This window comes from Heptranchias perlo, chromosome 20 (assembly GCF_035084215.1).
Source record: "Heptranchias perlo isolate sHepPer1 chromosome 20, sHepPer1.hap1, whole genome shotgun sequence".
NCBI classification, from domain to species: Eukaryota; Metazoa; Chordata; class Chondrichthyes; order Hexanchiformes; family Hexanchidae; genus Heptranchias; species Heptranchias perlo.
This window is the reverse complement of record NC_090344.1, coordinates 5714811-5766036: the sequence shown is the minus strand read 5'-3', so window position 1 is coordinate 5766036 and position 51226 is coordinate 5714811. Positions and strand designations below refer to the sequence as shown.

The 51226-nt window shown below is 44.0% G+C and overlaps 8 non-coding genes across 8 annotated transcripts; 6 read left to right on the top strand and 2 right to left on the bottom strand.

Moving 5' to 3' along the window:
* Positions 1-5038: 5038 nt before the first annotated feature.
* trnan-guu (transfer RNA asparagine (anticodon GUU)) lies at positions 5039-5110 on the bottom strand. The gene has a single exon. It is a non-coding gene; the product is annotated as a tRNA-Asn (tRNA).
* Positions 5111-15661: 10551 nt separating this feature from the next.
* On the top strand, positions 15662-15733 carry trnac-gca (transfer RNA cysteine (anticodon GCA)). Its single transcript has one exon. It is a non-coding gene; the product is annotated as a tRNA-Cys (tRNA).
* A 3780-nt stretch (positions 15734-19513) lies between these two features.
* Positions 19514-19585, top strand: trnac-gca (transfer RNA cysteine (anticodon GCA)). The gene has a single exon. It is a non-coding gene; the product is annotated as a tRNA-Cys (tRNA).
* A 4613-nt stretch (positions 19586-24198) lies between these two features.
* Positions 24199-24270, top strand: trnac-gca (transfer RNA cysteine (anticodon GCA)). The gene has a single exon. It is a non-coding gene; the product is annotated as a tRNA-Cys (tRNA).
* Positions 24271-26555: 2285 nt separating this feature from the next.
* On the top strand, positions 26556-26627 carry trnac-gca (transfer RNA cysteine (anticodon GCA)). Its single transcript has one exon. It is a non-coding gene; the product is annotated as a tRNA-Cys (tRNA).
* A 2287-nt stretch (positions 26628-28914) lies between these two features.
* trnac-gca (transfer RNA cysteine (anticodon GCA)) lies at positions 28915-28986 on the top strand. The gene has a single exon. It is a non-coding gene; the product is annotated as a tRNA-Cys (tRNA).
* A 5412-nt stretch (positions 28987-34398) lies between these two features.
* Positions 34399-34471, top strand: trnac-gca (transfer RNA cysteine (anticodon GCA)). Its single transcript has one exon. It is a non-coding gene; the product is annotated as a tRNA-Cys (tRNA).
* An 11565-nt stretch (positions 34472-46036) lies between these two features.
* Positions 46037-46118, bottom strand: trnas-gcu (transfer RNA serine (anticodon GCU)). The gene has a single exon. It is a non-coding gene; the product is annotated as a tRNA-Ser (tRNA).
* Between the last annotated feature and the right edge of the window lie 5108 nt (positions 46119-51226).

Genomic DNA, 51226 nt, shown 5'->3' with positions numbered 1-51226 from the left:
AGAGTACAAAAGCAAGGAAGTTGTGCTGAAACTTTATAAAACACTGGTTCAGCCACAACTGAAATATTTTGTCCAACACTGGGCACCGCACTTTAAGAAGGATGTGAAGGCCTTAGAGAGGATGCAGAAGAGATTTACTGCATTGGTACCAGGGACGAGGGACATCAGTTACGTGGATAGACTGGAGAAGCTGGGGTTGTTCTCCTTGGAACAGAGAAGGTTGAGAGGATATTTGATAGAAGAATTCAAAATCATGAAGGGTCTATATAAAGGAAATAACGTGAAACTGTTCCCATTGGCGGAAGGGTCAAGAACCAGAGGACACAGATTTAGGTGATTGGCACAAGAACTAATTTTGACATGGGCAACAATTTTTTTTACGCAACGAGTGTTTAGGATCTGGAATGAAAAGAATCTTCATCAGTTATTCTGGGAGTGGAAACATTTTCTCTGTGTCTAAAAAATTCATTATCTTCAAGATCTTTATCAGGTCACCCCTCAGCCTTCTCTTTTCTCGGGAAAAGAGCCCCAGCCTGTTTAATGTTTCCTGATAAATATATCCTCTCTGTTCTGGTATCATCCTTGTGAACCTTATTGCAACACCTCCATTGCCTCGATATCCTTTTTATAATATTGTGTATATTTTATAATTTTATGTATTATGTACAGACAAGGATACACAAACAAATGTTCTTTCATTATTGGCCCGATTGTTCTTCTGTTTAGAGGAATATATTTCTCCTGAACTCTATTGGTCACCGTTTCAAATATTTACCTCTCCTGTTCTATCTCTTTCCCTGTCAAAATTTATTACAGTTTATCTTCCCCAGGTCCATTCTCATCCCCTCAAAATGAGCTTTGTTCCAATCTATTACTTAGGTCCATGTCTTAATACTGGCTTTCTCAATCTTTTACGGTGGAGGGATTGAGGGAGCGAGTGAGTGTGTGAGTGAGTGAGTCTGTGAGTAAGAGAGTGTGCAAGTATGTGAGTCTGTGAATGAGAGAGTGAATGCATCAATGATTGTGTGAGTGAATGACTGTGTGAGTTTGTGAATGAGTGAATATGAATGGGTGAGTGAGTGAATGAGTAAGTGAGTGATTGAGTGAGTGTATGATCGAGGCAAGGAGGGCCGGCAGGATCGATTAAAGGACAAAAGGGAGACAGGCAGACAAGAGAGGCATCGTTGCTGCATCTTGCAATGGGAAATAAACTGGATCTGATAAGAAAAGTAATCGTAGGGAAATATGTCGGCACCAGCAATCATAACATAATAGGGATTAAAAGAATGATGGGGGAAGAGGGCCACAATTCTGTCATCAGCAATTTCTGCTTGCATTTGACGACCAAAGATGGCCTTTCAGCATTTTCCACTTTCATTTCATGGAGAATTCACACTTTGGACACTCACAGCCTCTTATTTCGTGGCCAGAATGTGAATTCTGCATTTTACACACTTTTCCATTCGGTAAGACCCACTTCTGTTCCGTATCCTATAACTGAATGTATTGACTTAACACATGTTACAGTCACTTCACACACTGTCTCCTCCTGTCCACACTTGCCCAATGCCTGCTGGATGATTATTTATTATATTGATGTGATATTCTGTAAACTTACATATATGGCACTGAAAGCATGATCTTGTGAAAATGCACATTGAACCTAGTGTTTCTTGTGTTGACTGCAAGGGTCTAAAGAGCTTGGGCCAGAGCACAGTGAGAGAGCATTTGATTGGAGCTGGAGAAACCTCTGGTTGAAATTCAGGTGTCGGTTTGGCTGGTGCTTCTAGTTCGTGTTCTGTGGTAAGGAAGTGCTCACTGAAGCTTAGTGACAAGACTTTACGTGTTGGATTGTGCACCGCATCTGTACACAGTCGTGTGACTCACTCCATTCATGAAACATTTCAGATTGACATAGTTATTTTTCTCCAAGAATAACTGATGAAGCTTCTTTTCAGCATGGCGATATCACACACAAGGTACTGAGCTCCATTACCTTGTGTGTGCCAAACATCGTTATAGCTGTGGTCGTGTAGCTCGGTGGTAAAGCATTTAACTGTACATTAAGAAGATTTTGGTTCATATCGAGGCGCCCCCTCCACCTTTTAAGTGTTTCCTGTTGGGAGTCGCACTGTCAGTCCCCCTTCCATGCAGCTTCAGGATTGTCATTTATATTGAGTCGACAGTCGGCCATTTGGCCCAATTGTTCTATGCCAGCGTTCATGCTCCACACGAGCCTCCTCAATCCCTCGTTCATCTAACCCTATTCACAGACACGTCCATTCCTTTCTCCCTCGTGTGCTTATCTAGTTTCCACGTAAATGCATCCATGTTATCTGTCTCTACTGTTCCGTGTGGTAGCGAGTTCCACATTCTTACAACTGTTTGAGTAAGGAAGTATCTCCTGAATTCCTTATTGGATTTATTAGTGACTATCTGACATTGTTAACCTCCAGTTTTGGATTCCCCACAAATGGAAACATTTTCTCTACGTTTACCCTGTCAAACCCTTTCATTATCTGAAAAACCTCTGTCAGGTCACCCCTCGGTCGTCTCTTTTCCAGAGAAAAGAGCCGCAGCCTGTTTAAACTTTCCTGATAGATATATATTCTTAGTTTTGGTATCATCCTAGTGAATATTTTTTGCACCTTCTCCAATGCCTCTATATCCTTTGTATAATATGTAGAATAGATCGATACACAGTGTGGTCTTAACAAAGTTCTATACAAGTTTAACGTAACTTCCCTAATTTTCAATCCTATCACTCTAGAAATGAACCCCAGTGCTTGGTTTGCCTTTTTAAGGCCATTTTAACCTTTGTTGCTGCTTTTATTAATTTGAGAATCGATAGCCCTAGATCCCTTTACTCCTCCACCCCATTTACACTCTTATTAACCAAGCAATATGTGGCCTCCTCATTCTTCCTAGCAAAATGCACCACCTCACCTTTATTTACATTGGAATTCAATTGCCAATTTCACGCCCATTCTACAAGATTATTAATGTTTTCTTGCAATTTAACTCATTCTTCCTTTGCATTAACTGCACTCCCCAATATTGCAATGTCTGCAAATTTTGAAATTGTACTATTGATTTCCGAGTCGAAGAACAGTGGTCCCAGCACCGATCCCTGTGGAACATCACTTCCCACGTTTTGCTAGTCTGATTAACTATCTTTAACCCCTACTGTCTGTTTTCTGTTTTGTAGCCAGCTTGCTATGCATTCTGCTACCTGTCCCCTGACTCCACACGCCCTGATCTGAATCATGCGTCTACAATGTGGGAACTTATTGAAGGCCTATTGTAAATCCAAATATATTACATCTACTGCTTTACCCTTGTCCACTCTTTCTGTTACTTCGTCAAAGGATTCAATAAGTTTGGTCAAGCATGACGTTCCCTTTTGATATCCGTGCTTTCTAGATATTTTTCTCTTTCATCTTTGAGTAAGGATTCAATTATTTTTTCCCCACCAACGTTGAACTAACTGGTTGAACTAACTTGTTAGATCGCCCCTTTTTGTTTTCGGAATAACATTACCTGTCCGCCAGTCCTCTGACACTATTCCCTTTTCTAGTCAATGTATTTATATTTGCAATATTGCCTCTGCTATCTCTTCCCTAACTACTTTTGATATGTACTGATCCACTTTCTCCAGACCGGAGGTTTTATCCTCTCTAAGTTTGATAAGTTTATCAATTAACTCCCCCTTTCTTTCTTAAATATCTTTACACCTTTTCTGATCTCTTCTTCTAATGTCCTGCCCACCTTGTTAGTCTCCTCTGGTAAATACTGAGGCAAAGTAAGTATTCAATGTTTCTGCCATTTCACTGTCATTATCTGTGAATTTATCTTGTGTATCCCTTAGTGGCTCAATTAATTTGGTAAGTACCCTTTTGTTATTGATGTGTCTGCAGAATAATTTATTATTTCTTTTTATATTCCTTGAGAATTAATTTCCTCGTTTCTCATTGCTTTCTGAATTGTTTTTTGACACCCTTCCTAACCTCTTCCTATTGCCTTTTGCCCCAGAGCCTGACACCTCCCTGAAAGTCTGAAGGCTCCCACAGAGTCTGACTCCTTCCCCAGAGCCTGACTCCTCCTCCAGAGCCTGACCGCTCCCCCAGAGCCTGACTCCACCCTTAGAGTCTGACTTCGCACCCAGAGTACGGACTCCGCCCCCAGAGACCTGACTCCCCCGCACAGTTTCTGATACCTCCCCAATGTCTCACTCCTCCTCCATAGTCTGACTCCTCCCCCAGAGTCTGACTCTGCCCCCAGAGTATGACCCCTCCCCCAGACCCTGTCTCCTCCCCCAGAGGCTGACTCCTCCTCCAGAGCCTGATTCCTACACCAAAGCCGGACTCCTCCTCCAGAATGTGACTCCTTCCCCTGAGCCTGATTCCTCTGCTTGCCTCAGTTTCTTTGACTTTTATCAGGCACTGTACAGACACAGAATCTTACAATCATAGACAGGTTACAGCACAGAAGGAGGCCATTTGGTCCATCGAGCCGGTGCCAGCTCCTTGTAAGAGCAATCCAGTTAGTTCCATTCCCCCGCTCTTTCCTTGTAGCCCTGCAAATTTAAACCCTTCAAGTGTTTATCCAATTCCCTTTTTAAAAGCTGCAATTGAATCTACCTCCACCGTCCTATCAGGCAGCACATTCCAGATAAGGAACATTTACTTTAAGATAATTAAAAGGTTCCATAGGGCGGACAGAGAGAGGAAATGTTTCTATCTTGCGGCGGAGGCCAGAACGAGAGGTCATCGATATCAGATGGTCTCTGATGTGGTAAGAATGAGGAACTCGCCACCACGAGGAGCAGTCGGAGCAAACAGGACAGATGGATCAAAGGGGAAGATGGAGGAGATGAATTGGGGAGGGAGGAGGCTCGTGTGGAGCTTGAACCGTGGCATGGACCAAACGGGATGAGTGGCCTGTTTCCCTGCTGTCGAGTCGACGTAAACATCAATCCTGCTGCTGCACGGAAGACAGACTGAGTTTGTGATTCCCAAGATAAGAACTTAAAAGGTAGAGAGGGCATCTGGATTTGAACCAAAGACCTCTTAATCAACAGTCAAACGCTCTACCACTGAGTTACACCCCCCACCTCTATGATGATTTCTTGCACACACAAGTTAACGGAGCTCAGTACCTGGCCGTCACCAATGTTGATACAACCAACCTGAATAGAAGTTTCATCAGTTATTCAGGGAGACAAATAACTGCGGCAATTAGAAATGTTTCATGAATGGAGTGAGTCACACTATTGTGTGCAGATGCGATGTACAACCCAACATGGACAGTGTTGTCACTGAGCTTCACTGAAAACATCCTTACCACAGAACGCAGAACTCGAAGCACCAGACAAACGAAACCTGAATTTCAACGAGACGTTTCTCCAGCTGCAGTCAAATGCTCTCTCACTGTGCTCTGCTCCCAGCTCTTTAGATCGTTGCAGTCAACACAAGAAACACCAGGTTCAATGTGCAGTTTCACAACACCATGCGATCAGTGCCATATATGGAAGTGTACAGAATATCGCACCAATATAATAAATATTCACCTCGCAGGCATTAGGCAAGTGTGGACAGGAGGAGACAGTGTGTGAAGCGACTGTAACTTGTATGAAGTCAATAAACTCGTTTGCAGGTTGCGGAACAGAAGCGGTTCTTAATGAATGGAAACGTGTGTAAATTGCAGAATTCACATCCTGGCCATGAAATAAGAGGCTGTGAAAGTTCAAAGTGTGAATCCTCTAGGAATTAAAAGTGGAAAATGCTAAAGAAGTCTCTTTTCATCCATCAGATGCAAGCAGAAAGTTCTGGTGACAGGGCTGTGGCCGTCTTTCTCAATCATTATTTTAAACCTTATTATGTTATGATCGCTATTACCTAGATGTTTCCCTACCCTGACATTTCTTAACTCCTCCGTTTCACTTCCCATTACGAGATCCAGCAGTGATTCATCTCTTGTCTGCCTGTCTTTGTTTTATCATTTCATCACTCCAGCCTGCTCTCCCTGCCTCACTCTCCCACTCAATCACTCACTCATTCACTTCTTCAATCACACACTCACTCATTCACTCACACACTCACTCACAAACTCACTCATTCACTCACTTACTCAGTCGTTCATTCGCTCATTCACTAACTCACTCACTCATTCACTCATGCACTCACTCGTTTACTCGCACACTCAATCAATCACACTTTCACTGAATCCCTCACTCGCTCATTCACTCATGCACTCATTCACGCACTCACCCGTTCACTCATACACTCACTCACTCAGTCACTCTCACTCACTCAGTCTCACTCACTCACTCAGTCTCACTCACTCACTCACTCAGGCACTCACTCACTCACTTACTTACTCTCACTCACTCACTCACTCACTCACACAATCGTTCCACCCGAAGAGATTGAGAAAGACATAATTAAGACAAGGACCAAAGTGATAAATTGGATCAAAGCTCCTTTTGAGGGGATCAGAATGGAACTACGTCAGATAAACTGGAAAATATTTTGACAGACAAAGAGATCGAACAGCAGAGGTAAATGTTTGAAACGGAGATCAGGAGAAATATATTCCTCAAAAAAACATGAACAAACTCGTCAATAATGAAACACCATTTGGTTGCCCATCCCAATATGTACACAATACATAAAATAATAAAATTACATAATATTATAAAAAGGTTATAGGGGCGTTCGAGAAGATGCAAAAAAAAAAAAGATTTACCAGTATGATATCAGAACTGAGAGGATGTAACTATCAGGAAAGATTGAACAGGCTGGGGCTCTTTTCTCTAGAAAAGAGAAGGCTGTGGGGTGACCTGATAGCGGTCTTTAAGATTATAAAATTGTTAGACATGGAGAAAATGTTTCCACTTGTGGGGGAGTACAAAACCATAGATCATAAATATAAGATGGTCATTAACAAATCCAACAGGGAATCCAGGAGAAACTTCTTTACCCAGAGAGGTGATGAAAAGGTGGAATTCGCAACCACAAGGAATAGCTCAGGCCAGAAGCTTAAATGCATTTAAGGGGAAGCTCGATAAAATAACGAAGGATAAAGGAATGGAAGGGTTTGCTGATAGGCTTTGATGTAGCATGCAGGAGGTTCACGTGGAGCATCAATGCCGGCATAGACCAATTGGGCCAAATGGCCTATTTCGCTGCTGCAGACTCAATGTAATTCAACATAAAGAAGATTCCTGCAGCTGCCGGGAAGGCAGACTGAGGGTCTGACTCACAACAGGATGAACTTTAAAAAAAATGGGGGCGGTTGTATTTGAACCATAGCCCTCTTAATCTGCATTCAAATGCTCTACTACTGAACTACACCCCCAGATCTCCGAAAGTCTTTTGCACACACAAGGTAACGGAGCTCAGTACCTTTCCGTCACCAATGTTGATGCAACCAACCGGAACAGACGCGTCATCAGTTATTCTGGGAGACAAACAACCACGGCAATCAGAAATGTTTCATGAATGGAGTGATTCACACTATTGCGCACAGATGCGATGCACAACCGCACATGGAAAGTCTTGTCACTGAGCTTCAGTGAACACAACCTTACCACAGAACGCGGAACTAGAAGCACCAGATAAACGACACCTGAATTGCATCCAAATGTTTCTCCAACTGCAGTCAAATCTCTTTCACTGTGCTCTGACCCCAGCTCTTTCGATCGTTGACGTCGACACAAGCAACACCAGGTTCAATGTGCAGTTTCACAAGATCATGCTATCAGTGCCATATATGGACGTGTACAGCATATCGCATTAATGTAATAAGAACATAAGATAAGAACATAAGAAATAGGAGCAGGAGTAGGCCATACGGCCCCTTGAGCCCGCTCTGCCATTCAATCAGATCATGGCTGATCTTCGACCTCAACTCCACTTTCGCTTTCTATCCCCAAATCCCTTGATTCCCCGAGAGTCCAAAAATCTCTCCATCTCAGCCTTGAATATAATCAGCGACTGAGCATCCACAGCCTCTGTGGTAGAGAATTCCAAAGATTCACAATCCTTTGAGCGAAGAAATTCCTCCTCATCTCAGTCTTAAATGGGCGACCCCTTATCCTCAGACTATGCCCTCTACTTCTTGACTCTCCAGAAACATCCTCTCAGTAACTACACTGTTAAGTCCCCCAATAATCTTGTTTGTTTCAATGAGATCACCCCTCAGTCTTCTAAACTCCAGAGAGTATCGGCCAATTCTACTCAATCTCTCCTCATAGGACAACCCTCTCATCCCAGGAATTAATCTAGTGAACCTTCGTTGCACCGCCTCTAAGGCAAGTATATCCTTCCTTAGATAAGGAGACCAATACTGTACACAGTACTCCAGGTGAGGTCTCACTAAACCCTATACTATTGCAGCAAGACTTCCTTACTTTTTTACTCCAACCCACTTGCAATAAAGGCCAACATGCCACTTGCTTTCCTAGTTGCCTAATAAATAAGCATCCAGCAGAGATTCGGCAAGTGCCGAGAGGAGGAGCTCGTGTGCAAAGCAATGGTAACACATGTTAAGTCAATACATTCAGTTGCAGGTTTCGGAACAGAAATGGGTCTGAACTAAAGTCACCAAACAATGTGCGCAGTGGGGAAAGTAATAAATCAACTTCACCACAAGAGGCGAAAATGACCCAATAGTAAGGTGTTTTGATGGATTTGAACCAAGCACTCTTACTGATTTATGGTCAAGTGTTCTATTGCTGAACTAAACCCACACAGGATAATATGCAATGTTACACCCTGGTTCAAAAAAGGGTGTGTGGATAAACCCGGCACCTACAGGCCAGTGAGCTCAACTGCAGTGGTGAGGAGATTTTATAATGAATCATCCAGGACAGAATTAATAGTCACTTGGACAAATGTGGATTAGTAAAGGAAAGCCAGCACGGATTTGTTGAAGGAAAATCGTGTTCAACTAACTCGGAATATAATCATAGAAATGTTACATCACGGAAGGGGGACATTCAACCCATCAAGTCCGTGCCAGCTCCATGCAAGAGGAATCCAGCTGGTCCCACTCCCCCGCCCAATCCCTGTAGCTCTGCACATTTTTTCGTTTCAAGTGCTGATCCAATTCCCTTTTGAAGGCCATGATTGAATCTGCCTCCATCAGCCCCTAGTGCAGTGCATTCCAGATCCTAACCACTCGCGGTGTAAAAAAGTGTCCTCATGTATTATGTACCGACGAGGATCCACAAACAAGTGTTCTTTCATTATTGGCCCGATTGTTCTTCTGTTTAGAGGAATATATTTCTACTGAACTCTATTGGTCTCCGTTTTAAATATTTACCTCTCCTGTTCTATCTCTTTGTCCGTCAACATTTATTGCAGTTTATCTTCCCTAGTTCCATTCTCATACGCTCAAAATGAGCTTTGTTCTAATCTATCACTTTGGTCCTTGCCTTACTTCTGTCTTTCTCAATCTTTTACGGTGGAGGAATTGAGGGAGGGAGTGACTGTGTGAGGATGTGAATGAGTGAGTTACTTAGTGAATGAGTCTGTAAGTGAGAGAGTGTGAATGTGAGTGAGTCTGTAAATGAGTGAGCGAGTGATTGAGTGAGTGTGAGATTGGGGCTGGGACGGCTGGCAGGATCAACGAAATCACAAAATGGAGACAGGCAGACAAGAGAGGTGTCGTTTCTGGATCTAGTCATGGCAAATAAAACGGATGAGAAAAGAAAAGTAATCGTAGGGGAACATGTCGGCACTAGCGATCATAACATAATAGGGATTAAAAGAATGATGGTGGAAGAGGGCCAGAAGTCTGTCATCAGCACTTGCTGCCTTCATTTTACGGTCAAAGATAGCCTTTCAGCATTTTCCACTTTTATTTCATGGACAATTCACACTTTGAACACTCACAGCTTCTTATTTCATGGCCAGGATATGAATTCTGCAATTTACACGCTTTTCCATTCATTAAGACACACATCTGTTCCGTAACCTGTAACTGAATATATTGACTTGACACGTGTTACAGTCACTTCACACACTATCTCCTCCTGTTGACACTTGCCTAATGCCTGCTGGATGCGTATTTATTACATTGATGCGATATTCTGTACAGTTACATATATGGCACTGAGAAACGGCCCATTGAACCTAGTGTTTCTTGTGTTGACTGCAACGATCTAAAGAGCTTGGGACAGAGAACAGTGAGAGAGCATTTAACCGCAGCTGGAGAAAACTCTGGTTCAAATTCAGGTGTCGTTTGTCTGGTGCTTCTATTTCCACGTTCTGTGGTCAGGATGTGTTCATTGAAGCTTAGTGACAAGGCTTTCCATGTCTGGTTGTGCATCGCATCTGTACACAATAGTGTGACTCTTTTCATTCATGAAACATTTTTGATTGTTGTAGTTATTTGTCTCCCAGAATAAATGATGGCGTTTCATTTCAGCATGGCGATATCAATATTGATGATGACCAGGTACTGAGCTCCATTACCTTGTGTGTGCAAAAAAACCGCCTAGGTGTGTGGGTTTAGCTCGGTAGTATAGCATTTGATTGGCGATCAAGCGGTCTTTTATTCAACTTCAGGCGCCCCCTCTATCTTTAAAATGTTTTCTCCAGAGAGTCATACAGTAAGTCTGTTCCTGCAGTTGCAGGTTTGTTATTTACGTTGAGTTGCATTGAGTCTACAGCAGGCCATTTGGCTCAAGTGTTCTATGTCAGCATCCAGACTCGTTCATCTAAAACTCCCCATCCAGCTTCCATTCCTTTCTCCTTCGTGTGCTAAGTTAGTTTCCCCTTAAATGCATCGAAGTTATTTAACTCAACTATTCGATTTGATAGCCTTTTCAACATTCTTACAACCCTTTGGGTAAGGAAGTTTCTTCTGAATTCCTTTGTGGATTTATTAGATTATCTGATATTGATAACCTCCAGCAATGGACTCCCCACAAGTGGAAACATTTTCTCTACGTTTACCCTATCTTATGTATCCCCTAGTGGTCCTAATAATCTGGCAAGTATACTTTTGTTATTGATGTGTCTGTCGAATAATTTTCTATTTCATTTTATATTCCTTAAGAATTAATTTCCTTGTTTCTCATCGCTTTCTGAATTGTTTTTTGACATCCATCCAAACCTCTTCCTGTTCCCTTTTGCCCCAAACCTCTTTCTATTCCCTTTTGCCTGACCAATCCCCCAGAGTCTGACCCCGCCCTCGGCGTCTGACTCCAAACCCAGAGACTGGACTTCTACCCCAGAGTCGGACCCCGCTCCTCGCGTCTGACGCCTGCCCCAGAGTCTAACCCCTCCATAGAGTGTGACTCCACCTACAGAGTCTAACTCCTCCACCAGAGCCTGATAACGCATTCAGAGCCTGAGTCCTCCTCCAGACACTGACTCCTCCCCCAGAGCCTGAATCCTCCCCCACAGTCTGACTCCTCCCAATGACTCAGTTTGCTTGACTTTGATCAGTCACTGTGCAGACGTAGAATTATAGAATCAATGATTGGTTACAGCACAGAAGGAAGCCATTTGGCCCATCGAGCCCGTGCCGGCTCTTTGTAAGGGCAATGCAGTTCGTCCCATTCCCCCGCTCTTTCCCCGTAGCCCTGCAATTTTAATCCCTTCAAGTGTTTATCCAATTACCTTTCTGAAAGCTGCAATTGAATGTACCTCCACTGTCCGAATTAGGCAGCGCATTCCAGATCATAAACACTTTCCTTAAAATAAATAATGGCTTTAATAAGGTGGACTGGGGTGGAGGAAATGTTTCCATCATGTGGGGAAGACCAGAACGAGAGGTCATCGCTATAAGATGGTCACCAGTGTGGTGAGAATGTGGAACTCGCCACCAGGAGGAGAAGTCGGAGCAAACAGGACAGATGGGTGAAAGGGAAGATGGATGAGCACAGGATGGGGGACAGTGACGGAAGGGGAGTGTGATTGGGTGAGATGAAGTGTGGAGGGAGGATGCTCGTGTGGAGCATCAACAGCGGCATTGACCAAAGGAGATGAGTGGCCTGCTTCCCTGCTGTAGACTCGATAAAAACATCAATTCTGTTGTTGTAGGGAAGGACGGACTGAGTGTCTGATTCCCGAGATAAGAATTTAAAAGGAGGAAACTGGATTTGAACCAGAGACCTCTTTATCTGCCGTTAAATGCTCGGTGATGATTTCGTGCACACACAAGGTAACGGAGCTCAGTATCTGGCAGTCACCATTGTTGATATAACCAACCTGAACAGAAGCTTCATAAGTTATTCTGGGAGACAAATAACTATGACAATCAGAATGTTTCCTGAATGCAGTGAGTCACACTATTGTGTATAGGTGCGATGCACAACCCAACATGGAAAGCCTTGTGACTAAGCTTCAGTGAACACATCCTCACCACAGAACGCGGAACAAGAAGCACCAGCCAAACGAAACCTGAATTTCAACCAGAGGTTTCTCCAGCTGCAGTCAAATGCAATCTCACTGTGCTCTGCCCCAGCGGCCAACACAAGAAACAGCAGGTTCAATGTGCAGTTTCACAATATCATGCTCTGTCTGCCATATATGGAAGTGTACTGAATATCGCATCAATGTAATAAATAATCGTCCAGCAGGTATTAGGCAAGTGTGGACAGGATGAGACAGTGTGTGAAGTGACTGTAAGTTGTTTTAAGTCAATACATTCGATTGCAGGTTGCGGAACAGAAGTGGGCCTTAATGAATGGAAAAGTGTGTAACATGCAGACTTCACAACCTGGCCATGAAATAGGAGGCTGTGAGTGTCCAAAGTGTGAATCCTCCAGGAAAAGAAAGTGGAAAATTCTGAAAAGTCTCATTTTTTCCGTCAGATGGAGGCAAAAATTGGTGGCGACAGGCTTGTGGCCGTCTTTCTCAATCATTATTCGAAACTTCGTTATGTTATGATCACTATTGCCTAGATGTTCCCCGAAACTGACATTTCTTATCTCCTCCGTTTCAGTTCCCATTACTAGATGCAGCAGTGATTCCTCTCTTGTCTGCCTGTCTCTGTTTTATCATTTCATCGCTTCAGCCTGCTCTCCCTGCCTCCCTCTCGCATTCAATCACTCAAACACTCACTCATTCACACACTAACTCATTCACTGCCTCACTCCCACAATCCCTCCACCCGAAGAGATTGAGAAAGTCATTAGTAAGACAAAGTAATAGATTGGAACAAAGCTAATTTTCAGCGGATGAGATTGGAACTACGTTAAATAAACTGTAAAACATTTTGACAGACAAAGAGATGGAACAGCAGAGGCAAATATTGAAAACGGAGATCAATAGAGTTTAGCAGAAATATATTCCTCAAAAAACAAACTAGTCAATATTGAAACACCATTGGGTTGCCCATCCCCATCTGTAGACAATACATAAAATAATAAAATTACACAATATTATAAAAAGGATATCGAGGCATTGGAGAAGGTGCGTAAAAGATTTACTGGGATGATACCAGAACTGAGATGAGACATCTATCAGGAAAGATTGAACAGGCTGGGGCTCCTTTCTCTAGAAAAGAGAAGGCTGAGGGGTGACCTGATCGAGGTCTTTAAGATTATAAACATTTTAGACACAGAGAAAATGTTTCCACTTGTTGGGGAGTCCGAAAGCATAGGTCATCAATATAAGATCGTCACTGATAAATCCAATAGGGAATTCAGGTGAAACTTATTTTCCCAGCGAGCGGTGAGAATGTGGAACTCGCTACCACAAGGAATAGTTGAGGGGAATATTGTAGATGCATTTTAGTGGAAGCTGGATGATCATATGGGAGAGAAATGAATCGAAGGATATGATGATAGGGTCAGATGAAGTAGGGAGGGAGGAGGCTATTGTGGAGCATCAATGTCAGCATAGACCAGTTGGGCCGAGTGGCCTGTTTCTCTGCTGTCGACTCAATTTTGCTCAACATAAACAACAAACCTGCAGCTGCAGGGAAGGTAGACCGACGGAATGACTCCCAACAGGATGCAGTTAAAAAAGGGAGAGCGGATATCTGGATTTGCACCAACGACATCATGATTTGCAGTTAAATGCTCGACCACTGAGCTACACCCTCACATCTGTGATGATTTCTTGCTCACAAAACGTAACGGAGCTCAGTACCTGGCAGTCAGCAATGTTAATATAACCAACCTGAAAAGAAGCTTCATCAGTTTGTAAGTGCACCAAATCATCACAGATGTCAAGGTGTGGCTCAGTGTTAGAGCATATAACTGCAGATTACAAGATTTTCGGTTCAAATCCAAACGCCTCCTTGCACGTTTAACTTCTTACCTTGGGAATCGTGCACTCAGTCAGCCTTCACTACAGCAGTAAAATTGTTGTTTACATCGAGTCGACAGCAGGGAAACAGGCCCACTCGTTTGGTTTCTGCCATCGTTGATGCTCCACACAAGCATCCTCCCACCCGACTTCATCTCACGCGATCTCCCTCCCCTCCCGTTCTTTTCTCCCTCGTCTGGTGCTCCGGCGAAGAAACATAGAAAATAGGAGCATATTCGGCCCTTCGAGCCTGCTCTGCCATTCAATATGACCATGGCTGATCCTCTATCTCAATACCATATTCCCGCTCTCTCCACATACCCCTTGATGCCTTCAGTGTCTTGAAATCGATCTCTCTCATTCTTCAATATATTCAGTGATTTGGCCTCCACAGCCTTCTGTGGTCGAGAATTCCACAGGTTCACCACCGTCTGAGTGAAGAAATTTCTCCTCATCTCAGTCCTAAATGTCCTACCCCGTACCTGTGACCCCTTGTTCTGGACCCCTCGGTCAGCGGAAACATCCTCCCAGTATCCAATCTGTCTAGTCCTGTCAGAATTTTTTTGTTTCAATGAGATCAGCTCTCATTCTTCTAAATTCGAGTGAATACAGGCCGAGTCAACCCAATCTCTCCTCTTCAGGGTCAGGCCCTGAGGGCGGAGTCAGATACAGGGGCGGGTTCACTTTCTGGGGGAAGCGTCAGATTATCGGGTCGGGGCGGGTGTCTGGCTCTGAGGCAGGATTAAAGCTCTGGGGAAGAGTCAGGCTCTGGGGGAGGAGTCAGTCTCTGTAGGCGGAATCAGGCTCTGGGGGAACAGTCAGACTCGAGGGAGGGGACCGACTCTGAGGGGGGAGTAAGGCTCTGGGGAGGAGTTAGACTCTGAGGGAGGAGTGAGGCTCTGAGGGAGGACTCAGACGCTGTGGAGGTGTCCGGCTCTTCGGGCGGAGTCAGTCATTGAGGTAGGAGTCAGTCATTGGGGGAGGAGTCAGTCATTGGGGGAGGAGTCAGGCTCTGGGACAGTGGTCAGACTCGGTGTCGGGTCAGACTCTGGGGGAGGTGACAGATTCTGGGGCAAGGTTCAGACTCTGGGGGAGGAGTCCGACTCTGGAGGTAGGGTCAGACTCTGGGGGAAGGGTCAGACTCTGGGGCAGAGGTCAAAGGCTGGGGGAGGGGATCCGACACTGAGTGCCGTGTCAGATTCTGAGGGCGGAGGCAGACTCGAACGGAAGAGTTAAATTCTGAGGGACGGGTCAGGCTCTGGAGGTGGAGTCATATTCTTGCCTATCAGAATAACTCATGAAGGTTCTTTTCAGAATGGTGCGATCAATGTTGATGATGGCCAGGTGCTTGACTCCATTGACTTGTGTGTGCTAACGCTTCATGCAGATGTGGGGGTGTAGCTCAGCGGTAGAGCATTTGACTGCAGATCAAGAGGTCTTTGGTTCAAATCCAAGCGCCCCCTCTATCTTTTAATTGTTCCCTGTCGGAAGTTATGCAGTCAGTCTGTTCCTGCAGCTGCAGGATTGTTATTTACATTGAGTCCACAGTCGGCCATTTTGCCCACTTGTTCGATGCCAGCGTCCATTCTCCACACAGGCCCTCTTCCTCCCTCGTTCATCTCACCCTTCCATTCCCGTCCCCTCTCCACTTTGCGGGAGTGCCAGAGAGAGATTAATCACCTTCTTAAATATTTCCCACTCCTGTTCTATCTCGTTGTCAATTTTTTTCAACTTCCCCAGTTCTATTCTAATCCGTTCAAAATTAGTTTGTTTCAAATCAATTACTTTGTTATTTGTCTTACTTAAGTATTTCTAAATATTTTACTGAGGAGGGATTGAGGGAGGGAGGGAGTGAGTGAGTGAGTGAGGGAGGGAGGAAGTGAGCGAGGGAGGGAGGGAGTGAGTGAGTTCGTGAGCGTTTGAGTGAATGAATGAGTGAAAGCGAGAGGGTGACGGATAGAGCAGGCAGGAACGATGTAATGATAAAAGGGAGACAGGTGGGCAAGAGAGGAATCACTGCTTGATCCAATAATGGAAAATGAAACGGTGCAGGTAAGAGAAGTAAGTGTAGGAGAATAGCCAGGCACTAGCGGCAAGATTTAAAATAATGATTGAGAAACACAGCCACAAGCCTGTGGCCAGCAATTTCTATTCGAATCCGGAGGGTCAAACAGAGGCTTTTGAGCATTGTCCACTTTGGACATTCACGGTCTCTTATTTCATGGTTAGGATGTGAATTCTGCAATTTAGACACTTTTCCATTTGATAAACCAACTTCTCTTCCGTAACCTGTAACTGAATATTTTGACTTAACACATGTTACAGTCGCTTCACACACTATCTCCTCCTGTCCACACTTGCCTAATACCTGCTGGAAGCTTATTTACTAAACTGATGCGATATTCTGTACACTTTCATATATGGCACTGAGAGCATGATCTTGTGAAACTGCACATTGAACCTGTTGTTTCTTGTGTTGACTGTAACAATCTACAGAGCTAGGGGCAGAGCAGAGTGTGAGAGCACTTGACAGCTGCTGGAGAAAAATCTGGTTGAAATTCAGGTGTCCTTTGTCTGGTGCGTCCAGACCAACGTTCTGTGGTAAGGATGTGTTCACTGAAGTCTGAGGCAGAGAGTGAGTGTGTGAGTGAGTGAGGGAGGGAGGGAGTGAGGGAAGGAGGTAATGAGGGATGGAAAGAGTGAGTGAATTAGCGTGTTCGTGAGTGTGCGAGTGACTGAATGAGTGAGAGCGAGAGGGAGGCAGGGAGAGCAGGCAGGAGTGATAAAACTACAAAAGAGAGACAGGCAGACAAGAGAGGAATCACTGCTGGATCTAGTAATGGGAAATGAAATGGAGGAGATAGGAGAAGTAAGTGCAGGCGAATATCGAGGCACTAGTGATAAGGTTTAAAATAATAATTGAGAAAGACGGCCACAAGCCTATTGCCAGCACTCTCTGCGATCATCCGAGGGCCAAGTGGAGGCTTTCAGCATTTTCCACATTTATTTCCTGGCGACGTCACACTTTCGACACTCACAGCTTCTTATTTCATGGCCAGGATGCAATTTACACACTTTCCCTTTCTTTAAGTCCCACTTCTGTTCCGTAACCTGTAAATGAATCTATTGACTTAACAAATATTACAGTCACTTAACACACTATCTCCTCCTGTCCGCTCTTGCCAAATGCCTGCTGGATGTTTATTTATTACATTGATTCGATATTCTGTACACTTACATATATGGCACTGAGAGCATGATCTTGTGAATCTGCACATTGAACCTATTGTTTCTTGTGTTGACTGTAACGATCTACAGAGCTAGGGGCAGAGCACAGTGAGAAAGCACTTGACAGCTGCTGGAGAAATATCTGGTTGAAATTCAGATGTCGTTTTTCTGGTGCTTCCAGTTCCGCCTTCTGTGGTGAGGATGTGTTCACTGAAGTTTAGTGACAAGGCTTTCCATGTTGGGTTGTGCATCGCATCTGTGCACAATATTGTGACTCACTCCGATCATGAATCATTTCTGATTGCTGTAATTATTTGTCTCCCAGAATAACTGATGAAGCTTCTTTTCAGATTGGTTCTCACTTCAGTGATGACTGCCAGGGACTGAACTCCGTTGCATTACTTCATCCGTGGACGATATCAGTGGGTGCATTGCTTAATTGCAGTGTTTCATTGTAAATCAAGAGATCGCTCGTTTAAATCCCGATACTCCCTCTTCTTTCTAAATGATTTTGTGATTCATACAGTAAGTCTGAATTCCCTGTAGCCGCAGGATTGTTGTTTACATTGAAGCTTCAGCAGAGAAACAGGTTAGCTATCTCGATTGGTCAATTCCGGTATTTATGCACCACATGAGTCACCTCCTGCCCTATTTCATCTCGTTCTATCAGCTACACATTCCTTTCTCTTTCATCTCTTCACCGAGCTTCCCTTTTAAAGCATCTATGCCATTTGCCTCAATTATTCCTTTTGGTGGCGAGTTCCACATTCTTACCGCCCTTTGGGGAAAGAAGATTCTCCTGAATTCCCTCACAAATGGAAACGTTTTTTCTGCGTCTACCCTATCGAACCCTTTCATAATCTTAAAGACCTCTATCAGGTCACCCCTCAGTCTTCCCTTTTCCAGAGAAAAGAGCTCCAACCTGTTTAGTCCTCCTGAGAAGTATATGCTCCGAGTTCTATTATCATCCTTGTGAATCTTTGTTTCAGCTTTGCCAATTCCTCTTTATTCTTCTTAAAATCTGGAGACCAGAATTGTTCACGTTACTCCAAGTGTGGTTTCCTTTTTCACTTCACCTCTGAACTTTCCATTCTCAGCCTGGTTCGCACTTGTATTATCAACCTGACATCTGCCATCCGGCCACTTCCTCTGCTTCATTTTATTCTCTATCTCCTTCGTCATCCATAGAGCTCTGGCTTTAGTTGCCCTACCTTTTCCTCTTGTGGGAATGTACACAGACTGTACCCGAACAATCTCCTCTTCAAAAGCCGCTCTTTGCTCGATTACAGTTTTGATTCCATTTTACCAGGGCCGGATCAGTTCTCAATCCTCTGTAATTGACCCTCTTCCAATTAAGTATTTTTACTCTAGATTAATCCTTCTCCTTTTCCATTGTTATTCTAATCCTTATGATACTCTGTTCGCTGTTCCCGAAATGCTCCCCCAAGGACACTTGCTCCACATTAACTATCTCAATCCCTGGAACCAGGTCCAGCATTGCCTCCTAACTAATAGGTTACAGTTGCTTCACACACGAGCTCCTCCTGCCACACTTGCCAAATGCCTGCTGGATGCATCTTTATTATATTCTGTACACTTACATATATGACACTGATAGCATGAACTTGGAAAACCACGCATTGAACCTGGCACTGCATTTGTTGACTGCAAGTATCTAAAGAGCTGGGGGCAGAGCACAGTGACAGAGGATTTAAAGCAGCTGAAGACCTCTGCTTGAAATTCTGATGTTGTTTGGCTGGTGCTTCGAGTTCCGCGTTCTGTGGTGAGGATATATTCAATGAAGCCGAGAGACAAGGCGTTCCAAGTTGGGTTGTGCATCGCATCTGTACACAATAGTGTGACTCACTCCGTTCATGATTAATTTCTGATTGGTGTCATTATTTGTCTCCCAGAATAACTGATGAAGCTTCTTTTCATGTTGGTGACATCAACATTTGTGACTGCCAGCTACTGAGCTCCATTACATTGTGCGTGCAAGAATGGTCAACAGATGTGGGGGTGCAGCTCAGTGGTAGAGCATTTGACTGCAGATCAAGAGGTCTCTGGTACAAATCCAGGCGCCCCCTTTGCACATTCTCAGAGCGTCTTTTGGGGACTCAGAAAATCAGTAATCTGTCGCTGTCGTTGTTCATATTGACCCTCCGGAGGGTCGCTGCCCTCAGCTGGACATGTATGCTCAAGCTGTCAGGAAATGCTTCAATGCCAGATTCATCAGCCGCACTCAGAAGACAGTCCAGAATGTCACCCGAGCACAACGCAACGCCATCAACGCTCTCAAGACGAACCGCAACATCGTCATCAAACCAGCGGACAAAGGAGGAGCCATAGTCAGACAGAACAGAACAGACGATTGCAAAGAAGCATACCGACAACTGGACAACCAGGAACACGACAGACGGTGACCCGCAGATCCGACCAAAGAACACACCCACCAGCTCAACAAACTGATCAAGACCTTCGATCCAGACCTTCAAAGCATCCTACGCGCTCTCATCACACGTAATCCCCGCGTGGGAGACTTCTACTGCCTCCCAAAGATACACAAAGCCAACACACCCGGACGATCATCGTATCAGGCAACGGAACCCTGTGTGAGAACCTCTCTGGATACATCGAGGGCATCCTGAAACCCATCGTACAGGGAACCCCCAGCTTCTGTCGCGACACTACAGACTTCCTACAAAAACTCAGTACCCACGGATCAGTTGAACCAGGAACACATCTCACCACGATGGACGTCTCGGCACGATACACCAGTATCCCCCACGATGACGGCATCGCTGCGACAGCATCAATACTCAACACCAACAACAGCCAATCTCCGGAAGCCATCCGACAACTCATCCGCTTCATCCTGGATCACAATGTCTTCACCTTCGATAACCAGTTCTTTAGCCAAACACACGGAACAGCCATGGGGACCAAATTCGCACCCCAATACGCCAACATTTTCATGCACAAGTTCAAGCAGGACTTCTTCACTGCACAAGACCTCCAACCAACACTATACACCAGATACATCGACGACATTTTCTTTCTATGGACCCACGGCAAGGAATCACTAAAGAGACTACACGATAACATCAACAAGGTCGATCCCACCATCAAGCTCACCATGGACTACTCCTCAGAATCAGTTTCTTTCTTGGACACACGAATCTCCATCAAAGACGGGCACCTCAGCACCTCACTCTACCGCAAGCCCACGGACAACCTCACGATGCTCCACTTTTCCAGCTTCCACCCTAACCACGTCAAAGAGGCCATCCCCTATGGACAGGCCCTGCGAATACACAGGGTCCGCTCAGACGAGGAGGAACGCGATGGACACCTACAGACGCTGAAAGACGCCCTAGTAAGAACGGGATATGACGCTTGACTCATCGATCGACAGTTCCGACGGGCCACAGCAAAAAATCGCATAGACCTCCTCAGGAGACGAACACGGGACGCAACCGACAGAGTACCCTTCGTCTTCTAGTACTTCCCCAGAGCGGAGAAACTACGCCATGTTCTCCGCAGCCTTCAACATGTCATCAATGAGGACAAACACCTCGCTATGGCCATCCCCACACCTCCACTACTCGCCTTTAAACAGCCACCCAACCTCAAACAGACCATCGTTCGCAGCAAATTACCTAGCTTTCAGGAGAACAGCGTCCACGACACCACACAACCCTGCCACGGTAACCTCTGCAAGACATGCCAGATCATCGACACAGATACCACCATCACACGAGAGGACACCACCCACCAGGTACATGGTTCATACTCCTGTGACTCGGCCAACGTTGTCTACCTCATACGTTGCAGGAAAGGATGCCCCAGAGCATGGTACATTGGCGAGACCATGCAGACGCTGCGACAACGGATGAACGGACACCGCGCAACAATCGCCAGACAGGAGGGTTCCCTCCCAGTCGGGGAACACTTCAGCAGTCATGGACATTCATCCACCGACCTTCGGGTAAGCGTACTCCAAGGCGGCCTTCGAGACACACGACAACGCAAAATCGTCGAGCAGAAATTGATAGCCAAGTTCCGCACCCATGAGGACGGCCTCAACCGGGATCTTGGGTTCATGTCACGCTACACGTTACCCCACCAGCGAACAAATGTTATCTGTTTTTAATATAATGGGTCATTTGCTGGCTTTCTCTGCCTTCCGGATGTTTCTGCCTCTCTCTGTTTTTTTTTCCTGTTTGTTTTTTTGTTGAATGTGTATTCGGGGGTTCTGCAGGTGACACCTCTCTGTCTGAACACGGTGATTGCCTTGGCAACGGGCAGTTGCAGGGGCATTCTGTAAACACCTTGTAGTGTTCTATATGTATAAATGCGTAGGCTTCGAGGAGCTCCTGAACATTTACCTGAGGAAGGAGGAAGCCTCCGAAAGCTTGTGAATTTAAAATAAAATTGCTGGACTATAACTTGGTGTTGTAAAATTGTTTACAGTTGTTCATATTGAGTTTGCAGCACAGATTCAGGCCTTTTGACCCAACGGGTCTGTGCCAGCCTTTATGCTTCACACAAGACACATCCCTCCCTACTTCATTTGCCCCCATCCGCACACTCTTCCATTCCTTTCGCCCCGTGTGTTTATATAGTTTGCCATTTCATGTATCGATGTTATTTGCCTCAACTACTCCTTAAAGTAGCGAATTCCACATTCTTGCAACTCTTTGGTAAAGAAGTTTCCCATGAATTCTCTATTGGATTTATCAGTGACTGTCTTATATTGATAACCGATAGATTTAGAGTCCCCTACGAGTGGAAACATTTTCTCTCCGTCGACCCAATCAAACCCTTTCATTATCCAAAGACCTCCATCATTTCAGCCATCAGCCTGTTAAATCTATCCTGACAGGTATTATCTTTCAGTTCTGGCATCATCATTATTTTCACCTTCGCCAATTCCTCGATATCCTTTTGATATTAGGGAGACCAGAAGTGTTCACAGTGCTCCAAGTGTGGTTTAACCAAGGATCTCGGACTACAGGTACACAAATCACTAAAAGTGGTGACGACATAAAAAAAACAAGCCAAGCAATGGGGTTCATTTCCAGGGGGATAGAATTGAAAAGCGGAGAAATTATGTTAAGCATGTATAGTCTCCCTGATAAATACTGAGGCAAAGTAACTATTCAATATTCCAGCCATTTCACTGTTATTACCTCTGAGGATATCTTGTGTATCCCTTGTTGGCCCTATCCCTATCCTGATGTTATTGACATTTCAGTGGAATAATTGACTATTTCTTGATAATTTAATTTTGTGTTTCCTTTCTGCTTTCCTGATTGCTTGTTGGCATCCTTCCCAACGTCTTCATTTTCCCCTTGATCATCCTTTCCTTCATTGTCCATGTCGTTAGAATATGCATTTGTTCAATTTCAATTTTACCCTTATCTCTTTATTCATCCACAATGTTTCATTATTGACTATGTGTTGTTTTTTTCTTAGAGGAATGTATTTCTCTTGAACTCTATTGATCACCGTTTCAAATATTTCCCAAAACCTGTTCTATATCTTTGTCAAGATTTTTTCCAAGTTCACCTTCCCAGGTTCCAATCTCATCCCCTCAAAAATAGTTTGTTTCCAATCTATTAATTTGGTCTTTGTCTTACTGATGTCTCTCTCAATCTTTACGGTGGAGAGATTGAGGTAGGGAGTGATGTGTGAGTGAGTGAGGGAGGGAGTGAGGGAAGGAGGGAATGAGGGATGGATAGAGTGAGTGAATTAGCGTGTTCGTGAGTGTGCGAGTGACTGAATGAGTGAGAGCGAGAGGAAGGCAGGGAGAGCAGGCAGGAGCGATAAAATTACAAATGAGAGACAGGCAGACAAGAGAGGAATCACTGCTGGATCTAGTAATGGGGAATGAAACGGAGGAGATAGGAGAAGTGAGTGTCGGCGAATATCGAGGCACTAGTGATAAGGTTTAAAATAATAATTGAGAAAGACGGCCACACGCCTATTGCCAGCACTCTCTGCGAGCATCCGCGGGTCAAATAGAGGCTTTCAGCATTTTCCACTTTTATTTCCTGGCGACGTCACAATTTCGACACTCACAGCTTCTTATTTCATGGCCAGGATGCAATTTACACACTTTCCCTTTCGTTAAGTCCCACTTCAGTTCCGTAACCTGTAAATGAATCTATTGACTTAACAAATATTACAGTCACTTCAAACAATATCTCCTCCTGTCCACTCTTGCCAAATGCCTGCTGGATGTTTATTTATTACATTGATTCGATATTCTGTACACTTACATATATGGCACTGAGAGCATGATCTTGTGAAACTGCACATTGAACCTGTTGTTTCTTGTGTTGACTGTAACGATCTACAGAATTGGGGCAGAGCACAGTTAGAGAGCACTTGACAGCTGCTGGAGAAACATCTGGTTGAAATTCAGGTGTCGTTTGTCTGGTGCTTCCAGTTCCGTGTTCTGTGGTAAGGATGTGCTCACTGAAGTTTAGTGACAAGGCTTTCCATGTCGGGTTGTGCATCGCATCTGTACACAATAGTGTGACTCATTCCGTTGATGATTCATTTCCGATTGCTGTATTTATTTGTCTCCCAGATTAACTGATGAAGCTTCTTTTCATTTTGGTAATATCAACATTGGTGACTGCCAGCTACTGAGCTCCATTACATTGTGCGTGCAAGAGTGGTCAACAGATGTGGGGGTGTAGCTCAGTGGTAGAGCATTTGACTGCAGATCAAGAGGTCTCTGGTTCGAATCCAGGCGCCCCCTTGCACATTCTAAGTGCTTCTTTTGGGGACTCAGAAAATCAGTAATCTGTCGCTGTCGTTGTTCAGATTGAGTTTGCCGCACAGATCCAGGCCTTTTGACCCAACGGGTCTGTGCCAGCCTTCATGATTCACACAAGACACCTCCCTCCCTACTTCATTTGCCCCCATCCGCACACTCTTCCATTCCTTTCGCCCCCGTGTGTTTATCTAGTTTGCCATTTCATGTATCGATGTTATTTGCCTCAACTACTCCTGAAGGTAGCGAATTCCACATTCTTGCAACTCTTTGGTAAAGAAGTTTCCCATGAATTCTCCATTGGATTTATCAGTGACTATCTTATATTGATAACCGATAGTTTTAGAGTCCCCTACGAGTGGAATCATTTTCTCTACGTCGACCCAATCAAACCCTTTCATTATCCAAAGACCTCCATCATGTCAGCCATCAGCCTGTTAAATCTATCCTGACAGGTATTATCTTTCAGTTCTGGCATCATCATTATTTTCACCTTCGCCAATTCCTCGATATCCTTTTGATATTAGGGAGACCAGAAGTGTTCACAGTGCTCCAAGTGTGGTTTAACCAAGGATCTCGGACTACAGGTACACAAATCACTAAAATTAGTGACGACATAAAAAAAACAAGCCAAGCACTGGGGTTCATTTCCAGGGGGATAGAATTGAAAAGCGGAGAAGTTATGTTAAGCATGTATAGTCTCCCTGATAAATACTGAGACAAAGTAACTATTCAATATTCCAGCCATTTCACTGTTATTACCTCTGAGTATATCTTGTGTATCCCTTGTTGGCCCTATCCCTATCCTGATGTTATTGACATTTCAGTGCAATAATTGACTATTTCTTGATAATTTAATTTTGTATTTCCTTTCTTCTTTCCTGATTGCTTGTTGGCATCATTCCTAACGTCTTCATTTTCCCCTTTATCATCATTTCATTTATTGTCCATTTAGTTAGAATATGCATTTGTTCAATTTCAATTTTACCCTTATCTCTTTATTCATCCACAATGTTTCATTGTTGACTATTTGTTGTTTTTTTCTTAGAGGAATGTATTTCTCTTGAACTCTATTGATCACCGTTTCAAATATTTCCCAAAACCTGTTCTATATCTTTGTCAAGATTTTTTCCAAGTTCACCTTCCCAGGTTCCAATCTCATCCCCTCAAAAATAGTTTGTTTCCAATCTATTAATTTGGTCTTTGTCTTACTGATGTCTCTCTCAATCTTTACGTTGGAGGGATTGAGGTAGGGAGTGATGTGTGAGTGAGTGAGGGAGGGAGTGAGGGAAGGAGGAAATGAGGGATGGATAGAGTGAGTGAATTAGCGTGTTCGTGAGTGTGCGAGTGACTGAATGAGTGAGAGCGAGAGGGAGGCAGGGAGAGCAGGCAGGAGCGATAAAATTACAAATGAGAGACAGGCAGACAAGAGAGGAATCACTGCTGGATCTAGTAATGGGGAATGAAACGGAGGAGATCGGAGAAGTAAGTGTTGGCGAATATCGAGGCACTAGTGATAAGGTTTAAAATAATAATTGAGAAAGACGGCCACACGCCTATTGCCAGCACTCTCTGCGAGCATCCGCGGGCCAAATAGAGGCTTTCTGCATTTTCCACTTTTATTTCCTGGCGACGTCACAATTTCGACACTCACAGCTTCTTATTTCATGGCCAGGATGCAATTTACACACTTTCCCTTTCGTTAAGTCCCACTTCAGTTCCGTAACCTGTAAATGAATCTATTGACTTAACAAATATTACAGTCACTTCACACACTATCTCCTGCTGTCCGCTCTTGCCAAATGCCTGCTGGATGTTTATTTATTACATTGATTCGATATTCTGTACACTTACATATATGGCACTGAGAGCATGATCTTGTGAAACTGCACATTGAACCTGTTGTTTCTTGTGTTGACTGGAACGATCTACAGAATTGGGGCAGAGCACATTTAGAGAGCACTTGACAGCTGCTGGAGAAACATCTGGTTGAAATTCAGGTGTCGTTTGTCTGGTGCTTCCAATTCCGTGTTCTGTGGTAAGGATGTGCTCACTGAAGTTTAGTGACAAGGCTTTCCATGTCGGGTCGTGCATCGCATTTGTACACAATAGTGTGACTCATTCCGTTCATGATTCATTTCTGATTGCTGTATTTATTTGTCTCCCAGAATAACTGATGAAGCTTCTTTTCATGTTGGTAACATCAACATTGGTGACTGCCAGCTACTGAGCTCCATTACATTGTGCGTGCAAGAAGGGTCAACAGATGTGGGGGTGTAGCTCAGTGGTAGAGCATTTGACTGCAGATCAAGAGGTCTCTGGTTCGAATCCAGGCGCCCCCTTGCACATTCTAAGTGCTTCTTTTGGGGACTCAGAAAATCAGTAATCTGTCGCTGTCGTTGTTCACAGTGAGTTTGCCGCACAGATCCAGGCCTTTTGACCCAACGGGTCTGTGCCAGCCTTTTGCTTCACACAAGACACCTCCCTCCCTACTTCATTTGCCCCCATCCGCACACTCTTCCATTCCTTTCGCCCCCGTGTGTTTATCTAGTTTGCCATTTCATGTATCGATGTTATTTGCCTCAACTGCTCCTTAAGGTAGCGAATTCCACATTCTTGCAACTCTTTGGTAAAGAAGTTTCCCATGAATTCTCCATTGGATTTATCAGTGACTATCTTACATTGATAACCGATAGTTTTAGAGTCCCCTACGAGTGGAATCATTTTCTCTACGTCGACCCAATCAAACCCTTTCATTATCCAAAGACCTCCATCATGTCAGCCATCAGCCTGTTAAATCTATCCTGACAGGTATTATCTTTCAGTTCTGGCATCATCATTATTTTCACCTTCGCCAATTCCTCGATATCCTTTTGATATTAGGGAGACCAGAAGTGTTCACAGTGCTTCAAGTGTGGTTGAACCAAGGATCTCGGACTACAGGTACACAAATCACTAAAAGTAGTGACGACAAAAAAAAAAACAAGCCAAGCACTGGGGTTCATTTCCAGGGGGATAGAATTGAAAAGCGGAGAAGTTATGTTAAGCATGTATAGTCTCCCTGATAAATACTGAGACAAAGTAACTATTCAATATTCCAGCCATTTCACTGTTATTACCTCTGAGGATATCTTGTGTATCCCTTGTTGGCCCTATCCCTATCCTGATGTTATTGACATTTCAGTGCAATAATTGACTATTTCTTGATAATTTAATTTTGTATTTCCTTTCATCTTTCCTGATTGCTTGTTGGCATCCTTCCTAACGTCTTCATTTTCCCCTTTATCATCATTTCATTTATTGTCCATTTAGTTAGAATATGCATTTGTTCAATTTCAATTTTACCCTTTTCTCTTTATTCATCCACAATGTTTCATTATTGACTATTTGTTGTTTTTTTCTGAGAGGAATGTATTTCTCTTGAACTCTATTGATCACCGTTTCAAATATTTCCCAAAACCTGTTCTATATCTTTGTCAAGATTTTTTCCAAGTTCACCTTCCCAGGTTCCAATCTCATCCCCTGAAAAAATAGTTTGATTCCAATCTATTAATTTGGTCTTTGTCTTACTGATGTCTCTCTCAATCTTTACGTTGGAGGGATTGAGGTAGGGAGTGATGTATGAGTGAGTGAGGGAGGGAGTGAGGGAAGGAGGAAATGAGGGATGGATAGAGTGAGTGAATTAGCGTGTTCGTGAGTGTGCGAGTGACTGAATGAGTGAGAGCGAGAGGGAGGTGTGGAGAGCAGGCAGGAGCGATAAAATTACAAATGAGAGACAGGCAGACAAGAGAGGAATCACTGCTGGATCTAGTAATGGGGAATGAAACGGAGGAGATCGGAGAAGTGAGTGTAGGCGAATATCGAGGCACTAGTGATAAGGTTTAAAATAATAATTGAGAAAGACGGCCACACGCCTATTGCCAGCACTCTCTGCGAGCATCCGCGGGTCAAATAGAGGCTTTCAGCATTCTCCACTTTTATTTCCTGGCGACGTCACACTTTCGACACGCACAGCTTCTTATTTCATGGCCAGGATGCAATTTACACACTTTCCCTTTCGTTAAGTCCCACTTCAGTTCCGTAACCTGTAAATGAATCTATTGACTTAACAAATATTACAGTCACTTCACACACTATCTCCGCCTGTCCGCTCTTGCCAAATGCCTGCTGGATGTTTATTTATTACATTGATTCGATATTCTGTACACTTACATATATGGCACTGAGAGCATGATCTTGTGAAACTGCACATTGAACCTGTTGTTTCTTGTGTTGACTGTAACGATCTACAGAGCTAGGGGCAGAGCACAGTTCGAGAGCACTTGACAGCTGCTGGAGAAACATCTGGTTGAAATTCAGGTGTCGTTTGTCTGGTGCTTCCAGTTCCGCGTTCTGTGGTAAGGATGTGCTCACTGAAGTTTAGTGACAAGGCTTTCCATGTCGGGTTGTGCATCGCATCTGTACACAATAGTGTGACTCACTCCGTTCATGATTCATTTCTGATTGCTGTATTTATTTGTCTCCCAGAATAACTGATGAAGCTTCTTTTCATGTTGGTCATGTCAACATTGGTGACTGCCAGCTACTGAGCTCCATTACATTGTGCGTGCAAGAATGGTCAACAGATGTGGGGGTGTAGCTCAGTGGTAGAGCATTTGACTGCAGATCAAGAGGTCTCTGGTTCGAATCCAGGCGCCCCCTTGCACATTCTAAGTGCTTCTTTTGGGGACTCAGAAAATCAGTCATCTGTCGCTGTCGTTGTTCATATTGAGTTTGCCGCACAGGTCCAGGCCTTTTGACCCAACGGGTCTGTGCCAGCATTTATGCTTCACACAAAACACCTCCCTCCCTACTTCATTTGCCCCCATCCGCACACTCTTCCATTCCTTTCGCCCCCGTGTGTTTATCTAGTTTGCCATTTCATGTATCGATGTTATTTGCCTCAACTACTCCTTAAGGGAGCGAATTCCACATTCTTGCAACTCTTTGGTAAAGAAGTTTCCCATGAATTCTCTATTGGATTTATCAGTGACTATCTTCTATTGATAACCGATAGTTTTGGAGTCCCCTACGAGTGGAAACATTTTCTCTACGTCGACCCAATCAAACCCTTTCATTATCCAAAGACCTCCATCATGTCAGCCATCAGCCTGTTAAATCTATCCTGACAGGTATTATCTTTCAGTTCTGGCATCATCATTATTTTCACCTTCGCCAATTCCTCGATATCCTTTTGATAATAGGGAGACCAGAAGTGTTCACAGTGCTCCAAGTGTGGTTTAACCAAGGATCTCGGACTGCAGATACACAAATCACTAAAAGTGGTGACAACATAAAAAAAATAAGCCAAGCACTGGGGTTCATTTCCAGGGGGATAGAATTGAAAAGCGGAGAAGTTATGTTAAGCATGTATAGTCTCCCTGATAAATACTGAGACAAAGTAACTATTCAATATTCCAGCCATTTCACTGTTATTACCTCTGAGTATATCTTGTGTATCCCTTGTTGGCCCTATCCCTATCCTGATGTTATTGGCATTTCAGTGCAATAATTGACTATTTCTTGATAATTTAATTTTATATTTCCTTTCTTCTTTCCTGATTGCTTGTTGGCATCCTTCCTAACGTCTTCATTTTCCCCTTTATCATCCTTTCCTTTATTGTCCATGTAGTTAGAATATGCATTTGTTCAATTTCAATTTTACCCTAATCTCTTTATTCATCCACAATGTTTCATTATTGACTATTTGTTGTTTTTTTTAGAGGAATGTATTTCTCTTGAACTCTATTGATCACCGTTTCAAATATTTCCCAAAACCTGTTCTATATCTTTGTCAAGATTTTTTCCAAGTTCACCTTCCCAGGTTCCAATCTCATCCCCTCAATAATAGTTTGTTTCCAATCTATTAATATGGTCTTTGTCTTACTGATGTCTCTCTCAATCTTTACGGTGGAGGGATTGAGGTAGGGAGTGATGTGTGAGTGAGTGAGGGTGGGAGTGAGGGAAGGAGGGAATGAGGGATGGATAGAGTGAGTGAATTAGCGTGTTCGTGAGTGTGCGAGTGACTGAATGAGTGAGAACGAGAGGGAGGCAGGGAGAGCAGGCAGGAGCGATAAAATTACAAATGAGAGACAGGCAGACAAGAGAGGAATCACTGCTGGATCTAGTAATGGGGAATGAAACGGAGGAGATAGGAGAAGTGAGTGTAGGCGAATATCGAGGCACGAGTGATAAGGTTTAAAATAATAATTGAGAAAGACGGCCACACGCCTATTGCCAGCACTCTCTGCGAACATCCGCGGGTCAAATAGAGGCTTTCAGCATTTTCCACTTTTATTTCCTGGCGACGTCACAATTTCGACACTCACAGCTTCTTATTTCATGGCCAGGATGCAATTTACACACTTTCCCTTTCGTTAAGTCCCACTTCAGTTCCGTAACCTGTAAATGAATCTATTGACTTAACAAATATTACTGTCACTTCACACACTATCTCCTCCCGTCCACTCTTGCCAAATGCCTGCTGGATGTTTATTTATTACATTGATTCGATATTCTGTACACTTACATTTATGGCACTGAGTGCATGACCTTGTGAAACTGCACGTTGAACCTGTTGTTTCTTGTGTTGACTGTAACGAATTACAGAATTGGGGCAGAGCACAGTTCGAGAGCACTTGACAGCTGCTGGAGAAACATCTGGTTGAAATTCAGGTGTCGTTTGTCTGGTGCTTCCAGTTGCACGTTCTGTGGTTAGGATGTGTTCACTGAAGTTCAGTGACAAGGCTTTCCTTGTTGGGTTGTGCATCGCATCTGTACACAATAGTGTGACTCAATCCGTTCATGAATCATTTCTGATTGCTGTAATTATTTGTCTCCCAGAATAACTGATGAAGCTTCTTTTCAGATTGGTTCTTTCAACAGTGATGACTGCCAGGTACTGAACTATGTTGCATTCCCTTGTCTGTGGACGATGTCAGTGGGTGAATTGCTTAATTGCAGTGTTTAATTATAAATCAAGCGATCGCTGGTTTAAATCCCGATACTCCCTCTTCTTTCCAAATGATTTTGTGATTCATACAGTAAGTCTGAATTCCCTGTAGCAGCAGGATTGTTGTTTGCATTGAAGCTTCAGCAGAGAAACAGGTTTGCTATCTCGATTGGTCACTTCCGGTATTTATGCACCACATGAGTCTCCTCCTGCCCTATTTCATCTCGTTCTATCAGCCATACATTCCTTTCTCTTTCATCTCTTCATCGAGCTTCCCCTTGAAAGCATCTATGCCATTTGCCTCAACTATTCCTTTTGGTGGCGAGTTCCACATTCTTACCGCCCTTTGGGTCAAGAAGATTCTCCTGAATTCCCTCACAAATGGAAACGTTTTGTTCTCCGTCACCCAATCGAATCCTTTCAAAATCTTAAAGACCTCTATCAGGTCACCCCTCAGTCTTCCCTTTTCTCGATAAAAGAGCTTCAACCTGTTTCGTCCTCCTGAGAAGTATATGCTCCGAGTTCTATTATCATCCTTGTGAATCTTTTTTTCAGCTTTGCCAATTCCTCTTTATTCTTCTTATAATCTGTCGACCAGAATTGTTCACGTTTCTCCAAGTGTGGTTTCCTTTTTCAATTCACCTCTGAACTTTCCATTCTCAGCCTGGTTCTGACTTGTATTATCAACCTGACATCTGCCACACGGCCACTTCCTCTGCTTCATTTTATACTCTATCTCTTTCGTCATCCAGAGATCTCTGGCTTTAGTTGCTTATTGTGGGAATGTACACAGACTGTACCCGAACAACCTCCTCTTCAAAAGCCGCCCATTGCTCGATTACAGTTTTGATTCCATTTTACCAGGGCCGGATCAGTTCTCAACACTCTGTAATTGACCCTCTTCCAATTAAGTGTTTTTACTCTAGATTACTCCTTCTCCTTTTCCATTGCTATTCTAAACCTGATGATACTCTGTTCGCTATTCCCTAAATGCTCCCCCAAGGACACTTGCTCCACATTAACTATCTCATTCCCTAGAACCAGATCCATCATTGCCTCCTAACTACAGTTGCTTCACACACTAGCTCCTCCTGCCACACTTGCCTAATGCCTGCTGGATGCATCTTTATTATATTCTGTGCACTTACATATATGGCACAGAGAGCATGATCTTGTGAATCTGCACATTGAACCTGTTGTTTCTTGTGTTAACTTTAACGATCTACAGAACTAGGGGCAGAGCACAGTGAGAGAGCACTTGATAGCTGCTGGAGAAACATCTGGTTGAAATTCAGGTGTCGTTTGTCTGGTGCTTCCAGTTCCACGTTCTGTGGTTAGGATGTGTTCACTGAAGTTTAGTGACAAGGCTTTCCATGTTGGGTTGTGCATCGCATCTGTGTACAATAGTGTGACTCAATCCGTTCATGAATCATTTCTGTGCTGTAATTATTTGTCTCCCAGAATAACTGATGAAGCTTCTTTTCAGATTGGTTCTTTCAACAGTGATGACTGCCAGGTACTGAACTCTGTTGCATTCCCTTGTCTGTGGACGATGTCAGTGGGTGCATTGCTTAATTGCAGTGTTTAATTATAAATCAAGCGATCGCTGGTTTAAATCCCGATACTCCCTCTTCTTTCTAAATGATTTTGTGATTCATACAGTAAGTCTGAATTCCCTGTAGCAGCAGGATTGTTGTTTACATTGAAGCTTCAGCAGAGAAACAGGTTAGCTATCTCGATTGGTCAATTCCGGTATTTATGCACCACATGAGTCTCCTCCTGCCCTATTTCATCTCTTTCTATCAGCCATACATTCCTTACTCTTTCATCTCTTCATCGAGCTTCCCCTTGAAAGCATCTATGCAATTTGCCTCAACGATTCCTTTTGGTGGCGAGTTCCACATTCTTACCGCCCTTTGGGTCAAGAAGATTCTCCTGAATTCCCTCACAAATGGAAACGTTTTTTTCTCCGTCACCCAATCGAATCCTTTCAAAATCTTAAAGACCTGTATCAGGTCACCCCTCAGTCTTCCCTTTTCTAGAGAAAAGAGCTTCAACCTGTTTAGTCCTCCTGAGAAGTATCTGCTCCGAGTTCTATTATCATCCTTTGAATCTTTTTTTCAGCTTTGCCAATTCCTCTTTATTCTTCTTATCATCTGTCGACCAGAATTGTTCACGTTACTCCAAGTGTGGTTTCCATTTTCACTTCACCTCTGAACTTTCCATTCTCAGCCTGGTTCTGACTTGTATTATCAACCTGACATCTGCCATACGGCCACTTCCTCTGCTTCATTTTATACTCTATCTCTTTCGTCATCCAGAGATGTCTGACTTTAGTTGCTTCTTGTGGGAATGTACACAGACTGTACCCGAACAACCTCCTCTTCAAAAGCCGCCCATTGCTCGATTACAGTTTTGATTCCATTTTATCAGTTCTCAACCCTCTGTAATTGACCCTCTTCCAATTAAGTGTTTTTACTCTAGATTACTCCTTCTCCTTTTCCATTGCTATTCTGAACCTGATGATACTCTGTTCGCTATTACCTAAATGCTCCCCCAAGGACACTTGCTCCACATTAACTATCTCATTCCCTAGAACCAGATCCATCATTGCCTCCTAACTACAGTTGCTTCACACACTAGCTCCTCCTGCCACACTTGCCTCATGCCTGCTGGATGCATCTTTATTATATTCTGTGCACTTACATATATGGCACTGATAGTATGATCTTGGAAAACCACGCATTGAACCTGGCACTGCATTTGTTGACTGAAAGTATCTTAAGAGCTGGGGGGCAGAGCACAGTGACAGAGCATTTGACAGCAGCTGAAGACCTCTGCTTGAAATTCTGATGTCGTTTGTCTGGTGCTTCGAGTTCCGCGTTCTGTGGTAAGGATGTGTTCACTGAAGCCGAGAGACAAGGCGTTCCAAGTTGGGTTGTGCATCGCATCTGTACACAATAATGTGACTCACTCCATTCATGAAATATTTCTGATTGCCGTAATTATTGGTCTCCCAGAATAACTCATGAAGCTTCTTTTCATGTTGATAATATCAACATTGTTGACTGCCAGCTACTGAGCTCCATTACATTGTGCGTGCAAGAATGGTCACTAGATGAGGGGGTGTAGCTCAGTGGTCGAGCAATTGATTGCAAATCAAGAGGTCTCTGGTTCCGAATCCAGGCGCCCCCTTGCACATTCTAAGTGCTTCTTTTGAGGAGTCAGAAAATCAGTAATCTGTCGCTGTCGTTGTTTATATTGAGTTTGCCGCACAGATCCAGGCCATTTGACCCAATGGGGCCGGGCCAGCCTTTGTGCTTCACACAAGACTCCTCTCTCCCTAATTCACTTACCCCCAGCCGCACACTCTTCCATTCCTTTCGCCCGCGTGTGTTTATCTCGTTCGCCATTTCATGTATCGATGTTATTTGCCTCAACTACTCCTTAAGACAGCGAGTTCCACATTCTTGCAACTCTTTGGTAAAGAAGTTTCCCATGAATTCTCTATTGGATTTATTAGTGACTATCTTATATTGATAACCGATAGTTTTAGAGTACCCTACGAGTGGAAACATTTTCTCTACGTCGACCCAATCAAACCCTTTCATTATCCAAAGACCTCCATCATGTCAGCCATCAGCCTGTTCAATCTATCCTGAAAGGTATTCTCTTTCAGTTCTGGCATCATCATTATTTTCACCTTCGCCATTTCCTCGATATCCTTTTTATAATAGGGAGACCAGAAGTGTTCACAGTGCTCCAAGTGTGGTTTAACCAAGGATCTAGGACTGCAGATACACAAATCACTAAAAGTGGTGTCGACAAAAAAAGAACAAACCAAGCACTGGGGTTCATTTCCAGGGGGATAGAAGTGAAAAGCGGAGAGGTTATGTTAAGCATGTATAGTCTCCCTGATAAATACTGAGGAAAAGTAACTATTCAATATTCCAGCCATTTCACTGTCATTACCTCTGAGTCTATCTTGTGTATCCCTTGTTGGCCCTATCCCTATCCTGATGTTATTGACGTTTCAGTGGAATAATTGACTATTTCTTGATAATTTAATTTTGTATTTCCTTTCTGCTTTCCTGATTGCTTTTCGACATCCTTCCTAACATCTTCATTTCCCCCTTTATCATCCTTTCCTTTATTGTCCATGTGGTTCGAAGATGCCTTTGTTTAATTTCAATTTTACCCTTATCTCTTTATTCATCCACAATGTTTCATTGTTGGCTATTTGTTGTTTTCTTTAGAGGGATATTGTTCTCTTGAACTCTATTGATCACCGTTTCAAATATTTCCCAAAACCTTTTCTCCATCTTTGTCAAGATTTTTTCCAAGTTCACCTTCCAAAGTTCCAATCTCACCCCCTCAAAAATAGTTTGTTTCCAATCTATTAATTTGGTCTTTGTCTTACTTATGTCTCTCTCAATCTTTTACGGTGGAGGGATTGAGGTTGGGAGTTAGTATGTGAGTGAGTGAGGGAGGGATGGAGGGAGTGAGGGAAGGAGGGAATGAGGGATGGATAGAGTGAGTGAATTAGCGTGTTCGTGAGTGTGCGAGGGACTGAATGAGTGAGAGCGAGAGGGAGGTATGGAGAGCAGGCAGGAGCGATAAAATTACAAAAGAGAGACAGGCAGACAAGAGAGGAATCAGTGCTGGATCTAGTAATGGGAATTGAAACGGAGGAGATAGGAGAAGTAAGTGTCGGCGAATATCGAGGCACTAGTGATAAGGTTTAAAATAATAATTGAGAAAGACGGCCACACGCCTATTGCCAGCAATCTGCGAGCATCCGCGGGCCAAATAGAGGCTTTCAGCATTTTCCACTTTTATTTCCTGGCGACGACACACTTTCGACACTCACAGCTTCTTATTTCATGGCCAGGATGCAATTTACACACTTTCCCTTTCGTTAAGTCCCACTTCTGTTCCGTAACCTGTAAATGAATCTATTGACTTAACAAATATTACAGTCACTTCACACACTATCTCCTCCTGTCCGCTCTTGCTAAATGCCTGCTGGATGTTTATTTATTACATTGATTCGATATTCTGTACACTTGAATATATGGCACTGAGAGCATGATCTTGTGAAACTGCACATTGAACCTGTTGTTTCTTGTGTTGACTGTAACGATGTAAAGAGCGGGGGGCAGAGCAGAGTGAGAGAGCATTTGACTGCAGCTGGGCAAAAGTCTGGTTGAAATTCAGGTGTCGTTTGTCTGGTGCTTCATGTTCCGTGTTCTGTGGTAAGGATGTGTTCACTGAAGCTTAGTGACATTGCTTTCCATATTGGGTTGTGCATCGCATCTGTACACAATTGTGTCACTCACTCTATTCATGAAACATTACTGATTGCCCGAGTGATTTGTCTCCCTGAATAACTGATAAAGCTTCTTTTCATGTTGGTTTTTCAACATTGATCACTGCCAAGTACTGAGCTCCGTCACCTTGTGTGTGTAAGAAGCGGGGCTGGTTGTGGGGGTGTCGTTCAGTGGCAGAGCATTTGACTTCAGATTAAGAGGTATTTGGTTCAAATCCAGGTACCCCTTTGCATTGTAATTGCTTATCGTGTGATGCGTCGGGTAAGTGTACCCTCCCTGCAGAAGCAGGATTGTTGCTGATGTTCTGTTACGTTCTGCCGACAGCAGTTGAGAAGTCCACTCATCTCGATTGTTCCATCCTGATGTTTACGCTCCACATGAGTCTCCTCCCTCCCTCCTTCATCTCACCCGATCACCCTGCCCTTTACTTCATCTGCTTATCTTGCTTCCCCTTTAAAGCATCTATGCCATTCGCCTGAACTATTCCTTTTGCTGGGAGTTTCACATTCTTACCAAACTTTCGGTAAAGATGTTTCTCTTCAATTCCGATTGGATTTATTAGTGACTAGCTCATGTTTATGACCTCTCGTTTTGGTCTCCCTCACAAATGGAAACATTCTGACGACGTCTACCCTACCAAACCCTTTAATTATCTTAAAGATCTCTATCAGGTCATCCCCCAGTCTTCTCTTTTCGAGAGAAAAGAGCTCCAACCTGTTGAGCCTTTCCTGATAAGTATTTCTTGATAAGTCCGAGTTCTATTATCATCCTTGTGAATCTTATTTGCTGCTTTGCCAATTCCTCTCTAATCTTCTTATAATCTGGAGACCAGAACTTTTCACATTACTTCAAGTGTGGTCCAACCACGGTTCTATTCCTGCTTATCATCTGGCTTTCAATTGTATCCCTTAGTGGTCTCAGCCCGGATCCCTGTGGAATACCACTTCTCATCTTTTGTCAGTCTTGGTAACTACCCTTACCCTTACTCTCTGTTTTCTGTTTTGTAGCCAGCTTGCTATCCATTCTGATACTTGTCCACTGACTCCACATCCTCAGACCTTAGATATGAGTTTATAATGCTGAACCTTATCGAAGGCTTTTTGAAAATCCAAATTTATTACGACTGCTACATCAGCCATGTCTATTCTTTCTGTTACTTCTTCAAAGAATTCAATAAGATTGCTCAAGCATGACCTTCCTTTCTGAAATCCGTGCTGTCTATTATTTATTATAATTTAGTTTTCTAGATATTTTTTCTGTTGCATCATAGAGTAATCATTCCATTATCTACACTAACACCGATTATAAACTCACTGTTTTGTTGCTCCCTGGGCTTGTTCTATCTCCCTTGTTTTATTTTAGGAATAGGATTGCTGTCCATCAGACCTCTAACAATATTCCCTTTTCTAATGAATGTTTACACATATGAAAGAATATCTCTGCTGTCTCTTCCCTAATGTCTATTAACATGCGCGGCTGCAATCGATCCTGACTGGGGGTCCTTTCCTCTCTTAGTTTGATTAGTTTATCAATTATCTTTTATGTTTTGTAGTGAAATTGCAGTTAAGGAGGAGGAGTGTGAAACATTGGATGGAATAAACATGTTGAGAGAAGAAGTATTAAGGAGATTAGCATCTTTGAATGTAGATAAATCCCCAGGGCCGGATGAAATATATCCCAGGCTGTTAAAAGAAGCAAGGGAGGAAATCACGGAGACTCTGAACATCATCTTCCAATCCTCCCTGGATAAGGCGTGGTGCTGGAGAATTGGAGGACTGCTAGTGTCTTACCGTTATTTAAAAAGGGAGATAAGGATAGACCGAGTTATTATCGGCCAATCAGTTTTACCTCGGTGGTGGGCAAATTTTTGGAATCAATTCTGAATGACACGTTAAACCATCACGTAGAAAGGAACCGGTTAATGAAGGACAGTCAAGATGGATTTATAAGGGAAGGTCGTGACTGACTGACTTGATTGAATTTTTTGAGGAGGGAACAAGGATTGTCAATGACGGCAGTGCATTTGATGTCGTCCACAAGGATTCTAGCAATGGTCGACGGGAGTTTTTATGACTGGAAGGCTATTTCCAGTCAGGTTCCGCATGGCTCACTATTAGGTCCCTTGCTTTTCCTGGTATATATTAATGATTTTAACTTAAATGTACGGGCATGATAAAGAAGTTTGCTGAGGATACAAAAATTGACGGTCAACTTTTGTATTCTCTGCAAACTTCTTTATCATGCCCCCTAAATTTAAGTTAAAATCATGAATATATAGTGAGGAGGAAACCTGTAGACTGCAGGAAGATATCAACGGACTGATCAGGTGGGCAGAAAATTGACAAATTGAATTCAATCCGGACAGGTGTGAGGTGATGCATTTGGGGAGGGCAAACAAGGCAATGGAATACAAAATAAATGGAATGATACTGAGAGGTAGAGGACGTGAGGGACCTTGGAGTGCATTTGCTTTCTTCGCCGAGGCATAGAATATAAGAGCAGGGACGTTATGCTCGAGCGGTATAAAACACTGGTTATATCACAGCTTAGGTACTGCATACAGTTCTGATCACCATATTACAGGAAACAATGTAATTGTACTGGAGAGGATACAAAGGAGAGTGGACGAATGAGTGACTGAGTGAGTGAATGAGTGAGTGAGTGATTGAGTGAGTGAGCGAATGAGTGCGTGAGTAAGTGAGTGAGTGAGTGATTGAGTGAGTGAATGGGTGAGTGAGTGAGTGAATAAGTGAGTGAGTGGATGAATGAGTGATTGCGAGAGGGAAGCAGGGAGAGAAGACAGGAGCGATGAAATGACAAAAGGGAGACAGGCAGACAAGAGAGGAATCACTGCTGGATCTCGTAATGGGAAGTGAAATGGAGCAGATAAGAGAAGTAAACGTTGGGGAACATCTAGGCACGAGCGATCACAACATAATAAGGTTTATAAATATCATTGCGAAAGACGGTCACAGTTCCGTCGCCTGCACTTTCTGACTGCATTTGACGACCAAAAGTAGTTTATGGAGAATTTTCCACTTTTGTTTCCTGGAAATTACACACTTTGGGCACTCACAGCCTCTTATTTCATGGCTAGGATGTAAATTCTGTAATTTACAAAGTTTTCCATTCGTAAAGACCCATTTCTGTTCCGTAACCAGCAATTGGATGTATTGACTTAACATATAGAATCATAGAAAGGTTACAGCACAGAAGGAGACCATTCGGCCCATCGGGCGCGGGCCGGCTCCCTGCAAGTGCAACCCAGTGACACTCCCCCATCCTATCCCCGTAGCCCTGCAATTTTTTCCCTTCAAGTACTTATCCAGTTCCCTTTTGAAGGCCATTATTGAATCTGCCTCCACGACCTCCTCGAGCAATGCATTCCAGATTCTAACAACTCAATGCGTAAAACAGTTTCTCTCTATCTACTCTGCAAGAAACCTCATGGTTTTGAAGACCTCCATCAAATTTCGTCTCAACCTTCTCTGCTCTGAGGAGAACAACCTCAGCTTCTCCAGTCTATGCACGTAACTGAAGTCCCACATCCCTGAAATCATTCCAGTAAATATTTTCTGCACCCTCTCTAAGGCCTTCACATCCTTCCCAAAGCGTGGTGCCCAGAATTTGACACAATACTCCAGTTGAGGCCAAACCAGTGTTTTACAAAGGTGAAGCCCTGAGAGGGGGTGCAGAAAAAAATTACTAGCATAATTCCAGGAATGAGGGACTTTAGTGACATGGATCGACTGGAGAATATGGGGTTGCTCTCCTTGGAACAGAGACGGTTTTGTCGAGTTTTGATAGAGGTGTTCAAATCATGAAGGATCTCGACATGGAAGAAGGAGAGAAACTGTTCACATTGGCGGAAGGGTTAAGAACCAGAGGACATAGATTTAAGGTGATTGGCAAAATAACCAAAGGTGACATGAGGAAAAACTTTTTCACGCAGTGAGAGGTTCGGATTTGGAATACACTGCCCGAGGATGTGATGGAGGCAGATTCAATCATGGCCTTGAAAGGGGAGCTGGATAAGTACTTGAAAGGAAAAAAAATGCAGGGCTTCGGGGAAAGGCAAGGGAGTGTTTCTAGCTGGATCGCTCTTGCAGAGAGCCAGCACGGACTCGATGGGCCAAATGGCCTCTTTCCGTGCTGTAACCTTTCGATGATTCAACTTTATGTGTTGGAGGCGATTCAAAGGGAACAGAGCGTGCCGTAAATCGACACACCTCTCAGTATCCTCGCAAGCAATGTAGTTTAAGAGCAATTAATCCTGAAACGTCTTACTTGATAACTCAAGTCGTTCACTCGAAACCAATTTGGTAAAGGGAGGCTAATATTGGTGACTGGAAATAGTTAGTGTACAACTTGATATTGCTGGACACTGGAATAGAAAACGAGATTGGATGGACAGAAGTGGTCTGAAAGGATGGCCGATCGGCTGTGGGACGCAATGAACTTTTACACTGGCTGCACAATTGAGCGAACAGCGGCTCGTTGGTCGAGGGGTATGATTCTTGCTTCGGGCGTTTCATTGAATAATATGCAAGAGATCCCGGGTTCAAATCCCAGACGAGCCCTCCTGTGTTGCTCCTTTTAGTGAAAAGTCACCAATTGGCTTCTGACATCTTTTCAGTGTTGCTGTTGGTGGAACTGAATTCTTTCCAGACCATGTTTGAGCTCCAGTGGACTGAATGCCGAAGATTCATCGGCGCAACACACAGAAAGCAAATAAAATGTCTCAAGATGATGAGGAGATTGAAACTGAATTTGGATTTTTCCCAATTCAGGCGGATATTAGATGACGGGATAGAAAGCCACATATCCAAGTTTGCCGATGACGCCAAGATGGGCAGCATTGTTAGCAGTGCAGATGAAAGCATAAAATTACAGAGATGCATTAATACAATGAATGACTGGGTAAAATTGTGTCAAATCGATATCTGTTTAGTCAAGTGTGAGGTCATCCACTTTGGACCTAGAAGGATAAATCAAAGTATTTTCGAAATGGTGAAAAGCTCGAAAAAGTGAAGGTCCAAAAAGACTTCGGGGTCCATTTACATAAATCATTAAAATGTCATGGACAGGTAAAAAAAATAATCAAAAAGGTTAATGCAATGTTGGTCTTTATATCTAGACGACTAGAATACAAGGGGATAGGCATTATGATACAGTTATACAAAGCTCTGGTTGGACCACACCAGAAGTATTGTATTCAGTTCTGGGCAACGCACCTTCGGAAGGATATATTGGCTGTGGAGTGAGTGCAGCGTCGATTTACTAGAATGTTACCTGGACACCAAGGGTTAAATTAGGCGGAAAGTTTACACAAACTGGGGTTTACCTCGAATTTAGTCGATTAAGGGCTGATTTGATCGAACTTTTCAAAATATTAAGGGGAACTGATGGAGTAGATCGAGAAAAACTATTTCCGCCGGCTGGGATCTCTAAGACTTGGGGACATAGCCTAAACATTAGGGTCAGGACTTTCAGGAGTGAAGTTGGGAAACACCTCTGCAAGCAAAGGGAGGGAGAAGTTTGGAACTCTCTTCCACAAACGGCAGTTGATGCGAACTGAATTGTTAATTTTAAACCTGAGATTGATCGATTTTTGTTAACTGAAGTTATTAAGCGATACGGGGCTAAAGTGATTATATGGAGTTCGGTCACATATCAGCCATGATCTGTTTGAATTGCGGAACAGGCTCGAGGGGTGAAATGGCATACTTCTATTCCTCAGCTCCTCATTGGTGAGAATGATTCTGCATTGGCCGGAAAACGAACCAAAGTCTCCCGCATAAGAGGTGAGAATTCGACCCCTGCACAACCAATGCGCGCGTTCTTAATAGCGGCAAGTGTCCATTTGGAATCCTATCTGAACGAACATGCCGTTTACAGCTGCGGTGGCCGAGTGTTTAAAGCGTTGGACTCAAAATTCAATTGAGGTTTTCCTGCGCAGGTTTGAATTCTGCTCGCAGAGCTTCTGTTTCAAGATCACTTCAGTGCTGAAATAGATTAACTTGGAGTTTATTGACCGCATTTATCTCTCTCCCAGAATGAGAGATTTTACAGCGTGGCCGGTGCTTTTAATTCGTGTCAAATCTTCTCTTGCAAGATTTCAAGACCCGAGAAGGAATCTCTCCCAATCTGTAACTTAAATTCTGCTAGTTTGCAAAACCTGACATTTTTACTCTTTATTTTCTTTGTCTGCATCTCTCTCTCTCTCTCTCCCTGTCTCTGTCTCTTGTCTCTCTGTTTTGTCCCGATGGACTTCTCAGGCTTCCTTGAACGGCGACAGCTGATCTCACCAGCAACAATAGCAGAGAATGTGAAAGGAAAAAAAAGACTGAGACAGTAGGAAAAGGAAAGGTGCAACCCAGCTGATAAATTGGTCGCTAATGTATCCACATTCATGGATCTTCGCTCTCATAGTGAATGAAAGCAGCAATTTGAGTAAAGTGTACTTATGGTGGAGTGTAAACTATGACGATGCCGAGACAGACGACAATGTCGTTTCAGAGTAATTCATTCTGTAAAGTGTTACTTGATAATACAAGTCGTACATTCAAAACAAATTTGATATTTTTGATGTGATATAATTAGTGCAGAACTTGACATTGTACAAGAAAGCGGGATTCTATCGACAGAGCGTTCTGAAAGGATGGCGGATCGGCTGCGTGGCAGCGAAATTTTACAGTGGTTGCACGGCTCTGTTGCCAGTTGGTCTTTGGGTCTGATTCTCGCTCAGGGAGTTTCATTGGTTCAAATCCAGGATAAGCCCCGTTGTGTCCCCATTTTTAGTCAAAAATCACCAATTGGCTTCTCACATCTTTTCAGCGGTCCAGAAGGCAGGTTTGACTTATCTCCAGCAGAACATGTTTGAGCACCAGAGGACAGAATGCAAAGGGTTTGTCCACGCAACACACGGAGACGAAATGAAGATAATCTTTCAAGAAGTTGGACAGATTGAAGCCGTCACATGAATTTATCCCAATTCAGGCGATCTCATGGGTGCAGAATACAAAAGGTAAAGCTTGCTGCATTTTCCTGGAAACAAACTCATGGTTTACCGCCGGCAGGCAAGGGTTTCACACTGAGCCACCAATGCACACCACGGCTGCAGACTGCACGTGTAACGTTGGATACATGTCTGGAACATGCAGACTGGCAGAGTTCCGGTTTGTCCACCTCAAAAATGTCAAGAATTGCCTTCAAGCTGCACCTTAAAATCTGCTCAATCACAGAATTTGGAGATTTATACTATTTTTCTTAGCATGCATCTCGATATCTCTGTCTGCGTTTCTTCCCTCTCTGCCTTTCCCCCTGATGGACTTATCCAGCTTCTTTGAACGGCCAGACGGGTTTCTGGAACGCCCAGGTTTCCAGACTGTAGAATCTTCAGTCCATTTATTGTATTTCGACAGGATGATCTTTGCTATTTTTCCGTCTCCGTTTTCAGAAAATATAAGCCCAGATGGGATTTCATCTCCTCGGGTCCCGTCACCTTCGGCTAATGGGAATGAACGCAATCTATCATTCGGTCTTAATATCTGTATTCTCATTGCTTAAGAATAAAATTACGGGGTTACAGTTATTTTGAGGACACATTTTAGAAATTAACACATAACAGTCTTATTCGAAAACTAGAAGCACGTAATTAGCTAAAGGATAGGAGGCAGAGAGTCGTGGTGAACGGATGTTTTTCTGACTGGAGAGAAATATGCAGTGGGATCACCCAGGGGTCGGTATTAGGACTATTGCTTTTCTTGTTATATATACATGACTTGGATGTAGGAATAGGGAGTACAGTTTCGAAATTTGCGGATGATACAAAACTTGGCAACCTAGAGCATAGTGAGGAAGATAGTAGCAGACTTCAGGAGAACATGGACAGACTGGTGAAATGGGCAGTCACGTGACAGATTTAACGCCGATCAGTGTGAAGTCATGCACTTTTGGAAGAAGAACAAGAAGAGGCAGTATAATCTAAATGGAACAATTTATGGGGGGTTGCAAGAGCAGAGGGACCTGGGAGAGCAGATTCACAAAACAGGGCAAGTTGATAAGGTAGTTAAAAAGCGTATGGGATATTTGGCTTTGTAAATGGGGGCATTGAATTTAAATACAAGGAAGTCACACAAAACCTTTACAAGTCACTGGTTGGGCCTCAGCTGGAATGAATTGTACACTTCTGGGCACCATACTATACGAAGGATGAAAAAGGATTGAAGGGGATTCGGAGCAGGTTGACCTGGATGATACCAGGGATGAGGGACTTCAGTTATTTGGAGAGATAGGAGAAGCTGGGATTATTCTCCTTACAGCAGAGATGGTTAACGGGAGACCAAAGAGAGGTATTCAAAATAATGAGGGGTTTTGAAATCGCAAGTAGGGAGAAATTGTTTCCTCTGGCAACTGGGTCGGTAACCAAAGATCATAGATTGAAAATAATTGGCAAAATAACCAGAGAGGAATTTAAGAGATTTTTTTTCACACAGAGGGTTTGTTAAGATCAGGAATGCACTTCCTGAAAGGGTGGTGGAAGCAGATTCCACAGGATCATTCAAAAGGCAATTGGACATGTACTTGAGGAGGACTAATTTGCAGGGTTATGGGGAAAATCTGGGGTGTGGGTCTAATTTGGACAGGACTTCGAAAAATAGCCGGCACAGGTACGATGGCCGAATGGCCTCCTTCTATGCTGTAAGATTCTATGATTCTATGATTACCTTCTGAATCGTTGGAATTGATAATATCTAGTGTTGTGGAGCCAATTAAATTATAACCATGATATTCGGCTTCTCCATTCCCTTATGAATATCGCAGATTATAATGTCCAGGCGGGGTGGGACTGAATGGTGGATAGAGTGCGGAGATTGGGATGGAAGCCCAGCAGAATGAACTTGATGTCAACAGCAGGCGGTGAACCTTCTTCTCCAGAGAGGATCGTCATTTCAGTTCAGAAGGAAAAAGGTATCAAGAAAATCGGGTGAAATAGACACGGAATGAACCGGGACTGACAGCACATCCCTTTTAAACAGACACAGACACGGAATGATCCAAGACTTACAGCACATCCCTTTTAAACAGATACAGACACGGAAAAATTCCGGGACTGACAGCACATCCCTTTTAAACTGACACAGACACGGAATGATCCGTGACTGACAGCACATCCCTTTTACACCGATAGAGACACAGAATGATCCGGACATAAATCATAATTATGGTACATAAATTTCTCTTGCGTTGACTACAAGATTTACTCGTTTTACAACGACATCACTGTCCACTTTTATTATTCGCGACCTTGCAATCTCAATACCTTCTTGGTTGGAACTGTTGCTGATTTTCGCAAACAATGCAAAAACTTCCTTCTGCCGTTTGCAGACCTTCTGGATGGACTGAATGAAAGTAACAAGATTAAACACAACGTCGACGGGATTCGAACCCACGCGTGCAGAGCACAATAGATGAGCAGTCCATCGCCTTAACCACTCGGCCACCTCGTCGCATGCGCAAATTTGCGAAAGCTCCTTTATTCAAAATGAAAATACTGCCGATGTTGCCAAACTGAAATAAAACAGGAAACGCCGGACATCCTCAGCAGGTCAGGCAGAATCTTTAGATACAGAGTTAACATTTCATGTAGATGACCATCACATGATATTCTATTACAATCCTGACTTGCGCCTTGCAGATGGTGGGACGGCTTTGGGGAGTCAGGAGGTGAGTTACTCGGCGCAGAATATCCAGCCTCTGACCTGCTCTTGTTGCCACAGCATTCAGCTGGCTGGTCCAGTTAACTTTCTGGTTCATGGTGACCACCAGGATGTTGATGGTGGGTGATTCCTGGAAAGATTCCAGGAATGAGGGGCTTTAGTTTCATGGATGGACTGGAGAAGCTGGGGCTGTTCTCCTTGGAATAGAGACAGCTGCGAGGAGATTTAATAGAGGTATTCAAAATCATGAAGGATCTGGACAGAGTTGATGGAGAGAAACTGTTCCCATTGGCGGAAAGGTCAAGAACCAGAGGACATAGATTTAAGGTGTTTTGCAAAAGAGCGAAAGGTGACATGAGGAAAAACTTTTTTACACAGCGAGTGTTTCGGATCTAGAATGCACTGCCCGAGGGGTGGTGGAGGCAGATTCAATCATGGCCTTCAACAGGGAACTGGATAAGTATTTGAAATGAAAAAAAAATACAGGGCGACAGTGAAAGGGCGGGGTGGGGTCTTGCTGGATTGCTCTTGCAGAGACCCGGTACGGACTCGATGTGCCGAATGGCCTTTTTCCATGCTGTAAACTTTCCATGATTCTATTCTGTGTGTCGGGGGCGATGCAAAGCGAACGGAGCGTGACATAAATCGACCTGCTCATGTCCATTCCCTGATAATAAATCCTAGTGTGATGTAAAGAAGAAATTCATAATTATGGTACATGTCTTTCATCTTATGCTCACCACGAGAGATACTTCGTTTACCAGTGGGCCATTGCGCACTTTGATTGAAACTTCACCTAGATCACCCCTTACAATCCCAACACCTCCGTGCAAGAAACATTTTGGGTGGCAATACAGACTTTGCTGATTTGTGCAAACAGATGTAAGCCAGCAATGCGGAAACGCACTTCTTTGGAAAGAAGATTTTTGGGTGACGCGGCCAAAATGAACAGCTCTACTAATTGTAGCAGAGGGGGGATCCGAACCCACATAATCGAAAGATTGACTCCATCATCTTGGACAACTGCATTGCTCTCCTCCAGACCAGTCTGTCCATTTCTGATATAAAAGTTCAGAGGGCTGAAAGCTGACCTCTGGTTCTTTCTCCACAGGCGCTGCCTGACCTGCTGAGTGCTTCCAGCATTTTCTGTTTTCATTTCTGTGAATTCACAATGGCTGTTTTCCTGAAAACACCCAGTTTGACCCAAGGACAAAGCTCGCACTTCACTTTCCCCACACGCTTTAAAGTCTGTCGTTTCGGAACAAAATCCCCTCCGCGAGGGACATTCAAAGGACCTTTCGCTCACGGCCAACCTCCTGTCATCGACACTTTTTCACCATTCCCGCGCTTCTCATTTCTCCTCATTCCTTTTCAATCGGACATTTCCACAGACCTTTTAAGATCAAGCGGAACATTTCCGGTCTTACTGTACCGCCCAAACTGACAAAAGTGCACCTTTCAGCCGTCATTCGCAGCAATGTCGCGCCGCCCGTCTCTCCCGCACATCAACTGCTCGGGCAAAAGCGCCAACGACCATGAAAACAAAACCCAGTTCTTCAGTTAACATCCCCCGTGTCACAAGATACCCCATGGAAATTTCACGGAAAAGTATGCCGCTGTCCTTCCGAATGCCTGCCCTGCTTTCTTAGTGCTTGTCTCTGGAACAGTCACGCAGATCGAAATGTATCGATTGGTTTCAAGGCACAAATGAACATTGGTGCGAGCGGGACATGTGCCCCCGAGAAACAGCGGTCGATGTGGAGCAAACTTAAAGGCGTAAGAATGTGAAAGTGAATGTTAGAGTGGGCAAGGCCGCAGTAAATTCTCAATGAAATGGACGATGATTGTGGAAGGAAGAAAATGCTGGAAGAAGCGACAGGTCTGAATTTTGGATCATCCAGCAGAGACACATGAGAGAACAAAAACAGGATACAGACAAAGGTGCTGGAGGCAGAAAGAAAAAGCACGAAATTCGAGGAATGAAAAGAGAGTAACTTAGTGGAGCGCGAAGAGATACAGTAGCACAGTGGTTATGTTAAGTGGCTAATAAGCCAGAGACCTGGACTCAGAATCCGGGGTCACGAGTTCATAATCCCGCCATGACAGCTGGAGAAATTCAATTCATGAAAAATAAAAGTTGGAATTAAAATACCAGTATCAGTAATGGTGGCCATGAAACAACCGGATTGTTGTAAAAACCCATCGGGTTTACTCATGCCCTTCAGGGAAGGAAACCTGCCTTCCTTACCCAGTCTGGCCTCGATGTGACTCCAGACCCACAGCGACCAATGTGGTTCATTCCTAATTGCCCTCTAAAATGGCCTGGCAAACCACTCAGTTGTAAAATCTCGATTAACAAAAAAGTCTGAATAAAACCGGACGGGCCACCAGGCACCGCACACGACAAAGGCTCAAACCAAGCCCAGTCGAGTCTGAAAAGTCCTCCTCACGAACATCTGGGGACTTGTGCCAAAATTGGGAGAGCTGTCCCACAGACTTGTCAAGCAACAGCCTGACATAGCCATACTCACAGAATCATATCTTTCAGCCAAAATCCGCAGACTCTTCCATCACCATCCCTGGGTATGTCCTGTCCCACTGGCAGGACAGACGGACCAGACAGTGGCGGTACAGTGATATGCAGTCAGGATGGGAGTGCTCAACATTGACTGTGGACCTCATGGCATCAGGTCAAACATGGGCAAGTGAAACCACCTACTGACAAGCCCTCAGCAGCTGATATCAGTCCTCCTCCATGTTGAACACCACTTGGAGGAAGCACTGATGGTAGCTGGGGGACTTCAATGTTCATCACCAAAGGTGGCTCGGTAGCACCACTACTCGCCGAGGCCTGAAGGGCATTGCTGCAAGATTGGGCCGACTGTAGATGGTGAATGAATCAACACGAGGGAAAAACCAACTTGACCTCGTCCTCACCAATCGACGTGTCGCAAATGCATCTGTCCATGACAGTATTGGTAGGAGTGACCACTGCACAGTCCTCGTGGAGACGAAGTCCTGTCTTCGCACTGAGGATACCATCCAACGTGTTGTGTGGCACTACCACCGTGCTAAATGGGATAGATTCAGAACAGATCCAGCAGCTCAAAACTGGGCATTCCATGAGGTGCTGTGTGGCCATCCTGCAGCAGCATAATTGTATTCCAGCACAATCTGTAACTTCTTCGCCCGGCATATTCCTCACTCTGCCAACAAGCCAGGGAATCAATCCGGGTGCAATGAGGAGTTGGAAGAGCATGCCAGAAGCAGCACCAGGCGTACCTAAAAATGAGGTGCCAACCTGGTGAAGCTACAACTCAGGGCTAAACATGCTGTAGATTGGAGCAAAGCGAATCCACAACCAACGGATCAGATCAAAGCTCTGCAGTCCTGCCACAGCAAATCGTGAATGGTAGTGGACAATTAAACAACTAACGGGAGGAGGAGGCTCTGTGAACTCTGTCGACATCCCCATCCTTAAGTGATGGACAAGTCCAGCACGTGAGTGCAAAAGACAAGGCTGGAAGCGTTTGCAGCCAGAAGTGCCGAGTGGATGAATCCATCACGGCCTCCTCCCAATATTCATCGCAGCCAGTCATCAACCAATTCGATTCAATCCACGTGATATCAAGAAACGGCAAAATGCACTGGATACATCAAAGGCTATGGGCCCCGACAACATTCCGGCGGTCGTACTGAGGTCTTGTGCTCCAGAACTAGCTGCGCCTCTAGCCAAGCTGTTTCAGTACAGCTACAACACTGGCACCGACCCGACAATGTGGAAAATTGCCCAGGTATGTCCTGTCAACAAAAAGCAGGACAAATCCAATCTGGCCAATTACTGCCTCATCAGTCGACTCTCAATCATCAGCAAAGTGATGGAAGGTGTCGTTGACAGTGCTATCAATCGGCACTTACTCACCAATAACCTGTTCAACGATGCTCAGTTTGATTCCGCCAGGACCACTCGGCCCCAGACCTCATTACAGTCTTGGTCCAAACATGGACAAAAGAGCTGAATTCCAGAGGTGAGGTGAGAGTGACTGCCCTTGACATCAAGGCAGCATTTGACCGAGTGTGACACGAAGAAGCCCTAGTAAAATTGAAGTCAATGGGAATCAGGGGAAAACTCTCCAGTGGCTAACACAAAGGAAGATGGTAGTGGTTGTTGGAGGCCAATCATCTCAGCCCCAGGTCATTGCTGCAGGAGTTCCTCATGGCGGTTTCCCTGGGCCCAACCATCTTCAGCTGCTTCATCAATGACCTTCCCGCCATCATAAGGTCAGAAATGGGGATGTTCGCTGATGATTGCACAGTGTTCAGTTCCATTCGCAACCCCTCAAATAACGAAGCAGTCCGAGCCCGCATGCAGCAAGACCTGGACAACATCCAGGCTTGGGATGACAAGTGGCAAGTAAAATTCGCGCCAGACAAGTGCCTGGCAATGACCATCTCCAACAAGAGAGAGTCCAGCCACCTCCCCTTGACGTTCAACGGCATTACCATCGCCGAATCCCCCACCATTAACATCCTGGCGGTCACTATTGACCAGAAAATTTACTGGACCAGCCATGTAAATGCTGTGGCGACGAGATGCTGGGTATTCTGGGGAGAGTGACTCACCTCCTGACTCCCCAATGCCTTTCCGCCGTCTACAAGGCTAAGGTCTGGAGTATAATGGAATACTCTCCCCTTGACTGGATGAGTGCAGCTCCAACAACACTCAAGAAGCTCGACACCATCCAGGACAAAGCAGCCCCCTTGAATGGCACCCTAGCCACCACCCTAAACATTCACTCCCTTCACCACCTGCGCACAGTGGCTGCAGTGTGTACCATCCACGGGATACACTGCAGCAACTCGCCAAGGCTTCTTCGACAGCACCTCCTAAACCGACG